Source organism: Brassica napus, chromosome A9 (assembly GCF_020379485.1).
Source record: "Brassica napus cultivar Da-Ae chromosome A9, Da-Ae, whole genome shotgun sequence".
NCBI lineage: Eukaryota > Viridiplantae > Streptophyta > Magnoliopsida > Brassicales > Brassicaceae > Brassica > Brassica napus.
In genome coordinates, this window is record NC_063442.1 from 13,489,026 (window position 1) to 13,549,973 (window position 60,948).

Genomic DNA, 60,948 nt, shown 5'->3' on the forward strand with positions numbered 1-60,948 from the left:
ACCTTGTGCTGAATTGGGAGAAGTGTCACTTCATGGTCAAAGAAGGGATTGTGCTAGGACACAAGATTTCAGAGAAGGGGATTGAGGTGGATAAAGCCAAGATCGATGTTATGGTTGGTCTGCCTCAACCAAAGACAGTGAAAGACATCCGGAGTTTTCTTGGTCATGCTGGATTCTACAGGAGGTTCATCAAGGACTTCTCCATGATCACTAGACCTTTGACCAGGCTGCTGTGCAAGGAAGCTACTTTCAGTTTTGATGTGGAATGTCTACAAGCTTTCAAGAAGCTGAAAGGTGAACTCGTTAGTGCCCCAATTGTCCAGCCACCTGATTGGGATCTCCCTTTTGAGATCATGTGTGACGCCAGTGACTATGCTGTGGGAGCTGTTCTGGGGCAGAAGAAAAATGGCAAAACTCATGTGATCTACTACGCCAGCCAAACCCTCAATGATGCTCAAATGAGGTATGCCACAACAGAGAAGGAGATGCTGGCAATTGTTTTTGCCTTCGAGAAGTTCAGAAGTTACTTGGTTGGGTCTAAAGTCATTGTCTACACAGATCATGCTGCCTTGAGACACCTTCTAGCCAAGAAAGATGCAAAACCCAGGCTTTTGAGGTGGATCCTTTTGCTCCAAGAGTTTGATATGGAGATCAAGGACAAACCTGGAGTTGAGAATGGAGTAGCTGATCATTTATCCAGGTTGAGGATAGAGTCTGGTGTCCCAATTGACGAAGGACTTCCTGAAGAGCAGATCATGGCTATCGAAGCAGTGATAGCAGTTTGTGAGACTGGTAGGAAGCTGGAAGAGGTCAAAGCAACAGAGGAGAAAGAACCTTGGTATGCTGATTTGGTTAACTACCTAGCCACAGGAAGAGAGCCTTTGAATCTTGTAGGCTATGCCAAGAAGAAGTTCTACAAGGATGTGAAAAGATATTACTGGGACGAGCCCTACCTCTACATTCTCTGCAAAGATCAGCTTTATAGGAGAGTGGTTGCAAATGAGGAGATTGATGGGATCCTTGCACAGTGTCATGGATCATCCTATGGAGGACACTTTGCCACCTTCAAGACAGTTGCAAAAGTATTACAAGCTGGATTCTGGTGGCCACACATGTTCAAGGATACACAAGCCTTTGTTTCGAAGTGTGATTCTTGCCAAAGAAGAGGGAACATCACCAAGAGGAATGAGATGCCTCAAAATCCAATCCTTGAAGTTGAAGTGTTTGATGTCTGGGGTATTGACTTCATGGGCCCCTTTCCATCATCCTTTGGCAACAAATATATCCTTGTGGCTGTTGATTATGTCTCCAAATGGGTGGAAGCCATAGCAAGCCCCACCAATGATGCTAGAGTTGTAATCAAGATGTTCAAGAGCATCATCTTCCCAAGGTTTGGAGTTCCAAGAGTTGTAATCAGTGATGGAGGTTCCCACTTCATTAACAAACTGCTTGAGGGACTTCTCAAAAAGAACGGTGTGAAGCACAAGGTGGCAACTCCTTATCATCCCCAAACAAGTGGACAAGTTGAGATTTCTAACAGGGAGATCAAATCTATTCTGGAGAAGATTGTGGGGATTACAAGGAAGGATTGGTCCAATAAGCTTGACGATGCACTTTGGGCTTATAGGACAGCATACAAGACACCACTGGGCACTACACCTTTCAACCTAGTGTATGGGAAGGCTTGCCATCTGCCAGTGGAACTTGAGTACAAGGCACTATGGGCAATAAAGTTGCTGAACTTTGACATCAAGAGTGCTAAGGAGAAAAGGCTCTTCCAGCTACACGAGCTTGATGAGATAAGAATGGATGCTTTTGAGAACTCAAGAATCTACAAGGAAAAGACTAAAGCTTTCCATGACAAGAATATCCTGAAGAGAGAGTTTAAAGAAGGAGACCAAGTTCTTCTCTACAACTCTAGACTGAAGTTGTTTCCAGGAAAGCTTAAGTCAAGGTGGTCCGGTCCTTTCAAGATCAAGGAGGTTAGGCCATATGGAGCAATAGTCTTGTGGAGCACTGATGGAAGAGACTTCACAGTGAATGGACAAAGGGTTAAGCTCTACATGGCCAATGCACCAGAGGAAGATGGAGTTTCCACTCCACTGTCTGATCCTACCCCGGCCTAATCTAAAAGGAAGGCAAAGTCAAGCTCGGGACTTTAAACAAGCTCACTTGGGAGGAAGTCCCATGCGTATCCTTGTATATATTGCATTGGTGTTTTTCATTTCTCATCTTATTGCATAAAAAAAAAAAAAGGAGAGAGAGAAGTTGTATGCAGGTACTTGATCGGTTCAGTTTTGAGAAGGAGTCGTGCGTGGGAGCGAGGTCTCACAGCGACACCTCGAGGTCGCTCCAGCTGGGAGCGAGGTTATGGGAGCGACACCTAGAAGTCGCTCGCGGTTTCGTCGTTGTCTCGAGAAAACAATCACCTCAGAGCGAGGTCTCGGAGCGAGGTCGAAGGGTCGCTCCAGCTGGGAGCGACATTATGGGAGCGACACCCTCACGTCGCTCGCGTTTTCGACGGAACGGGCACTCAAGAACTGACGCGGAGCGAGATTTCACAGCGACACCTCGAGGTCGCTCCAGCTCAGAGCGAGCTTTCTGGAGCGACACTCCGAGGTCGCTCGCGTTTTCATCAACTCGCGACGCGAGGAAACGCCTCGAGAGCGACCTCTCCCAGCGAGACCCTCACGTCGCTCCCGCACCGGTTCAGGTAAGTTTGCTAACTCTAAACCCCGGTTTAATTCAAGTAAACCGATCCTAACCACCCTAAACCGAACCAGACGACCCTAAACCTACCCCAACCCCAGCGATTTCATCTCTCTCACTCTCCCCTCCTCTCACAAACTCACAAACTCTCTCCAAACTCACCCCCACCAAAATTCCCAAAACTTCCTAAATTCTCACCCAAATCAACTAGTTCTTGTTTCTAAATCCAAGCTTTCGCCCCTGTAGTCTATTCCTCACCACCCTTTCACCATTTCCTTTCATCCAAAGCAAGGTATTGAGTTTTTAAATTCAAATTCGTAGGTCCATGAACCCTAGAATTTGAAAGTCGAAATTTGGTCATTTTCTTGCTAGATTGTGGTGAAATAGACTAGGGAAAGCTTATCTATCAAGTTGGGTTGTTGAATTAAGGGTGAAATTGAGTTTAATTTGCACTTTGGCCAAATTAGGGTTCATGGATTTGGGGGAATTTTGAATTTGACCTTAATTGGGTGTGTTTGCGGGTGTTTTAGATGCGTTAAGATGTCACATTGTTGCATTGTGCTGAACTTGAGTTTAAACTGAGAAATTCATTTGTTAAGTTCATTCTTGCAAAATGTTCGCTTGCAAAGTCTTCTTTTTCTTCACTTCCATCTACTTATCCCTTTCCAAGTTTGTAACTTTTCAGGTGAAAATGGTTAAGAAGACAAAGGGCAGGTTGGAAGCTGAGAGGCAAGAAGCCGAAAGTCAAGAGTTTGCACAAAGAGGAAAAGCTTTAACCAGCGAGCCAACTGGCTCAGGAACGCAGCGGACTGTGCGACAACAGACGTTGGCTGCAAGGAAATCGAAAGAACACGAGAAGAGGGCAGGGAAAAGTGTAGCGGTTCCCACCCATGAGGAAGGTGAAACTGAGAGTGATGATGAGCCAGCACCTACGAAGAAAGCCAAGATGTCAAAGGGCAAAGGGGTTGCTGTTGATCGAGATAGGGCGAAAACTCCATCTGTAGAGGAGCTGTACGATCATTTGAAGGATGGAGTCACCTGGGTTCCAACAAGGTTCGCCGACCTCAACCTACTGAAGGAGTTGGGTCTAGACTCTGATATTGAGGCAATGCTGGGGCATTTGAAGATGCCGAAACTCCTCACCATGGCTTATCCTTTCTACAAGGATGTCACTTGTCAGTTCCTCTCCTCTCTTGTGGTCACTTACCACGACACGGCGCATGTGAGGCAAGGATGGGGAAAAATCAGCTTCAAGGTCAATGGAAGAGAGTACAACATGAACTTCAAAGACATTGGGAGAGTGATGGGGTTCCAAGACCTAGAAGACCACTCCCTTCCCAAATGTGAAAACCTTCCCACAGAGCTTTGGAAGTTGATCACTGGAAACAGACACTCCACCGGGGCTGACAAGAACTCACACATCCGACACCCGTCTGTACGCTACCTCCACACATTGCTAGTCCATGCTTTCTACCCACGGAAGCAAGCTGGTAATGTTACTGAGGAAGACATGCGACTGCTCTGCCCTGCTATCCGTCCCTACACTCAACCCGGAGTGTTACCCCTTCCCAGCACTGATATCTATGCTACATTTGGGGTGGTCAGTTTCTTCGTGGGCCGTCTCGAACACTACAGAGACTGGGCGTGGTACACCACTGATTCGCGCCCAAAGATAGGGATAGGCGGAATGATCACACCACTGCTCCAATTTCTGAATGTTCCCTTGGGAAAGGACGCATCGGGGCCTAGGTTCATTGATGGCACCTACTTGAGGATTGCCACCTATTTCAGTGGGATGTACGGGAAAGACTACGTCTACCACTACTACTTGTACGGCAAGCCAGTCGAGGTGGTTCTTCCAAACCGGAACCTGACGAGTTTAGAGATACCTGGAGCTATCAGCTTCAACATTCCCCAGGAATACTTTCTTGGAGAACACGGGCCTCTCGATCCAATTCAAGCAGCTCCATCAAGGAGAAGGAGTGTCCCCGTGCAACCTGAACCACCTGTAGCAGACACCCCTGAGCATATTTATGGACCTCCGCGCTACTACTTCAAGCCCCATGACGGAGTCCTTCCTCCTGGAGCTCTCCGTGATGCTCATGACCACATTGGTCGCCTCCAGCGATGGAACAAAGCTCAGGACAGAACGATAGAAAAGCTCAAGGATAAGTGCAAGGCACTCAGCAAGACCGTGAAGAAGCAGGCAAAGACTTCAGCAAAGTTCATGAAGAAAGTAGCTGATGTTTTAACTAGGGGAGGAATAGCTGGATGTAGCTCAGCTGATTTCGCTTTCGCGAACACCTCAAACCCCCAACCTCCACCCCCGCCTGATGCTCTTGGTTTCCCCCTCACTGCTGCGCAGCTTCAGCGTAAGTGGAGAAACCCACCCACTCAACCTTCCACTTCCGGCAACAAATCCCCATCCCTTGCTTCTTCAGATAGTGAGGACGAGATTGACGAGGTTGAGAGCCAGCCATGGTATGGAGGCTCCGGTACAGCATCCGGTGGGTACTACACCACCTTCCCTCCTGACGACGACGATGCTGGGGCATCTGCCCCTACCTACTATCCATAGGAGGTACTTCTCTCACTCCCTTGTATATATCATTTCATTCCTGCATATTAGTTTTCTTCTCGGTATCTCCTTCTTTCTTTGACAACACAGAGACTGTGTAACTCAAGTTTGGGGGAGGTACCAAGCATTTGATCATGTTTGCTTTGATTGTGTTTCATTTGAGTCATGCATTGCACGCCTATTTGCATAAAAAAAAAAAAAAGGATTTTTCATTTAGTTTGCATCATTTGCACCATTAGGAGAGTCTAGAGCATATAGGTTGCATTCACTTGCATAGGGAGCAATGATTTTAAATGCCTTGTAAAGAACACTACGTTGCACCATTGAGTAGCCATGCACCTCTCGAAAAGACTTGTATGTTTCGAGCCTTGAAAACTCTTCTTGAAACTTGTTGATTGCTGAAACTCAGTCTTTGAAGCCAACTACAACCTTATTTGAACTGAATGAACTTAATACTTCTTGCTTAGGGTCCTTTGTGTACTGAGTCATGGCTATACACACTTGAGTTGTCACATCTTTTATGCCAATCTTTTTGACAAACTCTAGTGGTAGACCACTCCCAAAACCTTTCCTTCCTTTTAAGCTTTCATTGTTTGATGAGTGAGGCCTTCTTCGGAAAGTCTTACATGCGCATAATGTTGAGAGTATCGGGAACGACAATGCTTGATCTTCATTTTTGCTAGATTGGACACTCTATTGTCTAGCTATAGGTGGGAGGGCGAGTGTTGTGATCATGATTTGGGAGAAATGAAAAGTAAAAATGGATAGACTCTTTGTGCTTAAGTGAATTGATTTTCTGGGATAAGTAGAGAACCTCTAGCTCTAGTTTTGAAAAGTCTTGGCCCCCAACCTAAAAAAAATAAAAAAAAAAAAAAAGAAAGAAAAGAAATCGAAAAAAAAAAGAGAAAAGAAAGAAAAGGGGGCTAGCAAAGTTGTTAAGAGCTAAGAAATGTTTTGAGGTTGTAGAAAAATCCCTTGTAGATTTCAAAAAGGAAGAGTTAAAGTTCTTAAGATCCTTTGGTGAGAGATGTGAGTTGGGTTTGACATTTGGGAATGATTGTGTAATTGTATGTTTGGGAAAAGGGTAGAACAATGGAGATTGAGCATTGTATGCATGAGTTGGTCCCTTTCTTAGATATATTATGTGCAATGTCAAGGCTACTTGTTTTGAGAGTAAACCACCTTAAAGATCATATGTTTTGAACCTCTTGAATCACTTGAATAAAAGCCTTCCCTTACCCAACCAAATGACTTGGACCAATCGACCATTTGCAAGAATTCACCTGATGTTTTGTGCTTAATGAATGTGATAGTTGGTTGATTTGAATGTGTGGATGCTTGATGATGAGTGTAGAGACAAAAGGATTTGAATAGGCCTAGAGAAGCTAGAGTGTAATAAGAGAGTGTGCTAATTATATTTGCTAGTTGTGTTTCTTTTGGCTATGAGCTCCCACCTTCAAACCTCTCTCCTTGCAAGTTCTAGAAAGTTCACTTGAGGACAAGTAAAAGAACAAGTTTGGGGGAGTTGATATCTTGCATATTTACATTGTTTTATCCATTTATTCATGTGCATTTTCATCATATAGTTTAGGATTTAGCCATGTCTAGGTTGCATTTTGCATACATATGTCTCTATCAGGTAGTTGAGCACCACATGGAGTTTCTGGAGACATTTGAGTGCATTTGGAGCTCAAAAGGAGGTGATTAGAGTGAGCTTTGGACGAGCACTGCTGGAGCGACCTCTCGGAGCGACGGCATGAGGTCGCTGTGCACCACATCCCGGAGCGACTCATCCAGAGCGACACAGCAAGGTCGCTCGCGTTTTCATCACTGGGAGACGCGAGAACAAGCTCGGAGCGACCTTCCAGAGCGACGTGCTGAAGTCGCTCCCGAAGCTTGGAGCGACGTCCCAGAGCGACAGGAAGAAGTCGCTCGCGAATTCACCACCCGGAGACGCGAGAACAAGCCCGGAGCGACCTCTCGCAGCGACACAGCGAGGTCGCTCCCGAAGCTTGGAGCGACTTGTCGGAGCGACAGTCTGAGGTCGCTCCGTGTTTTGTTTCTGCTCGAACTTGTGTTTTCTCAAGGGCATTTTGGTCATTTCATTATGCACGTTTTTATTTTCTAAACCTATGTTTTATTACTCTGTAAGCCACCAGGGGGAGGATCATTTTTTTCTTAGAAAAACCACCAAAAACCTTTGGAAAGTGATCTCTTTGAATCAATTGATCAGTTTTATTATTGAAATTCTGTGTTCTTATTTATATTTTGTGTTTCTCTGCATGATTAATCTGAAATCCACCATGGGTTTAAGAGGAATCATGGAGATTAGTGAGTAATCACCTTTTGAATTCATGGGTTAGGGAGATTAAGGGTGATTAGGTTAGAACTAGGATGTTTTAGTGTAGATCATTCATATTGCCTTGCTAGTAGAGTGAACATAAAGCATCTTCTGAGTTGGCCACTCAGTTGTTGATCCTTAGGCATTTCTCACCCGAAAGGTGTTCGATGAAATGCCCGAGATAACTCTCCTAGACTTTTAGCATACCTTGCCAAAGACATTTGTTGTTAAAGATGCTAAGATAGCTAATAGACTTGTTAGTAATGATTGCTTTCATATATTCAACCAAAGACATTTGATGCTTGAATTGTGTTAAGTAAATGAACATTCATCTAGACATAGAGTTTGTTTAGGATTGTGTCTAAGCTTAAGGTTAATAGATTGATTGATCGTTTGCCATCTTTAGTTCGAGGCTTGATCACCCGATGTCTAATCCCTATATCCATGAGTTCTCTTTTCCAATAGTTAAGAAAGTATCGTTTAGTTATTCCTATTAATTAGTCATAGTTAAAAACCCATCTAAATCATTGGTTGCACTTAGATTAAGTGATTACTTGCATTCTCGGTGCTTTAGTATCTCTCAGAACTGGTTCGACAATCATTTATACTACAGCATTTGTCTTAGGAGCCTTGAAAACTCCTAACATCAATTATATTTGTGACTATTGTTCGTGATGTATGACTATGATCACTATGATTCATGTATTGAAAATATAACTGATCTTCATAATTGTTCATTGTTACATTAGTCTAATTGAATCTTTTCGAATATTTCTGATATTTTGAGCAATTGTTCGTGCTATATAACTTTGAATCCTTAACCAAGTTTGTAGAAATGGGTGTTTTAACCTCCTATGTATCTATTCCATTAACATATAAACTTTAGCTGTAAAGTTTATATTAATGGACAATAGAAATCAAAATATACGGAAAAAGAAAGGTATAAAGAAAGACTGCTTTTTGGTTGACAAAAAAGATTGCTTTTTAATGAGTTTTTATTATGTCTTTCGTTATGATATAAATCTCACGAATTTCAGGGTAATCTTTAAAACATCCATAGTATTTATATTTGTTAAAATATGGAATATATGAAATATGGTGGTATATTTAATTTAAATGTTAAATTTTGTGTGCACGTAAGATCTGATTATCTGCATAAAGTAATAATATACTCTATCCTATTACCGAACTAGAAGGCTTAAATTTGGACAATCAATATTTCAAATAATGTTATTATCTAATTAGCCCGTAGTTTCTTTTTAAATTTTAAATGTCCATATAAAATATCACCATTTTTATTTTAGATAAGACTCAAAAATATGTTATATATAACAAATCACAACTCAAATAATACAAACCTAATATAAGAATATAACCAACACATAAAGTTGAAATAATGAAGTAAAATATAAATGCAATTTTTTTTTATATTTTCATTCCGCACAAAGTGCGGATTATCATCTAGTTCACATTAAAATTGTTGCCGGTGCAAATGGTGGTTGTGCACTTTCCAGCATAGGCATATTTGAAATGTTAATAAGAAGACAAATCCATTAGTTTTTTTTTCGGGGAAGGGGGGTGGTCAAACCTACAAATTCATCTCCTAGACTATATTTGTGAAGTGATTTTGCCACATATCCTTTTACAATCATTTTTACAAAATAAATGATGACATGACTAACAAGATTGATGACATGACTTATAGTTAATATGACATGGACAATCACATTTTTTACCCAAATATATTTTTGGTAAAATTTATAGAAGATGACAATAACTAATACATTACATTTAATGTTGATTTATATTTAAGAAGTTTAACAAAAATATGGTAATAATTCATAAATCATCACTAAAATAAATATATTGAAATATGCATTATAAATTTCGAAATAAATTATTTAATTGTATTTTTATAATTATACAATTTTTATTACTAATATTTTCAAAATTTTCTACATCTTTTTAAAAAATTTAATAAATTGTTAATCGTAATTTCATTAGTTTCTTTTAGATATCTACAAATTTTATAAATATTGTTTAGTTATAATTTTTAATCTATATGATTTTTAGCAATTTTATACAATTTGATTTAATATATTTAACCAAAATAAATAGATAAAAAATTATATAAGATTCGAATTTTAAATATATTACATATATATTATTAAATGTAATTTAAAATAAAAAAAATCATTTTTTCTTAATTTTATGCTTAAATAATCAACTTTATATTAAATATTAGTCAAAAATAATAAAATATATAATATTAATAAATTTCATTTTAAATATAATTTAACTTTTAAAAAATTTATCACTGCACATGGTGCAGGAAAACACCAAGTTAGTTATATATGGAATTGTCACCAATAATGAACAAATTGCACAACAATATTGTAAATATATGATATATTGAAACTTCTGCGTACATAGATTTGAATCCAACAAACATAATTTTAATTTCTGATTACATAATTATTCCCAAGAATGCGCAAGAACAGTACGTATGATCAATCAACCTAATGGTATTATATATATATGTATATTTAGGAATTTTGTCACAAGTGTATATTTTAAAAGCATCATTACCAATTAAAGAGCAAGTAGGGATTTTGTAACTTTATATCTTTTACATTCATGAGGTTTACCGATAAATGATCCCTATATGTAAAATATTTCCTCTGCTTTTAAATAATACATGTATTAGATTTTTTATAAATAATGAAAATTAATATTTAACTGTCAATGCATTAATTTATAAAATTATAAAAAATTTCCCACAAATTCAAAGCAATAGTGATTCAATAAATTCAAAATTGTCAATTAACATTTTTTAAATTTAAAATTTATTATTAAAAATACATAAAAAAATCTAATACATTTATCTTTTGGAAACAAATAAAAATGGTAGAACATGCATTATTTAGAAACAGAAAGAGTATATAGACTCTGTTTGTTTCATCTTCTTTTGAATTAGCATGAAAATAGAAACATTTTTCTCACTAATCGAAGCCTTTTGTATTCTCTTTTGTCAAAAAGGATTAAAATAAGCGTTTACACTTTACTTACTTAGATCATGATTAACCTCAGTTTTTTAACTAGGGTTTTTAGATTCGGCTAAAAGACGGTTTTAGCTTTTTTTACATTTTAATTAAGAAAAACTAAGAACTGTCTGTTAAATAAGAGATATAAAAACCGTTTCTTACATGAAAAATGTAAAAAAAAGAAAAAAAATATCAAATCATGAGTTAAAAACTCCGGCTAAGAGATATGGATTAATCATGCCCTTGGATCAAAATTAGAAGTCCCGTATATGCATGAAAGAAAAAGTATATGCAAAATGAAGTTGACAAAAATAAGGAGGGATCAAATCATTTGATTTGACCACGATGGCTAAACACGTTAGATATAGTTGGGCAATCGCTACAACTAAGCAGCCGCACCTATTTTATGATCAATTATTTGTATCATATTATAATAATAATTATTATTTTTGACAAAGATCATACTTATAATTATTTGATTTATTAAATTACTTGTAGTCTGTGTTCCAAAAAAAAAAAATTACTTGTAGTGAAATTATTTTAAAAGTTTCTTAAAGAAATGTTCACAACTCTTGGTTGCTTTGATTAAACAATGGGTTACGTAGACACTCTACGTTTATAAAACCTAAATAATCGATCGGCCTTAGGTTAGGTGGCCTTGAAAAGAAACAACTCTAGCAGATACTGTTTCTATTTTGAAAAGTAATTTAAAATAAGTAGATTATAAAAGTTGAAATAGTACAAGAGCTTTTTTGTTATAAAATATTTGCGCATTTATGAAAAAAATATCATAATAGTGTCATGTTTCAAAGTCAACGAAAATATTTCCAATTGCCTCAATCCCTCCATATTAGATGATGACATGTTCATGGATGTAAAGCTTGTAATGAAATTTGATTTAAACATTTACACATGTAAGGAGATAAAATATTTAAGGCCGTGAAATATTAGTCCAAACAAATAAAATAAAAGTATTGTTAGAAAAGAAGATAAAAAATTAAAAATGATTTCCTATTTTTAAACCATTTATTTTAATATAAAAAAAAAACGTAACCGCAGCGATAGAGAAAGAGAGTCGCGGCTAGGTCGTAGTCGTGCCCTCGTTTTGCAGTTCACGTTTCCTCTCTTGAGTTTCGTCGTCTTCTTCCTCCTCTTCTTCTGTCGTCATATATTCTCTCTCTCTCTTCATCACTCTCTCTTACACGAGTTTCTCTCACACTGTGTTAATAAACATCGCGCGTTACGCATTCTAACCATCTTTCAAAGCCTTCCTCTTGTTTCTTGTCTTCTCACAAGTATCAGGTGAACAGATCTCTCTCTATGTATTTTTTTTTTTTTTTTGTAAAATATCTCTGTATGTATTATTCCGACGATTATATATATAGCTTAATCTTTTAAGATCATCAATTTTTTTGTCCACTCTGTTATCATGTTTTCACTCATTTTTTTGGCTTTAGTCTCAAGTCTCTGTTTGAGAAACAGAGCAATTTTGAAGTCTTTCAATGCTAACTTTGTTTGGAGTCAGAAATCAACGAAGAAGCTCAAGACCTTTGTCTGTAGGAGGTAGATAGACTATTAACAGGTTTTTTTTTTCATCGTTCCATGTTTCAGAGAAAAGAGGCTTCTGATTTTGGTTTTCTTTTTCCTTTTCTAAATGCAGATATGGATTACTTAGAACCCAAAACAAAGAACAATCTACTGGGAAAGCTTCTCTTATTAGCTTCTCTAGTAATCTTAGCTATCATTGTGATCAGTCGATCTTCAAGCTTCACATCACCGAGCGTGGTATCTCCATCAACTCATCATACTAAAAAAAAAAACTTAACAAATTTTATATTTCGTTAATATTTGTTTTTCTGTGGTTTATTGCATTTGCTTTCAGTTTTCTCAAAGAGAGGAAGGAGTGACTCATGTGTTAGTCACTGGTGGAGCTGGCTATATCGGTTCACATGCGGCTTTAAGGCTGCTTAAGGATTCATACCGCGTAACCATTGTGGTAACTATTAAGTCTTTCTACTGAATACTAGTTTCAAAATTTCAAGAACTTCTTGATGACCTTTGAATTTTTGATATCTCAACAGGACAATCTTTCCCGTGGGAATCTTGGCGCGGTTAAGGTTTTACAGGGATTGTTCCCACAAACTGGAAGACTTCAGTTCATTTACGCTGATCTCGGAGATCCCGCAGCTGTATGGTTTTTATAACCTTTGATCCTGGTTAACCTTTCAAGCATAGAAGTTTTGGTTTTGGTTCTTAATAGATGAAATTTTAGGTCGAGAAAATCTTCTCAGAGAACGCCTTTGACGCTGTGATGCATTTTGCTGCGGTGGCTTATGTTGGAGAAAGCACTCTTTATCCTCTAAAGTACAGATTTCATTCTTCCATATACAGTTTTACACATCACTTCAAGAATATGTTTTAGTGGTCTCAATTTGATGTTGATGGTTGATTGTTGTAGATACTACCATAACATTACATCAAATACATTAGGAGTTCTTGAAGCTATGGCTAGACATAAAGTGAAGAAACTGATATACTCTAGCACTTGTGCTACTTATGGAGAGCCTGAAAAAATGCCCATTACTGAAGATACTCCACAGGTAAATAATTTCCCTTAATCTTGCGTCATTAATTATATTAATTTCATACACATTTTTGATGAAAAACATATTATTTAGGTCCCGATAAATCCTTATGGAAAAGCTAAAAAGATGGCAGAGGATATGATCTTGGATTTCTCTAAGAACTCCGACATGGCGGTTATGATCTTAAGGTTTGGTTCATAGAGTACTTTCTTGAGCCTTTTTTATACTCTATGGTCAATGAAACAATGATGCAAATGTTAATGAATGTTATGAACTTGCAGATACTTCAATGTGATCGGTTCAGATCCAGGAGGGAGACTAGGAGAAGCTCCAAGACCGGAGCTTCGTGAGCAAGGACGGATATCCGATGCTTGTTTTGATGCAGCTCGCGGTTTCATTCCCGGACTACAAGTAAAAAAGTTCAACATGTATACAATATTTTATTCATTTGCAAAAACCTTTACATGATATGGTTTGTGATAGGTCAAAGGAACGGACTACAAAACATCGGACGGGACTTGCATTAGAGACTATATAGATGTTACTGACCTTGTGGATGCTCACGTGAAGGCTCTCCAAAAAGCTCAGCCTCGTAAAGTCGGTATCTACAATGTTGGAACCGGAAAAGGTCTTGACTAAAACATTTTCATTGGAAAAACAAACTCTAGTTTTAAGCGCCTCCAAGTTTCATGTAGTGATCAAGAAGAGGATTCGTCTAACTATTACATTAACCGTTCATTGTTTTGGTTAAACAGGAAGATCGGTTAAAGAATTTGTGGAGGCGTGTAAGAAGGCAACAGGAGCTGAGATCAAAGTAGACTTCCTACCCCGACGACCAGGAGATTACGCAGAGGTATATAGTGATCCGACAAAGATTTTGAGAGACTTGAACTGGACTGCTCAATACACAAATCTTCAGAATAGTCTTCAAGTTGCTTGGAGGTGGCAAAAGATTCATCCTCATGGATATGCTTCTTACTAAAAACAGAGAAAATAACACCACCTGTAAAATTTTATTGTTTTGTTTTCTTAAAGTTTCATTTCATGAATTTGCATAATGTTTTGAGGTATTTTATATATTATACAGAAAATATATATTGTGACTGGTTATGTACTTACTAGTGGAATTGCGGAACATAATAGGTTTGAAACGGCCGGTTAGTTATCATTCAAAAAAAATTCTGTAAGAGCATAGGGAACTAACAATATGTTGCTAACACAACTATATATTGTATTTTCCAACTCAACAAAACGTATTGTTTAGAAACACAGGACACATTGTTAAAGCTACTTTTTATCTTTTATTTTTAAGAAATGTAAGACCATAGATATATTTGACAACATACTAGTAAAATGCTACATTTAGGCGTTTCCTCCATCTTTGTTGGCTTTGACTGGGGAAGAAGGTAACTTCTCTGATTCCTCTTGAGCTCCAGAAGGGTTTGTTTGAATATTAGGGTTAACCAATGTGAACGGTGGGTACTTGGGGATAGGCCAGCTCTTTAGTGGAAACTTGTGGCTGAAGAAATCAGCAATCATGGATTTTGCATGGTCGATCTTGCCCATTGAAGACGAATCATCGATTATGGTTTGAGGTGATGTTGGTTGTGATTGCGGTTTTGGGGCACGAAAGGAGAGTGCTGGTTGAGAACTGAGAGAGAAGACGAGGATGAGGAGGAGTAGTAGACATAGAGAAGAAGCCTTTGAGTTCTTTGTCATTGTTGCTTTGTGATTTCTGTGTGTTTATGGGGGTTCATTTATAAGCAGTGAAAATGAGACTGGAGAAGGGATGTATTAGATGAGAAAAAATGGTGGTGTAATTAACGTTGGGCTTCTACTTCTCACCTAAACCAGTTTTCGAACTAAAGCTTCATGACTTGAGTATGACCATGAGAGATGATTTATGGGTATTGATATTCAGATTGGTGGACAAGGATCAAGCTTCTAGTTTAGTTAGCAATGTAACAGAAAAGGGAAATGGTCAAATGCTTACACAATCTGATCGATTCATGTCTACCATTACGGCTTACGGGCCAAGATAGATGTAATAACCGGAATAACAAGTAGACTCTAAACTGGTATAAGCTCAAACCGGAACACGGCTCTGATCATATAAGCCACATTATCATAATACATTTTTTTCTGGTTAATACTTACACAACTTCAAGTTACACATTATCAAAAAGTTGTGTAAGTACATTTGTTCCATTCATTTTTTTTTTAGCATTATCAGAGCAATATGTTTCTAGACTAGTCAGAGTCTTTGTCGGTTTCCATAACATACAAAAAAAAAAAAGGGTAGAATGGAAAACAAATAACGGTGGATAAAGAAGGAATATTAGGTAGATCTGGAGTCTGTAACGGCTAGTTCCAAAGTATCGGTTTGATTATTGTATTAAGCTGAGCACGCTCTTCCATACAAACACATTCACACTCACAAACATATATAGAGAGAGAGAAGAAGAAGAAGAAGAAGAAGAAGAAGAAAAGTAGTAGTACAAAACTTTTTGCCTTTTTTCTGAAGGACTGTGAGAAGATAATCGCCATGAACATTTTCAGGAAGAAGGCTACTCCCAAAGGTAAAAAAGCTCAAAACTTTACCACCATTGTCTCTCTGAAATTTTTCTTCTGCATCTGCCAAATTGGAAAGAATGGTTATTACTTTCTGTTGATCTGAAAAAAAGTTGGCACCTTTAATCGTTCTTTGTGGTCAAAATTGAATCTTTGGGTGTGGGTATGTGTGAATTTATATGGGTTCTTGTTTTCCATAATTGGTTATATGATTCCTCAAAGTTAGATGTGTAATTGCATGAGAGCTCAAAAAAAAAAAGGAAACTAGTTTTGCAATACTTGTTTTGATTCAATAGAAAAGTTGTGATATTTTTTCTGCAGATGCTCTTCGCACCAGTAAGAGAGAAATGTCTGTGGCTACACGAGGTACGTATAGGTTCCACCATCCTCTTAAGTGAATCTTAATCTAAATCTAACCTATAACTTCATTGCTGCTAGCTGCTAGTAAAAGTGCTGATAGGGTTGTTTCTAGAGTCTAGCCTTAAGCTACATGATAAGTTCTTCTGATTAATCACTGCTTTTGAATATTGTTGCTAGATTTTACCTCTCTGTTATGTGTTCTAAACAAACCAATAAGCCAAAAAAAAAAAAGCTAGGCTTTTGAGCTCAATGTTTTAATGATATTCGAATGGCGTGGCAGGTATCGAGCGAGAGATTTCATCTCTTCAGCTGGAGGTAAATAACATCATATATATAGTGTAGTGGACATGAGTTTTCTTACGGTTATATTGACATTGTTCACTTCACAATCAGGAGAAGAGACTAGTTGCTGAAATCAAAAAAACTGCTAAAACTGGAAACGAGGCAACTAGATTTTCCCCTTTTACTAGCTTTATGTCCTTCTTCTTCTAAGTTTCTTTCTTTATTGTTGATTTTTTTCTTCATTAAAACATGTTTGGATAGGCGGCGACAAAGATTTTAGCACGTCAACTTGTAAGATTGAGGCAACAGATTACAAACTTACAGGGAAGCCGTGCTCAAATCAGAGGTGTAACGACTCACACACAGGTTAGGTTTGCTTCCTCTAAATTCAAACATCAGCTAAACTAATAGTTCGATTAGAAATAATAATAACTAGATTTCCACCCGCACAACCGTGCGGGTATATATTTTCACATTTATATATATATATATTTGTTTTACATAATTATTATATATTTTTAATGTTACTCACATATTTAAATGTTTGTATAATTATGCCAAATATAATAATTTTATAGTTTTCATGCTGTAAATTAAAATCATCACATATATGTTGCTTATTATATATTTGTCCTATTGAATTTGCGTTTGATTACTAAACTAATTTTTTTAATGCATGAAACAACATATATGAAAACAATTTTGTATTTAATTTATTATAATCATGATCCATAATTCAAATCGCTAAATGTTTTAGTAACTTTTAATGTTTATTAATTTTATATAATAAATTATTGTATATTAAAAAGTTTAAGATAAGATAAATTTTTATACATGTATTATATAGTTTACTAATATTAACCCGTTCTACCAACATATTATATTTTTAGCATAAATATTTTATATTTATGAAAATAAAATATGTTAACTTATCAATTTAAAATAATTTTATCATATTTTGTTCAATATAACGTTTTTATTTTAAAATGATAGATATTATTATAAAATTGATAAAATAGGATAGAATTTTATTCTTTTAGTAACATTTCATTACTAATTACTAAATTAGTTGAAAATATTTATATTCAATTTATGACAATTAAGATCTTATTATAATCTTTTTCAAGAGATTTGTTAGAATTTTAAATTTTTTAAAAAGATTAAAAAATATAAAAGATATTATGATTAACGTAGTTAAAAATATTATATATATTAGCATTAGTGATATACATTTAATAGAAAATTTAAATGATTGTCCAAATAAAAATATCACTCATAAAAAAATAATGATTTTTATTTTATTAGAAAACAAATTTGAAAAAAAATTAAAATAGAAATAAATATTTATTTCTAGCAAAATCTTTAAAAACTATTAGTAAATGTATTTTTGAAATTAATTAATTTCATTTTATTTAAATTTTTCGTTTTAAACCAAAACTATATTCAATTTTAATTTCTAATTATATTTTATGATAATTTAAATTAAAACTAACTAATTTTTGAAAGTAAATTTAAAAAGATTCTAAGAAGATTTTAAAAAGATTTTGTTAGAACATTTTAAATATATTCATTTGTATTTCAAATAAAAGATAAAAATATTAAAAGATATAATAATAAAGTTATGTAAAATATGATATTTTCTAGGAATGGTCCAAACTAAAAAAAAATCACACATGAAAAGAAGTCATGACTTCTGTTTTAATATATTAGATAATCACTGTCTTTCTTGGTTAGGCTCTCTATGCCAGCACTTCCATTTCTTCTGGTATGAAAGGTGCAACCAAAGCTATGGTTGCAATGAACAAGGTAATAATGCTTACTATTTTTGGTCTTAATGCTCAGTATACTAAGCGGCTTTTATATTGTAATTAATAACGACGCTAAACTTTATATTTTCAGCAAATGGCACCAACGAAACAAGCCAAAGTGATTAAGGATTTCCAGAAACAGTCTGCACAGCTAGACATGACGGTAATAACAAATACATCTCTTTAGATTCTTTCTATCAGGCAATCAAATGTTACTTGATGTGTTTGTTGTGTGTTGCAGATAGAGATGATGTCAGAGGCAATTGATGAAACGCTTGACAAAGATGAGGCTGAAGAAGAAACAGAAGACCTCACTAACCAAGTTCTTGATGAGATTGGTGTTGGAGTTGCATCTCAGGTCAGCTTTCTCTCTGCCAAGGGTGGTATCTTTCTTTCGTCTCTTTTCTCAGGTTTAGAGTCAAAAACTAAAAAATGTGTCTCTCTGTTTCATTTGTTTGAAACAGTTATCTTCAGCTCCAAAAGGTCGGATCGCTACAAAAACCGCAGCTCCTCCTCCTCCTGCAACTACTACCAACAGCAACAGGTAATGACGATGTTGATCACATGAATGGTCACTGTGAGTTCTACTGAAGAAAACTCTTTGCATAAATTTATAAACTTGCAGCTCTGAATCAAGTGAAGTGGATGAGCTTGAGAAGAGGTTGGCTTCACTGCGAAGAATCTGAGAGTCAGCTTTATGCATCATCATGTATGATTAAAGGAAAAGGAACAGCTTCCCTTTTTTTTGTTGCGTGTCATCTCTGTATAAATAAATCTCTGCTGAAACTCATATCAACCCTTTCTCGTGCAAAATTTGTTTCTCCAAAATCATTCTCTATGTTTAAGTGAATAAGCTTTCAGTGTGACAGAGATTGTGGTAATCACGTCATCTTTGTGACAACTAACTTATTACCGTCCCTAGATCATATAATAATACACAATTTCAGTTTCTATAATATTTATGTGAGGCATACCTATGTTAGTGAGTCAACTCAATCTAGAAATATGGCGCAGTTCTTTCAACTTTGTATATCTTTGAAGTATGGTTTAAATCTAATGAGTCATTTGTTAACACATGTTCAGAGTTTACTCTCACACATGTGATCAAAATATATATCAAAACCATAAAACTGAATACTAATACAATTATTTAAAACTAAAATAGAGTTTTACTTTTAGAAACTAAATTCAAAGATTAATAGGGGTTATTGGTTGTTGTATCTTAATGGATTTGAAAATCCGAACTAAATCTAGTGTTATTAGTTCTGTGATTTTCAAATCTGTATTAAAATCAGGTGTTATTGGTTTAATGATTCATAAATTCTATAACAAATCAAGTGTTATTCAATCGTACGGATTTACTAATATATTTGATTTTATAATGGATTTGAATGGATTTGTTTGGATTTTTAGTTAAAAATACAAATACTCAAATCCGAAGAAAAACCTCCGGATTTGCATATTTTACTTGGATTTATAAATATTATATGGATTTCTAAATCAATCAAAATATATAAACCAATAACACCTAGTTTTGAATGAAAATTGGTAGAAAAAATAGTGTTGGATTTTTTTAAATATACAACTCAAGCAAGCAAATTAATACATATAAATAATATCCACATAGATAATAAATAAATTAAACAACAACAAAATAATATCCACACAAAACAAGCAATGTTTTTATAAAGAAATGTACCATGGAGAATATTTAAACCTTTTCTGGCTCAGCCGCCAAGGCTTCGGGAGCCTTTGCCGGAGCATCAACCACCGGAGCTGCTGTGACATTGGTCGACGGAGTTTCAACCACCGGAGCTGCTGCGGCAACAACTTCTTTGTTTACCTCTTCCACTGGCTTCTTCTGCTCTTCCACTGCTTCCTTCTTCTCCTCTTCCACGGCTGGCTTCTTCTCCTCTTCCACGGCTGGCTTCTCCTCCTCCGCAGCCGCCACGACAGGAACAAGTGCGGGTAGAACCTCTTCTTTCTTCTCTTCAACTGTTTCTTTCTCTTTCTCAGCGGTTGTAATAATCTCATCTTCCTTGGCCGGTTTGGTGTCTTCTTCTTTGGACGGTTCTTCGGTTTTCGCGACTTCTTCCACATTTTCCACCTCTCGTGACTTCTCCTCCACCGGGAGAAACACACATACTTTCTCAAATATGAACGTCACTGGTCCGGAGCTAGTAGATGAAAGTTCACACGCATCCTTTGATCCAGGGAATCCTGAAGTAACATTAACATTTCAAAGATTATTTACTCATAGTTTATATTAAATTATAACCTTTTTGATATACAATGTATTCATCTACTTTGATTCAGTGGTCATCGTGATTTTTTGGATTGTTCATTTTGGATATGGGATCGGGTCGGGACATCGGGTAATACCATGTAATAATCAGCTACGGATATTTTAGATGCATCTAACTAGTATATACCAAGTTAATGTCCAAAAAGAGGTTGAATTCGAAATCAGACATCTTTGTTACTTTCATTTTTTTTAGTTTTAAGTATCTTGATAATTATTTTACCAAAAAAAAAAGGTATTTTGATAATTAGGTCATTGGAACATCTACTAGAATAAATAAACTTTCTAAACGTATGGTTATTACAACTGGGACGAATTTGATAATTCAGATAATTCAAATAACTCATACCAAAACGGATATTCGCCCTGGTAACCAAGAAATACTATGTTGAAAACTAGTTGCTAACCAGGTTTAAGCTAAATTTAAAAGTACGTACCAATTTCAACAAGTGCCTCGAGGAATTTGTTCACTTCGGCAGAGTGTTTCGTTAAACCATCTTCTTTAGGCTCCCTCACCAAAGCCTACAAATATAAAAATTAAATCGAGTACATAAAATCGCTAGTGTTTAGAATAAATGTTTAAGATCATTAAGAACCTTGAGTTCAGCAGACGTGGCTTCATAGATATCCAAGACCTTGGGTTCCAGTTCTGTCTTTTTGTCTTCAATCTCCTTGTTGATTGCTTCCTATTAATAGACAAAAAATAAATTTAGAAATCGGAATAATCACATACGCGTATTAATGTAAGCCAGAACCTGATCCGTGTCCGCAGGTGGTTAATTTAACTTGTATTCAACTTAAACTCATAAACAGCTGGTTTTATAAAAAAATCACATATTTATTTTTTATATTTTTTAATTTACATATAGAGTAGAATATTTTATGTCAATAGATGTTTGATAATAATTTTTTTATTTGTACATAATACTATATTAAAAAAATTATAACTTGATGCAATTTGATGTAATTGTACTATTCATATATTAACCTGTTTTTTTTGTTAATTTAGTTTAAAATGATAAAACATACTAATTTTTTAAATTTTTTGCATTATTTTTCTATGAATTATTATTAATTTTATGATATTTTGTTTTCTTGACTATACTAAATAAGATAATTACTATATTAAAATTTTTTTATATAATATATACTATATGTTTCAGTTTGTGTTATATTCTTTTAATAAAGGTGATTTAGTTAATATTCGTATAATATTAATAATGATCAATATATGAATATCAATTTAATTAGATAAATTTTGGAATTGTAATTAATTAATTAATTTAAATTTATTTTAAATGTAGTGGCAGAATCTGTAAATAAAAAGAAATACAAAAAGAAAATACTTAATTATTGTAAATACAATGGCTAAATGTGTAAATAAAAAAAATAGTTTTTTATATTATTATCCATGTTACTAAAAAATTCTCATTTATACTGTTATCCATGTTAGCAACAAAATTCTTATTTATACTGCTATCCATGTTTTTAAACAATATCAGAAGGTATTTCTCTTTTAATAATAGAGTTAGATGTAATTAACAATTTATAGATCTAAATACCTTAGAATCATCAAAGGCGGGGGTCTTGCTAGCCTCAGCAACAACATCCTTGTTTGCTGGGCTTCTCTCGAACAATTTCTTCATTGTTGGAACAATCTTCGATTTCCAGTAACCCATATCTTTTCTTTTGTGTGTGTAATTAGGTCAATCCTGCAACAACAAAAGAACAAATTATTAGAATTTCTACATATAGTTTAGAGGTAAATGACGGAAACAAAAGTCTTAACTTATACCCTGAACGATTATAAGAACGAGAAAACATCATCTGATTCATATACATACACCTTTGTAATCTGTACATTTATACGCCTCTACGTATATCTATATGCATAAATAATATAGGTTATAACATCAATGTATAATTGACCTTTGTTTTAACTTTTAGCACATGGTTTACGTATTTAGCTCCCCTAGTTCTATTATTCTCAAGAAAAATACCAATCAAACGTAATAATGAGTATTGAAAAAAAGAAAAACCGCATATTTTCACGTCTAAATAATCTGAAACTAACATATATAAAACGTTTATGTATTTGTACATATTTTCTTCTAATGATGAAACTTTTTCTTTTTGGACTAATAATGAAACTTACTTGAGATGAAGATTTCTGGAGGCTCTTTTCCTTGTTCTTAATTCTCCAGCTGATTATTTTGTTGTTGGTTTCTATGATTTTTAAGAAGCTCTCTACGTATTATTATATTAGGGATAATTTTCTAATCACCTTTGCTTTTCATCTAAAGACGTAACCGCCCCTTTCTATTTTCCATCGTTGTCTATTTTTACCCGTTGATGCCAGAACCGATTATGTTGGTTGGTCCGGAAGTTCCGTTAAATAGTAAACCGGAATAGATTACATATTTTCTTCTAAGGTTTGACGGAGTAATTCTGTCTGGTATATGAACCTAATTTTATTATTATTGTCATTTTGAATTTCCATACCCGGTTCAGGATCAAAGGTTAGGCAGAGTAGAAAGGGTGAGAAGGTCACATAAGTAATTTAAAAATATTTAGCGGCTGACAGCCTGACACTAATATTGCAATTATAGTTGGCAAATTTAGAAAATGGGTCTAGCATGGTGATATGTAATTGTAAGGTCCAGCATATCCTCCTCTATCTATGTTTGTACCTTAGAAGCTATATTAGCCTGCTTAAACTATAAGTTGTTTATTTTTAACTTAACTAAATAATTACATTGTTATTTAGTGTTTTTTGTTTTTATTTAAGAAAACATTGTTATTTAGTGTTCAAAAAAAAAATCTACATTGTTATATTTCTTCGCTCATTTCTGTCAAGTTTTTGGTTTTTTATTTCGTGTTCAAGTTTAACAATTTAAATGAACATTGAAATCTAAATGGAAAATATCTATATATGTATCTCGATGAAAAAAATAGATACGGTAGATTATTTTATTTAGCATAATTAATTAATTTTGGAAGACAGACATCCTACCCTCATTCCTCAATATCCAAGGACAAAGAGCATACAATCTCCATCACGACATGACATATACTTCTGTATACACAAAATTTGGTTTAACTAATAAGAAAATTAAAGAGAAAACCTGTTTATAAATGGCATTTTACAGATGAAAATGTTTATTCATAGACTAATTACATATTATTCAAATTTCGCATATTAGAAGTTCCAACAAGTGTTGTCAAAAAAAAAAAAAAAAGTTCCAACAAGTATTTACGTCCACTAGTAGAAATTTTCTATATAGCCATGGAGATATATAGCAAAAAATCGTGAAGAAATAGTCACATTTTCGAAGTTATGACATTGTGGCTAGAAAAAACTATAATTAATCACAGTTTGTGTAAAAAAAATTCATAGTTAACTAGCGACGATTTTACCACAACTATTTTGTGGTTAAGTTAGCTATTATATAAATAAAAAGTAGTAAAAAACAAAATAAAATTTATTAGTTATTTATAAATTAAAATACATACATATAAAAATATACATAAATACGTAAATATTATACAAATCATAATATTATACATTAAATTTTAAACTATGACATGGGGCTAAATTTTGAAAATTATATATGTAATTAGAGTTTAAGTTTGAAAAATAGATTTATGGTTTTGCATGTAACGTTTAAGTTTGAAATGAGGATATTAGAATTCGATTTTTTATACAGCCAAAACAAATTAAATGGAGTTGAGGAAAATTTCCATATATGCTTTCTCGTACCACAAAAGTTTTAAAGTATTAGTATTAGGGTTCAGGGTATGGAAAATTTCGGATGCGGTTACGATATTAGAATATGGTTTTTGCGATATTTTTAGAGGAATTACGATAGATTTAGGAAAAAATATGAATTCAGATTTCTCAAAACAAATTATCAATGCGATTATTGAAAATTTCATATTTTTGTAGTACAAAAAAACATAATAACTGAAAAAGCAAAATATGTAATCTAGGTAATATTGAACATTGAATAATGGGTAGAACTGGGGTATAGAGAGTGTTGTATGCTGTGTGGAGAGAAGAATGAAACAAGGGATCACCTGTTTTTTGCCTGTCCCTACTCGTTTACTGTCTGGCTGCAAACTGCAGGAAAGCTATTCGGTAATGCCATATCTCCTGACTGGAATGATACTGTTGTGTCCTTGCTGCAGCCTGCGCGGAGTCGGCTTGATTCTGTGCTACGAAGGATAGTGTTTCAGACGGTTCTCTATTCTATCTGGAGAGAACAAAATTCAAGAAGGCATGGAGGTGTGTGGGTCACAACGGAGAAGATTTCTAGAAGTATTGACAAGCAAGTTAGGAATCGGATATCATCTCTACGCTACGCCTGGGACCATCCACTGAAGGGGTTGATGGAAGATGGTTTGAAGTCACCTAAATTTAAGCAAGACATCACTCATTCTTAAATTTTTTTCTTCCTAATAGATTTGATTACATACCCCTCTACTTGTAAATGTGCTAGCTTGATCAATAAATTTGATATTCAATCAAAAAAAGAAGAAAGAATAATGGGTAGAAACTATACTTCTCTATGCATATCTTTAGGTAATAGTTAGAGAAGGTTATAACACATAAACGAAATCAGGTATACCGACAGAGTACTGGTGGTGATATAGGCAAACAAATCAAACAAATTAGGGGAATTGCATTGTATGACAATCAAACAAATTATAATTCATTATCTAACTAAAAAAAAGTTGACCACAATATTCAACATATTTTCTATCATATATGCCAAAATACCCTTCAGAAGTAACTGGATGATTCCTTTCTATTTTTTTTTCTTTTTTTTTTCTTTCTTTCAAAACTATGTTTTTTTTATAGAACACAAATCTCTAGCCATTCCACCTTAATCACCTCCATCTATCACCATTGATTTTCTCACCGTCACCATCGTATTCGATTTTGTCACAGTCACTCCATGTTCTCTGAACTTCCACCATCGTCTGTTCTTCTCTTCCATCCATTGTATTAGCAACAAAATTCCTTTCTCCGCTGAGGTTACATGTATCATCTCCACCGCTGTCGTAAGATACGCTTATCTCTGTAATGTGAGTGACTAAAAACTGATCGAAAAAGATGAACAGTTTTTGTTTGTCGAGTTCTATTCTATTATATACATATAGAATAAAAATGTAAAGTAATATGTTCTATTTGTATTATGTAGCGTGATATATTTTGATACTACATTATTTTATAATGTTTCATTCCATTTGACGATTTTATTATATTTTCAGATTTTTATTTACTTAAATTATTTGAAATATATATATATTATATTTTATGTTTGGGTTGAGTGTTTAGTGGTTAGGGTTTAGGGTTTAGTAATTAAGGGTTGGATTAAGGGTTTAGTATTTAGTATTTAGGGATTGAGAGTAAAATTAGAATCTTATACTATTTCGGCATATGGAATAGAACGCTCGAGTACTTATAAACTATGGAATTGTACATTTTGGGTCGTTTGAGACACAATTAATATAGTTTCAGATTGACGTGAATTCATCATGTCTTCTTTGTCTAAGATGGCATCATCCATTTTTAACCATTCATTTTAATGGCTATGGTGCATATATATGTGATAAATAAGTGTGTAATGTTGGTGGCGCTATGTGATATGATGATAATAGTGGTGTTTTTATTTTGTCCATATCTTTCAACGGACGACGTCATCTATTTTTCTCTTTTTTCACCGGATACTTATAAAAATAGTGGTATAACCGGTTAATATAGGAACTAAATGTTAATTACTTAATTACTAGGTGTTTTGCCCGCACATGTGGCATTATTTTCTTACGAATAATTTTTGTTTTATGTCTTATTAATTCAAAAACTAATATAATAAATAATTATTAATGATTTAACAAAAAGTTTAAATCAAACATCAAATATATATATATATATATATGATAAATATTTCCATCAAAATATATATGTTTATTATTGTGATAATTTTTTTAAAGCACTATATATTAGCAATATATTTGATATATTAATATTTAATTATAAATGGTTCTATATCTTAATGTTTTATAATAAAAAAATATTTCCACATAACAAATATATATATATATATATAAGAATTATCTTATTTATTTTTAAAAATATATGTTTTTATTTTGATATTTTTTCATATTAGTTTATAATCAATTAGCTAATATAACTTATAATCTATTATTATTAATATACAATTCTTTTGAATTATATTTTAAGCTAAAATACCTAAAATCATGAAGAATACGACATACAAACAAAATCAGCTTTTGATTGATTAATATTTAATTAGAAATTGTTCTATGTCTTAATCTCTTATAATAATAAAATTTTATTTTCCAGATAACAACAAAATATATATATATATAAGAATTATCTTATTTAAATTTTTTTTTTAATTTTCATAATCTATCATATTAATTTATAATCAATTTAGTGATATAAAATATAATCCAAAGCTGATTATAAAAATATTTGAAATATTTGAAATATTTTAAAAGCACTTATATATTTGAAATATTTTATAAAAATATTTTTGATTGATTAATATTTAATTATAATTTCTTTATATTTTAATGTTTTATAATAAAAATATTATTTCAGATAACAACAAAATAATATGTATAAGATTTATAGTATAGAATTTTTTTGATCATTTATCATATTAATTTATAATCAATTAGGTAATATGAAATACAATATAATATTATTAATATAAAATTCGTTTTAATTATATAATAAGTCAAATACCTAAAATCATGGAGAACATGACACATAAGCAAATTCACTTCTCAAATAATAGTATAGATGTCAAAATCATTGACATATTCTTAATTTTTCTTCTGAAATTGGTTATAGAGCAAATTAACCCAACAAATTATAGGCCATGTAGAATATATAAAAAACTATTAATTACTTATTCAATCCATTGAAGATCATAGTAAAACACTCGATTTTGTTTTCTAAACTAGTTTTTTTTTTTGAAAAACTAATTCTGGAAATATTTGTAAAACTATTTTTCTCCAATTATAAAGGATGAAGCATATTTATATAGTCAAAAAGTAAAAAAAAAATTTTTAATGGGACAACTGAATGTTGAATGTGTTTCGATTTGTCAAATTCTCTGTTAAAATATTTAAAACTCATAGCCTCAACAGATGAACAAGCTGATTAAGTGATTAGATACTTGTACATTCTCAAGTCGGAATGGAATCTCAATTCTCTTCGATCGGGGGGTTTAATTGAGTATTATTTTTCTTGAGGGTCGAGTAAATATTATTTATAAAGTCAAGAGGTTAAGTTTGCAAATAAATGTTAGAAAGTATATAATGTGTTACAAAAAAAAGGGTGTATATATGTGTGTGCTGATTTCATAAAAAAGACCTAATTGCGTTTTCCTCAACATGAAGATGGAACGAGAAGAAGCACGGCCGCAAATAAAACTCCTATGTCGAGCCTGGTATGCTCTTAAGAATGCAAAAGGATATTTACATCACTTGTTGCTATATTTGGAAACGCTCTCTACTTTTCCTCCGACCACCACCGCTATAAATTCGGATGTGGAACCACCATCGTCACATCCATCGTTTTTATCACTTCCAGAAGACGTTGTTCTGAACTGCTTAGCACGCATATCGAGATGGTACTACCCGAAACTCTCCCTTGTCTCCAAGACCTTCCACTCTCTCATTAGATCCGATGAGCTCTCGATGGAGAGATTTCACCTCAAAACCACCGAAGCCTTATTTTACGTCTGCTTACAGTTTACCGATCATCCTGTTCCCTCCTGGTTTAGCCTCTGGATAAAACCTGATCAAATTCTAACGAATGACGTGGAGGAGGATTATAACAAGTCTACTGGAAACACTTTGTTGGTAGGAATACCCTCACCAACAATAGATATTGGTTTGGTTGGTTCCAAATTCCAAAAATTTATTCCACAAAAAATTTCTCCCACGTTATCGTTTTCTCCCATGTATTCCCGTAATAAGGGGAATAGCTTCGTCTTTAGAGCCCCTATCATGAAGGTGGCTCGAAATAATAACGCCGTTGCTGGCTTCCTCGACGGGAAAATATATGTCATGGGTGGTTGCAGCCCAAATGAATCCACGAGTTGGGCTGAGGTTTTTGACACAACGACTCGAGTTTGGGAATCTTTACCTGATCCTGGCCATGAGCTCCGCTCCTCTTTAATTAAACCATTGATAGTGACTAAAGGAAAGGTTTACGTTGAGAGCAGCAACAAGAAGAATATTAATTTTTATGATCCAAAACAAGGTAGATGGGGCGTTGCAGAAAATCGACCCTTTGTTGAAAAGACGTGTGTGATAGAGAATGTTTTATACTCATGCGATCGTTTTGGTTGTTTTTGGAGTGACACAAAGCATAACAAGTGGATGGTGGTCCATGGTTTGGAGGTATTTAATAGGAATCGTCGTGGTGGTATTACTGCATTAGCTAACTACTGTGGGAAACTCTTAATCTTATGGGACAGGCCTGGTCCTTGTCAAAACACGAACATTTGGTGTTCGGTTATTGCGCTTGAAAGACGAGATGAAGTCGTCTGGGGACACGTTGAGTGGGCTAGTGTTGTGCTTACGGTTCCCAGTTCTTACCATTTCTTGCGTTGTGAAGTGAAATCAGGTTGATCGAACTTTTATTTTAACATAAAACCATACACGAGCGTTAGGCTCTGCTTATTCTTGTAACTTTTAATTAACTCAGTCATTTGTTTCAGTTTTAAAGTAAGATGCCTTTTCTAGGAACCTCTCTTCTTTATTTAGTTATTTCTCATTTTCTTTGCTGGTATGAGTTGATACTCCAACCGTTTGTCGCCTGTTTCTATATAACCAATAAAAAACGAAAATATGGGCAATCATAATTTCCAACCATGAGTTTTATTATTCTTATCGATCACAAGCATTGTTATCTTCTTTTTTTCTTTCTTGAAGCTTTGATTTGGATCATCTAACAGTTGGTATCAAGATCATATTGACACGAAGACATGAATAAGATTGACACGAGGTGGCTGAATTATGGACATGAGACGGCTGAGTTATAGCACGAGGTGGTTGAGTTATGACGGCTGAATTATGACATGAGATGGATGAGTTATGATGGCTGAGTTATGACATGCGGTAGCTGAGTTTTGATATGAGGTATCTGAGTTATTGAGACGAAAAAAGCTGTTAGAGAGTGTTGACTTTAAGGTGTTAACACAAATTTGAATTTGAATTTAGATCTCATGGTGCCCCTAGAATACCCTATTATCCAGCCTTCTTGCTATCTCTTTTGAGTTGGACAATTATCATAAATAGACTATTTTCAAGTTTTGGTCACAAAAATAGACCACAAGGAGGAAAATGACCAAAATGTTCTATTTAATAGATAAAAGGACACTAATATCCTAAATATATATAAAAAATAAAAAAATAAATAAAAAATAAAAAAATAAATAATTTTTTTATAGTTTTAGATTATATGTTTTCAAATTCGAACTTTTTTATAATTTTTCTTTGAATTTTTTTTATTTTTTTTTTGTAATTCGAAAATAATTTTTGATATTTTTAAAATTTTTATTTTAAAATTTTTAATATTTATTTTCTATTTTATAAAATTTTAAACCTCAAACCCAAATTCTCACCTCTTAACTTTAAACCCCAAGGTTTGGATTAGTTAAACTATTTTCTCCTTCTCTCTCTTACATTTTGAAATCTACATCTCTCTCATTCTCTCTCTTTCCCTCATGTGTTTTCATGTTCTTCATTCTCCAGAAATAAACTCTCAATAATTCTCATTCTAACATGGTATCAGAGCTTTATGCTTCTGAACCTCACAAAAACTTCCGCAAATTTATTTCTTTCTTAGATTATCTTCAAAATCTGTTGGATACATCTTTTTATCCACTGGCCCAAAGGTCTTTCAAAAGAGAATAACCTCACCAGAACTCAAGATGGAGGAGTACCCTATTCTCTAGAACTCAAGAAAGCTTCAGCCATATCAAGAAAAGCTTCATCAAAGTCCAGTTTATCTCAAAACCAGGAATAGTCTATTGTCCACTGGTCCATATCTCTCCATGAGGGAGAACTCCAACATGGTGTTGTTTCCAGAGTATACGAAGATTAAAGAACAACATAAGAAGCACAATATACCAAGAAGAAGTGACTTGAATCTAGCTAGGAATGCAATCAAGGAGTTTGAGCATCCATCGATTCAAAGAAAAACCATGTACTCATCTGTCATTGGTGGTTCAAATGAAGGAGGAACATGGATAAGTACTGATAGTGCAGCCAACACTGATGGTCCAGCAACCATGAGTGACCTACATTCCCTTATCAAAGCCTTTATGCCATCCAAGAAGGCTGGTACACACTCTCTTGACCCTAAACCTATCATTATAGATTCAGGAGCAAGCCATCACATGATTAGTAATAGGAACTTGATAAGTGATGTCCAGCCTGTCCAGGGAATGTTCTTATAGCAAATGGTGATAAGATTAAGATAGAAGGGATAGGGAAACATATGTTGTTTGATAGGGAATTGATCAACTGCCTTGTATATGCCTCAGTTTACATCAAACCTGCTATTTGTGAGAAAGACTACTGTTGATCTTAGTTGTCAGGTTGTCTTCAGACAAGATGAGGTTGAATTTCAAGACTTAAAGACAGGCCAAGTGATTGGAAAGAGGCATGTTCACAACGAACTCTATCATCTTCAGAAGACAAAGATGTCCAGACCATCTACTTCTCAATGTTTGGCTAGTACATCCAGCGGGATTGATAGCACACTATGACATGCTAGGTTGGGACATCTTCATACAAGAGCCCTAAACTTGATGCTTCCAGGTGTGGTCTTCAAGAATGATTAACAAAGCCTAAAGGAACATCAAAAATGGTAAAAGGAGAAAGTGGTAACAAGGTTGGAAACGTGAAGAAAGAAAGCATAAAGTCAAAGCATTAGGATGCTCAGAAGGTAAAATAATCTTGTGTTGGTATTTAATCTGCTTCAATTTGTATTAAAAAAAATGCTGTCTTTGGACCCTTGAATTTTAATATTTACTTATGCATTTGTATATATTGAATTTTCAAGTAACTTGGTAAGTAATTTTCAACTAACTTTTATTCAGAAAACCTACTAGAAATGATTATAGATGGACGTGAGTCTGGAATAATGCAAAATAATACAAAAATGATGTAACGTTGTTGGTCGAAGCTGGAAAAGATTATCCTCCATAAGTATCACACTCTTCATATAGATCACCATTATGTATTAATGGCTTATCAGATTTTTTATCTTCTTACTCTTCTTAGATTTATTGATCTTTTGTAGCAACTTCATCTGAAAGAAATATTCAGTTCCTCTATGATGATCAGAGTAATATTCTAGCCCAACATCGCATTGTAACTAGGTAGAGAAGACCGTAACGAAAGGTTTAATCAGTTTTGCTCCTACTTTTCTTTGCAGTTTATGTGGAAGCGATCAAACTGTAATGGAACGAGCTATAGCTGCCCCATAACTAAATAAACTCCATTTTACAAAATTAAAATTGGTATTATGTTGATATAAATGCCATAATGAAGAAACTTTTAGCCATGTGTTGTGTTTGTATTTTACCAGGTGATTGAAAATAGGGCAATTGTCAATAATAGCATCTTTTGAAGTTTATGTCTCAAAAATAACACTAGAAGGAGAAAGTCACAAAAATGACATTCATTAAAGGGTAAAATATCCCTAATACCCTTGGTTTAAAATTAAATAAACAAACAAAAATAAATATAAATAAATAAAATAAAAATAAAAAAAATGAAAAAAAGAAATTTTTTTATAGTTTCAGATTATATGTTTTCAGATTCGAAATTTTTATAATTTTTTTTGAAATTTTGTTTTTCGATTTTTTTTTTTCAAATTTTCTTTTTATAATTTAAAAATACTTTTTGAAACTGTTTTTAAAATTTTTTATTTTTTATTTTAGTATTTATTTTTTATAAAATTTTAAACTCTAATTCCAAAATCCTACCCCTTAACTCTAAACCCTAAGGTTTGGATTAATTAACCCAAGGGGTATAAATGTATATTTACCTCTTTAATGAAACCTATATTTGTGACTTTGAGTCTTGAGTGCTACTTTGGGAACAAAAACTTGGTTTGGTGTTATCCTAGTCTTTTTCTAATGAAAATATGTCATTGAATTCTTCTTTATATACAATTTGAATATTTTAAAATATGATTTTTTTTTTTGTTAGGATCCATGTTCACTACCACTATTTTTCGTAACTGTAACTAAACAAACCGATTTTACATTTTGTACTCTACTTACCGGCTTTCATGTTTGTATGATGCAGGGTTTGAAAGGACAAAGTCAAAGCATAAAGATGTTGAGAAGTTGAAATGATCTTTTGTTAGTATTTAATGTAACTTCAGTTTGTTAATTCGAATCCTGTCTTTAATACCTTTAAATAAAATAATTAACTAGTTAAAACATAAATTAGAAAGAAAAAAAAACAATAAAAAACGACAGCGTTTTGTTTTTTGTGTGGAGAGAACGGCGATGTTTTGGTGACTGTTATTCAAGCCTCAAAAGTAGGATTGGGATAAACGGGCCTGATATGAATTTGGTGATGTTTAATGTGGGCCAAAATAACGGGAAAGCCCATCATAAATGAGAGAAGAGAAAAAAAAGAAACGACAGCGTTTTGTTTGTGTGGAGAGAACGACGACGTCGAGTGTTATTCAAGGAGAGAGAGAGAGAGAGAGTAACGTCGTGATTTCCCGCTCAAGGCTTCATCTTCATCTTCTCCTCTCGAGAGGCAGAGCTCTCTGCAAAAGGAAAGAGGAGTAATTTCGCAAGATCTAAGATGGTGGATTTTGAGGTATCTCTCTCTCTCTCTCTCTGGCTCTATTTCAGTAAGATTAGCAATTTGCAATTAGTTTCGCGTGTGGTTGCGAGCGCCGTTTATGGAATTCGTGCCGGATTAGGATAGAATAGGAGATTTAGATCCGGCGAGAACTTATGGTTTTGATATTTAAATGTGATTGCGCCTGACGTTTATGGAAACGATTATTTGTTGCGGACTTAGATTGAAACATAGATTTGTATCCATCCCGAAGTTAGGGTTTTAATTTTGGGAACGAGATTTGATTTCCTTTTTGTTAAAGGAAAATGATGATTTTCGATATGGAAACAAACAATCAATCAATCAATCAATCATCGTTTCTGGTTTCCTAAATTACAATTATTTTATTTGTGCAGCAACTCAGGATCTTTGAAACTATACTCAGAGAGTTTCTAAAATCTTTTCTTCTGCATATTCAACTGTGGCTTGATGTGCTAGACCTTCAAGTGGGAGTGGATGAGCTTGAGTTTTTGGTGATACTGGTACTCTCTCTGTTTTTTTTTTCTCGAAATATAGATATGGAAGACAGATGATTGTTTTCTTTTGTACTGCAGATACATTGGTTTCCCTTCCTTCTCTTCCGCGAGTTTGTGGGGTTTCTTTTATGGGTCATCATTCAAGCCATAAAGCTTGCCCAATTACTTCTTTGGCACTACATCAGTTGGCAAGAGCGCCATGCGGAGTTCGAGGTCGTGTATATTGAGGCTGCGAATGCTCCAACACGCACTCCTCCACTTCCTGCACACTTTCTTCACTTTCTACCCCTGTCTACAATGGCCGAAAGCACTGACAATGACATGTAAGTTTTTCTTGTTCCCTTCTCATCTACCTCCTTTTACACATCTTTATCATACATTTGTGTTCATTGCTAGATGTACCATTTGCCAAGAGCCTTACAGAGCAGGAGATGCAGTGAGGACACTCCCTTGCGACCATTCCTTCCACTCTATATGTGTTGACCAGTGGCTTATTTCGGACCATGGGTAACTCAAACAGTCAAACACTAAACTCCTTCCCCTTACCTTTTTTTTTTTAATGGTCTAATGAGTTGATTTCTAATGAATGCAGTGATTGTCCTCTTTGCAAACAAGCCATCGTCTCAGAATAACACATCTGCCGTCAATCTGAGGACTTTGATAGAGCCAGCCAGGAATGAATAATATCACAAAATGAGTAAAACCAATAGTGCTATTCTTTTGTATACCATCTCTTGATTGACTAAAACATGATATTTTAGCTTACTATCTTGATAGAGATTTGAGACCCTCTTGTCACACTACATGCTTAATCAATTTGTACATATACCAAAGCTGCGTACCTATATTGAAATAATTAGTGGTACCTTCACTTTATTTTTATATCGCTCAATTCATTTATTTTTGTATATTTTACGTATTTATTTCATGATTAGTGAGTGGTAGATTCTTTTTTTTTTTTGTGCAAAATTTTAGTGGTAGATTCACTTTCACATAATGTTTTACTATGATATATATATATTATCATATTTTGTTTTATAGATCCCTATTTTTTCCAGAATTATTATGTTGTTAGAGAGGTATTACACATCCATTAACTAAAAATTTGATTGTTGTGGATTTTTTTATTGTTAAGAAAAAGTAAACAATGTAGATTATTGTTCTGATATGTTATACTAGATGTCTTGCTTTCGATGTATCTTGCTTGCCAAGTTACCACCACCTTTTTCATGTCAAACAACTTGTGACAAGAACAAAATGCTTTATCCAAAAGTTTTTCTTAGTATATTAACCATTATCTTTTCTGTTTATCATATCTATTGGGTAGAATGCATATGAAAAATGCCTACCAATACCATTCTTCCGAAACTGATAATTACTTGTTAACTACTCTTTATTCATATGACCTAGGTTGCATGAAATAGAAACGGATACGTGGAAACGAAACATTTTGAAACATGGAAACGTGATTTTTGATTATTTTTTTTTTACTTTGGAAACGTTTTAGAAACGTCTATAAATATATATTGAATTTTCAAGTAACTTGGTAAGTAATTTTCAACTAACTTTCATTCAGAAAACCTACTAGAAATGATTATAGATGGACGTGAGTCTGGAATAATGCAAAATAATACAAAAATGATGTAACGTTGTTGGTCGAAGCTGGAAAAGATTATCCTCCATAAGTATCACACTCTTCATATAGATCACCATTATGTATTAATGGCTTATCAGATTCTTTATCTTCTTACTCTTCTTAGATTTATTGATCTTTTGTAGCAACTTCATCTGAAAGAAATATTCAGTTCCTCTATGATGATCAGAGTAATATTCTAGCCCAACATCGCATTGTAACTAGGTAGAGAAGACCGTAACGAAAGGTTTAATCAGTTTTGCTCCTACTTTTCTTTGCAGTTTATGTGGAAGCGATCAAACTGTAATGGAACGAGCTATAGCTGCCCCATAACTAAATAAACTCCATTTTACAAAATTAAAATTGGTATTATGTTGATATAAATGCCATAATGAAGAAACTTTTAGCCATGTGTTGTGTTTGTATTTTACCAGGTGATTGAAAATAGGGCAATTGTCAATAATAGCATCTTTTGAAGTTTATGTCTCAAAAATAACACTAGAAGGAGAAAGTCACAAAAATGACATTCATTAAAGGGTAAAATATCCCTAATACCCTTGGTTTAAAATTAAATAAACAAACAAAAATAAATATAAATAAATAAAATAAAAATAAAAAAAATGAAAAAAAGAAATTTTTTTATAGTTTCAGATTATATGTTTTCAGATTCGAAATTTTTATAATTTTTTTTGAAATTTTGTTTTTCGATTTTTTTTTTTCAAATTTTCTTTTTATAATTTAAAAATACTTTTTGAAACTGTTTTTAAAATTTTTTATTTTTTATTTTAGTATTTATTTTTTATAAAATTTTAAACTCTAATTCCAAAATCCTACCCCTTAACTCTAAACCCTAAGGTTTGGATTAATTAACCCAAGGGGTATAAATGTATATTTACCTCTTTAATGAAACCTATATTTGTGACTTTGAGTCTTGAGTGCTACTTTGGGAACAAAAACTTGGTTTGGTGTTATCCTAGTCTTTTTCTAATGAAAATATGTCATTGAATTCTTCTTTATATACAATTTGAATATTTTAAAATATGATTTTTTTTTTGTTAGGATCCATGTTCACTACCACTATTTTTCGTAACTGTAACTAAACAAACCGATTTTACATTTTGTACTCTACTTACCGGCTTTCATGTTTGTATGATGCAGGGTTTGAAAGGACAAAGTCAAAGCATAAAGATGTTGAGAAGTTGAAATGATCTTTTGTTAGTATTTAATGTAACTTCAGTTTGTTAATTCGAATCCTGTCTTTAATACCTTTAAATAAAATAATTAACTAGTTAAAACATAAATTAGAAAGAAAAAAAAACAATAAAAAACGACAGCGTTTTGTTTTTTGTGTGGAGAGAACGGCGATGTTTTGGTGACTGTTATTCAAGCCTCAAAAGTAGGATTGGGATAAACGGGCCTGATATGAATTTGGTGATGTTTAATGTGGGCCAAAATAACGGGAAAGCCCATCATAAATGAGAGAAGAGAAAAAAAAGAAACGACAGCGTTTTGTTTGTGTGGAGAGAACGACGACGTCGAGTGTTATTCAAGGAGAGAGAGAGAGAGAGAGTAACGTCGTGATTTCCCGCTCAAGGCTTCATCTTCATCTTCTCCTCTCGAGAGGCAGAGCTCTCTGCAAAAGGAAAGAGGAGTAATTTCGCAAGATCTAAGATGGTGGATTTTGAGGTATCTCTCTCTCTCTCTCTCTGGCTCTATTTCAGTAAGATTAGCAATTTGCAATTAGTTTCGCGTGTGGTTGCGAGCGCCGTTTATGGAATTCGTGCCGGATTAGGATAGAATAGGAGATTTAGATCCGGCGAGAACTTATGGTTTTGATATTTAAATGTGATTGCGCCTGACGTTTATGGAAACGATTATTTGTTGCGGACTTAGATTGAAACATAGATTTGTATCCATCCCGAAGTTAGGGTTTTAATTTTGGGAACGAGATTTGATTTCCTTTTTGTTAAAGGAAAATGATGATTTTCGATATGGAAACAAACAATCAATCAATCAATCAATCATCGTTTCTGGTTTCCTAAATTACAATTATTTTATTTGTGCAGCAACTCAGGATCTTTGAAACTATACTCAGAGAGTTTCTAAAATCTTTTCTTCTGCATATTCAACTGTGGCTTGATGTGCTAGACCTTCAAGTGGGAGTGGATGAGCTTGAGTTTTTGGTGATACTGGTACTCTCTCTGTTTTTTTTTTCTCGAAATATAGATATGGAAGACAGATGATTGTTTTCTTTTGTACTGCAGATACATTGGTTTCCCTTCCTTCTCTTCCGCGAGTTTGTGGGGTTTCTTTTATGGGTCATCATTCAAGCCATAAAGCTTGCCCAATTACTTCTTTGGCACTACATCAGTTGGCAAGAGCGCCATGCGGAGTTCGAGGTCGTGTATATTGAGGCTGCGAATGCTCCAACACGCACTCCTCCACTTCCTGCACACTTTCTTCACTTTCTACCCCTGTCTACAATGGCCGAAAGCACTGACAATGACATGTAAGTTTTTCTTGTTCCCTTCTCATCTACCTCCTTTTACACATCTTTATCATACATTTGTGTTCATTGCTAGATGTACCATTTGCCAAGAGCCTTACAGAGCAGGAGATGCAGTGAGGACACTCCCTTGCGACCATTCCTTCCACTCTATATGTGTTGACCAGTGGCTTATTTCGGACCATGGGTAACTCAAACAGTCAAACACTAAACTCCTTCCCCTTACCTTTTTTTTTTTAATGGTCTAATGAGTTGATTTCTAATGAATGCAGTGATTGTCCTCTTTGCAAACAAGCCATCGTCTCAGAATAACACATCTGCCGTCAATCTGAGGACTTTGATAGAGCCAGCCAGGAATGAATAATATCACAAAATGAGTAAAACCAATAGTGCTATTCTTTTGTATACCATCTCTTGATTGACTAAAACATGATATTTTAGCTTACTATCTTGATAGAGATTTGAGATCCTCTTGTCACACTACATGCTTAATCAATTTGTACATATATACCAAAGCTGCGTACCTATATTGAAATGATTAGTGGTACCTTCACTTTATTTTTATATATCGCTCAATTCATTTATTTTTGTATATTTTACGTATTTATTTCATGATTAGTGAGTGGTAGATTCTTTTTTTTTGTGCAAAATTTTAGTGGTAGATTCACTTTCACATAATGTTTTATGTTTTACTATGATATATATATATATATATATATTATCATATTTTGTTTTATAGATCCCTATTTTTTCCAGAATTATTATGTTGTTAGAGAGGTATTACACATCCATTAACTAAAATTTTGTTTGTTGTGGATTTTTTTATTGTTAAGAAAAAGTAAACAATGTAGATTATTGTTCTGATATGTTATACTAGATGTCTTGCTTTCGATGTATCTTGCTTGCCAAGTTACCACCACCTTTTTCATGTCAAACAACTTGTGACAAAAACAAAATGCTTTATCGTAAAGTATGTACCTTTTCTCTTACAAAAAAAAAAATCTGATGGAATTACGAAAAAGTAGACGTATTAGAAATTAGTTTTCATTTGAACTGTCTTTAACTTTTTTAGTAGATTTTATCTAAGGTGTATGCAACATACTTCATGTTTGACCAAAACTGTGATTTTATAACTGATAAGATTGTTTATAAATAAGATGATATATATATATATATATATTTAAAATATCATATTTATCTTTATACATATAAATTACATTACAAAATGATTTAAAATTTACAAAACTAAAAATAAAATATTAATCAATCTGTTTATTTTGAGTATTTTCTAAAGATTAATATCGATGAATAAGTACGAAAGAGTAATTTCCTATCTCTTATACACAAAAGTTCTAATAAGAACAATAAGCAAGTCAATTTTATAACATTTAGTCACATTACTGTTAAAATTGTTATTTTTTATTTTAGATAAAAATATATTTAAAATATTTGAATTTAAAATGTAAATTAATAACTATATAAATTAGTAAATATTATAATCCTATAAATATTAGTTTAAAGAATTTTTATTGTGGGTTGTTTTTGAGATTCACACTGAGACTAAAACATCATCAACATGTGTTGTATATATATATATATATATATATATTTTGCTGAATTCAACACTAACATATGTTAATTAATAATATTACTTCTAAACCTAAAACAGTGTGTGGGTTTTGAATTGTAGTTTCTTCCATTATAGTAAAACCACCAAGGTTATGTGATATTTAAATTTATCAGCCAAATTGATTCTTAATCAATTCAGTCGTAAAATATTTACAGACGTAAAGCTTTCATAGCTCAGTTGGTTAGAGCACCCGTTTAGTAAGCGGGAGGTCTTGAGTTCAACTCTCAATGAAAGCATGTGAGTAATTCTTCTTGATTTTTTAAAAAAATTTCTACTTTTTTGATTTATTTATAGTCCTCTCGTTATACTATGTCTCGCTGTCTCCGATTCTCTCGTCGCCGTCGCTATTGTTTTTGCTGTCGGTAAGTTTCACTCTCGATTTCTTCTCATTCTCCGACGAGAGTCGATATATTATGTCACTGGCGATGGTAAAAATGTCCCCTTTTTTGGTTTCCCAAGTTTTATTTTACTCGAGCAGGGAACGTGTTCGATGAAATGTCTCAAGAGTATTTCTTGAACAAGCGTGTTTTCACCAATTGTTCTTGTTCAAATCGTAGAAACTTTATCCAGATTCGATCTAATGTTAGTTCTGAAATATAAATTTCATGTCTTTAACGAAAGAAACTGAACCCTAGTTATGAAGAATCGTTGCTTAGAGTTGATCGTAGGGGCTACTGTATTCCACCATAAAGTTTGTACCTTTGTATGAGACATTTACCATTCTAGTTATAAAAACAATATCTCTGAGTCTTGTAATTGAAATGTTGTTCTGTCTTTTTGTTAAACTTATTAGCATACTGTGTGTTTCTTACTTTAACAGGTTTGGTTTAAAGGAAGATGGCAAGTGGTAGCTTGAAACGCCTTGTAACGTCAGCAGTCACTATAGGCATGACTGAAGCAAGGGCGAGGATCTTTGGACATATGCTTAACCCAACAGGACAGAGATCTCCTCATAAAATTTTAAGGAAGAAGCTTTTTGGTGATAAGGTTGCAGAGTGGTATCCATACGACATCAAGAATGAGGATCCTAATGTCTTGGCTAGAGAAGAAAAAGAGTACTCCCCTCCCTTTAAATACTTTTTGTTTTTATTTATCTATTTATTACTTTCTTAGCAAGCCTTAGAGTCGATTTGCATTGACTGAAGCAATGCCTAGATAACTCATTTCCATTGCAAAGAGTAGCCTTGCATTAGTCTAGTGTAGGAGCTTGAGTTTTTTCTGTTCTTGAGTTTGTTTGTTATTGACTTATTGTAGGCGCTTATCGAAGCTTGAGATGCTGAAGCGTCGTGACAAAGGACCACCAACGAAGGGTAACGGAAGACGCGCTGCCAAGCGTAATAAGTAGTAACGGTCCGTAGCTTCCAAAATTAAAAAAAAAAATCTGCATTTTTAGAATCAGATTCTTCTGGTTAATTTCAGATTGAGCTTACTAGTAAAGTCCTCTCTACATAAATATATCATCTTTAAACTTCATTGTTTTACAATATGCTGAGATCACAAAGTTGAAAGCTATTTGCTTCCCTTTTAACTTCATACCAAACTCTGATTTTCTTGGATTTTTACCCTTTAGTATGCGCAAGCTGATACTTGTGTTGCGACATAGTATTAGATTCAAAATATAAACCTATGCGCATTGGTAGGTTCAGAAAAAGGTTCTAGAAAGACCGAATCTTGAGATGGTTTGTGTAACCTGTTTGCTAATATAGTGCACGTGTATTAAATAAACTAACACGAACAAAAAGATTTGCAACTGTGATAGCACTCTGTCAAAGAGAGAGAGAGAGATGGAGCAAGCTCTGAAGATTCAATCTTTGAACACTATACGTTTTCTAAGTTGAAGCAGCTGTATATCTCAAAACCTATTGTTTTTTTCCTTTTCTAATGTGTTGCGTTGTTGTTATCTCTAAAATAATGTAAGAATGATGCTTGCTTGCTCTTGTAAAAATCACACACAAACTTTACTAGTTCTGAGTTACATCTTGTTGAAAGTGTGACGATATTTTTGTTTGAGTAGTGCAATACTAGAAGATATCAAAGAATCAAACACTTTGAATAATCTCTGATTTAAAAGACGTAAGATGCATTTACAAATAATATCAGACCGTCAACCTAAAAAAACGAAAGTCTGAAACTTAGCACGCAAGTACCAAAACATGACCAACCGAAATTAAGACACGGACTCAACTGAAACCTATACACGACTCTTTAACACCGGAAACCTTAATAGCTGCCTTTGATCGCAAACTCCTCTCTTTTTCCTACTTTCGATTGATCTCAGCAGATCAAATCTCCAGGTCTTGGTGGAGCCATCATCATCATCATCACTGGTCCTATTTGTCTTCTAACCGGAGGACAATACTGAAGCATCTGATCTGGCCGTGGTGGAGCCATCGTCATCATCATGGGTCTTCTTTGCAGCGCAACAAAAGGATGTTTCAACAGATCAGCTGCGGTGGACCTGCGTGAGGGCTGCGACGCCATGCACCTTCTCAAGAAGTCATTAGCCACGGGAGACACAAGTCCGGGAAGCCTCCACGCGTAGCAACCTCGCCTCTTCTCAGGCCAGCCACCAAACATCTCAACTACAACACACCCTAGAGACCACATATCAACGGCAGGTCCCACCATCTTCACTCCGCTGGGTCCCAAAGACTCAGGGGGCATGTACTGCGGCGTACCACCAGACAAAGAAGACCTCGAATCCGAACCCGGTTCCTTGGATAAACCAAAATCAGCAAGCTTGAGATCCCACGGCTCTCCGAAGGTCTTGGAAGGGAAGAGGAGAACGTTGGCGGGCTTGAGATCACAGTGAACGTAGCCTCGGGAGTGAAGCGCTTCAAGTCCTTGTAAGATCATAAGAGCCGCACGTCCGACCATGAACTCCGGCATGGGTCTACCACGGAACTGCTGGGAGATGACGTTGTGGAGAGTACCTTTGGAGGCGAACTCCATGTTGATGTAGCAACGGTTGCGATTGAACCCTATGTGAAGATTAGGGCTCGTTGTTTGGACTATGCGTGGATGGTTGCGGAAACGAAGCATGATCCTATGCTCTTTCTCGAGACTTTTGATGAAATCCATTGGAGATGATTTCTCAGCGTATAATTGGTATTTGGAATCTCTCATGAGAGCGACGGAGCCGAAACCACCTTTGCCAAGAAAAGAGACGAACTCTAGTGAAGATGGTTCGTTAACAACAACAACATGCAAAGCTTCGTTGTTGTCTTCTCTGATAATCGTCTTGTTCGACATACTTTGTAAATTATTAGGGTTTTGGAATTCAAACTCTTTCAAGCTTTTCTGTGAGTTGTGTTTTGGTTTGACTTGAGAAACAAAACAAGATATCGAATGAATTGTGTTGCTTCAGAGCTCTTTCTTATTTATAACAGAAAGCTAACTGAGTTGTTCACTAATTTCCTTTTTCGCAAAAGATATGTTTAATTTGTTTTGTGGATAGGTTTGATTTCCTTTTTAGCTGTTTCTTTTCCTTTTTTTTTGTCAACTCTTTCCTTTTGTTTTATTTCTTGGAATATTTTGAATGTTTTGATTGATCTAAACTTTTTTTTACCATAATATCTAATTGGTCACAGATTATACAATGAGTAACCACGTAACGGCGATGGGAGCCGACAAGAAAAAACGGCGATGGATTTCATGATAATTGCCAAGTATGTATATTCTGAGATATAGAGCTGACCAGTCCATCCAAATAATTGAAGTGTCCTAATTTTTAATACTTTATTTTTAAAACTAGGATAAGACCTGCGGAAGGCGCATGGTGAATTTATATGAAAATTATTTATGAAATATTGTATGGAAAAATAAAATTTATATTACTTGATCAAATTAATATTTTTGGCCCTTAAATATTTTTTAAAAAACTTTTTTTAATTACATAATTTGTTTACTGATGAGCTGATCTCATTTTTAAAAATATTTTAGATCAAAAAATTATTTATCGCATAAAAACCTAATGTTTAGGCCGAACAATCTCAAGCCTACTATTTGGTTACAATGAAACTATGCCAACTCAGTTTTATATCATGATTTAGCAATTTAAAAGTTAATTATGGTTATGAGAAGTTTACGTTCACGTGCCAATCCTATCTATCTTCAATATTCATCTCATTTTTGTGTTATTTTTTTTTCATTTTGGTTATTGCTCGATATAAATATTGATTTTTGAGTTTATTCTCATTTCGTTATTTTGTTTTGGCTTGAGATTTAAGATTTAAAATTATTAAAGAGATATATACTTAGGTAAAGATCCGCGTCTTGTGCAGAACAAATAAATATTTTATATTTATTACTTATTTTATGTTTTTTTGCATATTATAAAATAAAAATTATATTTTAAATAACTAAGAAATCAGTTACTATTGTATAATAAATTGGCATGCACATATAAATCAAACGACCGATCTTGTTTACTCGCAATCATTTTAGGGTAAATAAATCAAAACAATCAATTTTAACTATCATATATGATATATAATTAAATTTAAATGATATTACCATATATATATATAGTATACTTTCAATATGGATATTTATTAAATGAGGTTTCTACTCATATGGTTTTATGATTATTTACATATTTGTGTAACAAAAATTTACACCAACAATTTTTTTAATATGGAATGTTTAGTGGTTTCAATAATTTATAATCATTTTAAAAAAAACAATGAAGATTTCAAAATAAAAATATTAACTTTTCAATATATGTTTAACGTAAATATCAAAATATAAGTATATATTTTCATATGATGTATAGTTTAATTTAAACGATATGAAATATATATATTAACATAAACACCTATTAAAATAAAATTATTTATTCATATGACTTTATAATCATTGTATCTTATTATAGAAAAAAAATTAAACCTTGATCACAAATATTTATGTGCGACTTTTAACAATTTTAGTAATTTATAAACATTTTGAAAAATTCAAAATACAACACATACAAAAAAAATCTGAATTTTTATTATATTATTAATGTAATTGTGTAATTTATTTTAATAATAAATAATTAAAGAAAAATGATAGAAAGTATTTAGATTGTTAGTAAATCTTTATTAATTAAAATCATTAATTGCCATATATATCTTAATAATATTTGATAATTCCGTAGGTTTTATTTAAGGAAAGAATATTTAATAATTTTATTTTGATAAATGAATGATTCGTAATGGATATACTATATAATACAACATTCCTTAGAAATTTAATTTTGGACTAACAAAATTCTCAATTGATTCTCAACCCGCCACGTAAGCAAAATTATCATTCTAATTACGTGACAACTCAGCATGAAACGTTTTTAATTAATACAAACTACAAGTTATAACTTTTTAAATATTTTTCTATTAATATATAGGGGATGTTTATGGCCGATTTAGGGCTGTGTTAAAGAAGTAACGGATTTTGATAGGGTTTGAACCTATTAGATAAATTATGTTGTTTGGGTAAATAACAATATTTGGTGTAGGGTTAGAACTTCAAAAATGAATTTTCTTTTTAAATCCGTAAAATTGAGTTTTCTTCGTCGAAATATGAAAAATAAGTTTTACCGTCAAAATCTCAAAATCAAGTTTTTTTCGCCAAAATCGAGGTCTCCCTCCCAAAAAAAAAATTTCAAAACTGAAGTATTCCACCAAAATTGCATAATTGAGTTTTCCCAACAGATAACAAAAAAAAAAAAAAAGTTTTCCCAACAAAACTGTAAAACTGAGTTTCTCTACCAAAACCGTAAAATTGAGTTTTCCGCAAAATCTGTAAAACTGAATTTTCCTGCCAAAATCGTTAAATTGAGTTTTTCCACCAAAACCCGCCCGCATAATCAAGTTTTTCGTTAGACTTGCAAAATATTATTTTTTGACAAAACTGCAAAAATTGAATTTCTCGCACAATCTTGTTTTCCTCTTAAAATCCCAAAACCACAAAACATTGTTTGATTGTATTATATATCTTTTAATGAAATTGCTGTAATTATCTAAATCACTTGTTGATATATATTATCTGCTTGTGTTTTAAAAGATGTTGTAAAATAAGCTAGCCTTAACCCAACCCTTCGTACATAAACTATTAGGGTTAAACTAAGATGGAGCAAGCTCTGAAGATTCAATCTTTGAATACTATACGTTTCTAGAGCTGAAGCAGCTGTGTATCTCAAAACCTATTGCTTTTTTCCTTTTCTAATGTGTTGTGTTGTTGTTATCTCTAAAATAATGTAAGAATGATGCTTGCTTGCTCTTGTAAAAATCACACACAAACTTTACTAGTTCTGAGTTACATCTTGTTGAAAGTGTGGCGACATTTTTGTTTGATTAGTGCAATACTAGAAGATATCAAAGAATCAAACACTTAGAATAAACTCTGATATAAGAGACGTAAGATGCATTTACAAATAATATCAGACCTTGAACCTAAAAAGCGAGAGTGTCTGAAACTTAGCACGCAAGTACCAAAACATGACCAACTGAAATTAAGACACGGACTCAACTGAAACCTATACACGACTCTTTAACAACCGAAAAACCTAAACAGCTGCCTTTGATCGCAAATTCCTCTCTTTTTTCCTATTTTTGATTGATCTCAGCAGATCAAATCTCCAGGTCTTGGTGGAGCCATCATCATCATCATCACTGGTCCTATTTGTCTTCTAACCGGAGGAGGACAATATTGAAGCATCTGATCTGGCCGTGGTGGAGCCATCGTCATCATCATGGGTCTTCTTTGCAGCGCAACAAAAGGATGTTTCAACAGATCCGCTGCGGTGGATCTGCGCGAGGGCTGCGACGCCATGCACCTTCTCAAGAAGTCATTAGCCACCGGAGACACAAGTCCGGGAAGCCTCCACGCGTAGCAACCTTGCCTCTTCTCAGGCCAGCCACCAAACATCTCAACCACAACACACCCTAGAGACCACATATCAACGGCAGGTCCCACCATCTTCACTCCGTTGGGTCCCAAAGACTCAGGGGGCATGTACTGCGGCGTACCACCAGACAAAGAAGACCTAGAATCCGAACCCGGTTCCTTGGATAAACCGAAATCAGCAAGCTTGAGATCCCACGGCTCTCCGAAGGTCTTGGAAGGGAAGAGGAGAACGTTGGCGGGCTTGAGATCACAGTGAACGTAGCCTCGGGAGTGAAGCGCTTCAAGTCCTTGTAAGATCATAAGAGCCGCACGTCCGACCATGAACTCCGGCATGGGTCTACCACGGAACTGCTGGGAGATGACGTTGTGGAGAGTACCTTTGGAGGCGAACTCCATGTTGATGTAGCAACGGTTGCGATTGAACCCTATGTGAAGATTAGGGCTCGTTGTTTGGACTATGCGTGGATGGTTGCGGAAACGTAGCATGATCCTATGTTCTTTCTCGAGACTCTTGATGAAATCCATTGGAGATGATTTCTCAGCGTATAATTGGTATTTGGAATCTCTCATGAGAGCTACGGAACCAAAACCACCTTTGCCGAGAAAAGAGACGAACTCTAGTGAAGATGGTTCGTTAACAACAACAACATTCGAAGCTTTGCTGTTGTCTTCTTTAATCATCGTCTTAGACATGCTGTTTCTACGAATCAGAAGTCGCTCTATCTTATTTGGTGTTTCGTTGTTTGGTTTGAGGGACTGAATGAATGATATGTTTCTAAAAGCTTAATCTAATTTATAAGAAGACTGAAGTCGGCTGTTCAGTATTTTCCTTGAATTTCCTTTTTCACGTAACAGATTGTTTAATTTCCTTTTTTATTATACCAAGTTAACAAACTCTTAAACAGAACTAAACCGGCTCGATTCAATTGGCTCCGGTTTACTTTCCTATGTTTTACTTGGTTTACCTCAGGAAATCAACTCCCTTCAAGGGTTCAATCTTCCTCTGGTCTCGATCTGAATCTCTCTCTCTCTCTCTCTGGCAGGTACGTATTGATTTCTCCGTTTCTCTGCGATGCATTTGGATCATTATCTTTTTCATGTTCGGGTGCTTGTTTATTATCGATTGATTTCGCAGTTGAATTATCACATGGCGAACTGAGAACGCACTGTCTCTCCATAAACACTTTAAAATTTCTATGACAAGACCTGCTTGTTTCATGTCCTGAATCATGATTGTTGTTGATTGATGCCTTAAGAAACTGAATTGCAGTTTCTCGTTGACAATGGCAATTTTTACAGCTTTAAAATTTGCTCTTTTGTAAGGGGTGGGTGCAGGCAGATAAGACACAATACTGAAACTTGTGTGTTTTGTGTTCCAGGAAACATAAAAAAAAAAAAGACGGAATCTAGTTAGGGATTTTGTAATGGCGAACACTGCTTGCTTTATGATTGTGGCTCGGAATGATATTCCCATCTATGAAGCTGAAGTTGGATCTGCTGCTAAAGTAAAATGACTCTGTATTCATTCTTGTTTCATTATACTTTGGTTAATAATAACTGGAAATTTCACTGCCTTCTTGGTTTGATTTTTATATTATTAAGGTGCACATAACGCCATTTTTTTTCCTATTTGGCAGAGAGAAGATGCGGCTCAACTGCACCAGTTTATATTACATGCCGCGTTGGATGTCGTCCAAGACTTAGCATGGACTACAAGTGCCATGTAAGTATATATTCTCTTGTGAAATTATTTGAAGGATTCGTCTCACTATCATATATATAACTCTTTGATCAGGTTCTTGAAGTCTGTCGACAGATTCAACGATCTGGTTGTCTCAGTCTATGTTACTGCAGGTCATATCCTTTTTTTATTAGAACAGCTATTTTTGCTTCTTCTCCTTCAGATTCATCCATCTAAATGTCTCTCTTGGGTCCAGTTTTTAAAATGCTTGTTTGTTTCTTCCTTAATTTAACAACACATACTCGTCTCATGCTCCTTCATGATTCACGTAATGAGGATGGCATCAAGAGCTTCTTCCAGGAGGTGCATGAGCTTTATATAAAGGTCAGAAAGAAAAATTTATTTATTTTGATAGATTTGTAGTTGTTGTCTTTGTCTTGATTTGGTTGCACCGTAGCAACACAATCTCTATTGCATCACCATCATGGAAGTTTTTTTTTTCGTTTGTTCATGCAGATTCTTCTGAATCCCTTGTATCTGCCTGGTTCTCGCATCACATCGACGCATTTTGACACCAAGGTACGTGCACTAGCAAGAAAGTACCTCTAGAGAAGACCGAGATTCTGTCTTCCAGCTCAATTTCCTTGGTCCCATATCGCAATTGTTTCGTCTTTGATTGTTATCCAGCCTCTACTTTCTTTGTAATATCGAAAATATTTGCTAGTAAACATAGAATGAAAAAGGAAGAGTTTTCTTTGCAACGTGCATTAGGGTAATATCCAAAACAATTGTTTCATGCGTATGTATTTTTCTGAGATGTGTTTCAGTGTCAAACATTGCTGGTGTTCTCGTTGTTTATCTATTTCACTTCATTACAATGGATTCACGGATGGATTGTATCAGTTTTCATGTCTGTTTCACTTCATCACAATGGATTAGTAGCTGATGTTAAGCTCAAGGAATCAATCTTGTTCAAAGCACAGAGATGACCATAACAATCAAAGATCAAAACTTTTCGGCCATCCCTGAATCCATTGTGATGAAGTGAACCAGACAGACATGGCAACGATGTCCCCGTTGTTTGACAGTGATTCTCAGTCCAACACAAAACCAGAAGTCTCCAGTTTTGTGTATATCCAAAGCTTTCTCTTACTGAGTTGTAGTTTCCCAATGAAGCATTCTCCCCAAGATTTTATAACAACCCATCCTTGGGTAAGTTTCTGCTAAAATTACAAAAGTTTTGTACCAAGGAAGATGCCTTCCAGAGCTGAAGCAGCTGTTTAACTCAAAACATATTACAGCTTGTGTTATCTCTAAATAAAGTAATAGTAGTTATGATATGCATCTTGTTGAAAGTGGCTTAATATTTTAATATTGATCTTGGACTTTGTTAATCACTTGCATATGTTCAGAGATGTCTCAAGATTAGGTTGGTGATAATATTATAACTTTAAGAATTTTATAATAGATGATGGCTCAGCAATAGATGTAGTGACCTCCTCTCCAAGTTTCAGAGTCTTCCTCTCCAAGTCTCAAGTAGACCATAAAAAGAGCTTTGGGACTCATTCTGATCCACACAACATACAATCTTCTCCCACGGATTTTGCTTGGGTATTCGTTCTACGTTAATATAGGTATTGATTCTTGAACTCTGTTCTGTATCAATATATGCTAGCAGTCTCGCCATATTGTAGAAATTGTGGTTTCAAACATACGTTAAAATCTCATTGAATTACATTTTTACAATGAAATTACTATGCTGAGACAAAGTTTAAAGCTATAATGCTTCCTTTTTGACTAAAAATGTCAATGGCTTCTATTATCTCTGTATACTCTTGTTTTTCTTCTTGTTAGTATGCACAAGCTAATGTATTTGAACATCTGAAAATGCTACAAAGTAGGTACCATATAATATTTGTAGATAACATTTTATTTCCTGTTTTTTTTTTGGTGAAAGTGGCAACATTCATTGAATGTGTTAGTCCAGAGAAGTTAAAAAAGAAACGAATTGTTTATTATGGCTAGTGGTATAACTGTAATCGCATATTGCAAAGAGACGTACAATACTTGAACACACTCAACTAAACTACAAGATTCGTCTAGTGTTCAGCATTGTGTCAGAGGAATGGAGGAGCAAGCTCTGAAGATTCAATCTATATTCATTTATCCGATCAAATCTTGTCGTGGAATCTCTGTCTCTCAGGCAACTGTAACTCAAACTGGTAAGTTATGAACATATGAATCGTCTCTTCTTCTTCATGTTCGTTTTATTCCTGAGAAAAAAGTTTGGTGTTAATATGTGGAAAATGCTATGTAGGATTTCAATGGGACCGGTATTGGTTAGCTGTGAACTACAAGGGAAGAGCATACACTCAAAAAGTTGAGCCAAAGCTTGCTCTTGTTGAATCTGAGCTTCCTAAGGAAGCTTTCTTTGAAGACTGGAAGCCAACAAAGAATTCGTTTTTGGGTGAATATTCTGTTAACAAAGTATACAAAGTTTTGTATGAATTTATCATCTTGATTATTCATCTTTGCAGTGGTAAGAGCTCCTGGAATGAGTCCTTTAAAGATTCCATTGACTAAACCAAGCTCGGTGGCAGAAGGTGTGTCCATGTGGGAATGGTCTGGATCTGCCTTTGATGAAGGAGAAGAAGCTGCTAAATGGTTTTCTGATTATCTCGGAAAACAAAGCCGTTTGGTTCGGTTTAATAAAGGTTTTTATTCTACATATGATCTTTTCACAAGCATAAAGTTTTTGATGCATAGAGTTTGATTAACCTCTTTTTTTTAAATGATACAGAAACTGAAACTAGACCTTCACCTCCTGAGTATGCAGCTGGTTACTCTACCACATTTGCTAATACATTCCCTTTCATGGTTTCTTCACAGGTGAGCCAATATAGATAGTTCCAATATCCGTAAGCTATATAATATGCATTTGATCTTCCTCTTGTGTTATTTGTTCTTAGGCTTCTTTGGACAAGCTGAATACAATTCTTACTGAACCGGTGCCTATTAATCGCTTTCGACCCAAGTAAAAATTATTATTCATCCTGAGTTCTTAATATCTTCAAACAATGGTAGTTTTCTTCATAATCTTGATTTTTTTTGGTTCTCTTGTAGCATTCTGGTCGATAATTGTGATCCTTTTGGTGAAGATCTTTGGGATGAAATCAAGATAAATGATCTGGTCTTCCAAGGAGTTAGGCTATGTAGCCGCTGCAAGGTGAGTATGATGTGGAAAAGTTAAATACTCTCCGATTCTTTAACTTGAAGGGTTCTTATAACTGTTTTCTTCTTTCAGTTGCCAACTGTGAATCAAGAAACCGGAGTTCCAGATGCAACTGAACCAATTGAAACTCTGATGAAATTCAGATCAGACAAAGTCTTAATGCCACACAAGAAACCGCATGGAAAAGTAATAGATATTTGAAACGTATAAAAGATTTCAAGTATTCTTGATTTACCTGGTGTGGATGCTAAACCAGTTTATGACAGGTTTTCTTTGGTAAGGATATGGTTTGGAATTGGAACACAACCAATAACCAAGGCAAAGGCAGTAAGATAATCAAAGTTGGTGATTCCATCTCTGTCCTAAGGATGATCTCTTCCGTATCTGAAGCAGCTGTTTAAAGTCGAATCGAATATAAACATTTTGCTTCTTCTGTTGTGTTGTTATCTCTAAATAATTTTTTTTTTGAAAAGATGCTTTCTTGCTCATGTAAACTTAGAAACTTCACTTGTTCTGAGTTTTCACCATGTTCATGTGTGATTTCATTGGTTTGAATTGTCTCAGTTATTCTTAACCTTTTAAAACCCGAGTACTTGGATTAAATCTTGAAAAGTAATAAAAAGGATCCTTCACCAGGTTCTTGAAGTCATGGATAGGTTTCAAGGATCTTGTAGATTTATAAGAAGACATCTTTAAGCATGAAACGTTTTACTTGAAAAAACAAATGTTCAAACTATTATACATTAGAAGACTTCATGCTTAGGGTGGTCTCTTCTTTAACATTTAAATTTATTAGACTCCAAAAGTTGTTGAACAGAAACCAAATCAGGAAGCACAAATAGATTCTGCTTTTCTTTAGTCTTTAGTATCTTGTGTCTTAAATTTATCAAGCAACAAAGCATTGCCGGAACATCATCTTAGAGAATAATGTCTTTTTTTACTTTTCCAAAAAAACTTTGAATTGGTTTTGTCGAGAAATCAATCAAAATCCCCCGTCAAAAATTTAAACAATAATAAATTTAAATAATAATGTGTAATATATAAATAATGCTTAACTCTATCGTGACTTGGTGAGTACAGACAGTGGTATAAGAAGTGTGCCAAATTTGAAAACTGTTTTAGAGGTTAAAAATTAAAATTTTGTATGGTATTTGGTTTGAGGGAAAGAATATTGCGAAACCAATTAAAATCTCATATTAGAAGTTTAGAAACACAATATCATATCTAATTTTTGATTCGTATGATGCGTTTTATGGAAAGAGCCTGAAAACAAATTCATACAAATCTGGTCTCTTGAGTGTAAAGTGGATAGTATCTTAAAAGTTGGTGAGATAGAATTGGATATGGACTTGAAAAAAGCCCAGTAACAATAACTATATTGAGAGAAAGTTAAAAGCTACTTTGCTTCCTCTTCCTGATGGACTAATGTCATATTTTAGATACGTATCCCGTTTTAGATAGATTTTTACTTATTTGGGGGTGTCAAAGTGATAGCATCCATTGGATGGGGCTGGTCCAGTAAAATAAAAAAAAAAGATTTTAATATGGTGGTGATGTGTAACGGATGTATAACCACATTTTAAAGAGTTGTAGAATTCTTGGAACACTCAAAAAGAAAACTACAAGATTCCTTGGTGTACTATAGCACTTTTGAGAGAGAAAATGGAGGGTCAAGCTCTGAAGATTCAATCTTTAATCATTTTTCCGATCAAATCTTGCCGTGGAATCTCTGTCCCTCAGGCAACTGTAACTCAGACTGGTAAACCTGAGATAATTTTTTTTAATTGGAGTGAAAGTGATAGAAAAAAGATTATGCATGCAATTATAAAATGTATTTTTGACTATGAAGTTGTTTTGTCTTTGTTATGGATCTAATGGATACTTTTGACATGCATTGTGTAAACTGAAGGATTTGAATGGGACCGGTATTGGTTAGTTGTGAACCATAAAGGAAGAGCATGCACTCAAAACGTTGAGCCAAAGCTTGCTCTTGTTGAAGCAGAGCTGCCCAAGGAAGCCTTCTTTGAAGATTGGGAGCCAACAAAGAACTCCTTTTTGGGTAAAACGTCTTTGGTTTAAAAATTGACAAAAAGTTTTGTCAGAATTGAGAGTTACGACGTGTTTGTTCTTTTGATCTTGTAGTGGTGAGAGCTCCTGGTATGAGTCTGTTAAAAATTCCATTGACTACACCAAGCTGGGTGGCAGAAGGTGTGTCCATGTGGGAATGGTCTGGCTCTGCGTTTGATGAAGGAGAAGAAGCTGCTAAATGGTTTTCAGATTATCTCGGAAAACAAAGCCGTCTGGTTCGGTTTAACAAAGGTTTTAGCCTTTTTCTTGTTCTTGTGATCTTTGTTATAAGCAAAAGATTTTGATGCATTGATAGTTAATCAATTTTTTTTTTTTTTTTTTGATATAGAAACCGAATGTAGAGCTACACCTCCTCAGTATGCAGTAGGTTACTCTACAACATTTTCAAACACATTTCCGTTTCTGGTTTCATCTCAGGTGAGCTAATATCGATAATTCCAATATAAATAAAATTAGAATATGCATTTTGATATTTTACCTTTTGTTCTTAGGCTTCTTTGGACCATCTGAATACACTTCTGCCAGAACCAGTGCCTATGAACCGTTTTAGAGCCAAGTAAACTATTATTTCTCTTGAATCCTTTTTAATATCTTCATAATCTTGATTTTCTTGTTTCTCTTTGTAGCATTGTTGTGGAGAATGGTGATCCTTTCGATGAAGATCTTTGGGATGAGATCAAGATAAACGACTTAGTCTTCAAAGGAGTTAGGCTATGTTACCGCTGCAAGGTGAATAATAATATATGAACTAGTAAACTACACTTTGATTCTTTAATTTGAAGAATGTTTCTAACTCTTTTTCTCTTTCAGATAACAACTGTGGATCAAGAAACCGGGGTTCCGTCGACCGAACCAATCCAAACTCTTAGGAAATTCAGATCAGACACACTCTTAATGCCAGACAAGAAATCTCAGAGAAAGGTTAGTTATTTGAGACCTCTAATAAAAGGATTTCAAGCTCTTCTTGATGCAACAAATGATATCGGTTTCGGTTTATGACAGGTTTTCTTTGGTAAGGAGATGGTTTGGAATTGGAACATATCCAACAGCCAAGGCAAAGGCACCAAGACAATCAAAGTTGGTGATTCCATCTCTATCCTAAGTAAGATCCCTTCCATAACTGAAGCAGCTACTTGAAGTCATAAAATATAAACATGTGTTGTGTTGTGTAACCATCTCAAAATAAGGTAGACAGAGATACTTTCTTAATCATGTAAACTATTATAAACTTCACCTTGTTGGAAGTATGATTTGGTTTGAATAGTTTTAATTGTTTCTTGCCTTTGAAACTCGTTTTTACTCATTACAAGAAGAAGAAAGAGCCAAAATGTGCAATACTACAATACATTAGATTCCTTAGAGGTCTCTTGATTAACATTTCAACTTATCAGACTCCAAAAGCTGTTGAACAGCAACTAAATCAGGAAGCACAACAGCTCCAGCTTCTCTCCAGTCTTTAGCAGCTTCTGTCTTAAACCTATCAAGCAACAAAGCATGCATCCCAGTACTCTTCGCCGGGACATAATCTTTACGCATACTATCTCCAATATGCAGAACCTCTTCAGGCCTTATGTTGTTCCCAGCTCTCTCTAACGCCAGCTTGTATATCCTCGGATCTGGCTTCTCTATCCCTTCCATACCAGAGAACACACCAAAGTCCCACTCTCCCTAAATACCAGATCAACCAAAACATGAGTCAACTTTTGAAACACAATGAGTTCTGTTCATTAGCGAGACTCTTCAGTACCTTGTTCAAACCCAAGGCAGGTAAAATAACTTCTTGATATCGATACTCCGCGTTGCTAACAAGTCCAACTATAAGCCCTTTCTCCCGTGCCCATCTCAAGAAAGGTCGAGAATCTTGAAACACAGAGTAAGGTGCAGCAGAGCCAAACGTTGAGTAGATTCTTCTAAACACTTTCTCAAACGTTTCCTCATCATAGTCATACCCTGCCTATTCATAACCAAACCCCTTAACCTCAAAGTAACCAACACACATAAGATGATAGCAAAATCAAATTTTCAAATATACCTTGACGAATGAATCTCTCACGCAGGTTTTCCACCAAGCAATGTTTGGCATTTTGGAGAAACCGAAACAAGGATACTTTTGAGCCATGTCTGTATAAGCAATTTTGAAACCTTCATGGACTCGTGTGTAGTCAGGACATGGCAAGCCAACGGCTTTAGCAGCCATACAGTAGTAATCACCAAGCTCTCCTTTGTAAGCTATGAGTGTACCCGTTACATCTACTGTGATACACCTTAGCTTCGACAAAAGCGACATCGTTTTGGGCAAGATTCTTTTAACACAAAGAAGCTGCACAATAAAAACACCAAAGATGATCACTTTGCTAACATACAGATGCGAAATGAAGATCCTTTTTGGCTAATTAATAACACAGAGCAAATAAATGATCGAATCTAATATCATTAGTAGAATCTTATCATCGTACGGACACAACACAAAGACGAAAGCTTTATACAACAAAAGCACGAAACTTTCGGAGAGAGAGAGGTACCCAGAAGGTGAGAATCGAGAAGTGATTCACATGGAAGACATTGGTTTCTTCTTCAATTGGGTTATCTACTGGAAATGAGATCAGGAAGAAGGGACTGTCTTTGTTTTATACACACGAGGTTGAATCTATTACAAGAAAAATTAATAAATAAAGTTGAATCTATACGTGTTTGCGTGTGATTGCGCACACAGACAAAATCGACAAAGCTAATTGGATTTTTAACCACAATTAATATTCTTTTGGTGCGAGATAAGATTTCTTGATAAGTCGGATATTTTTTTATAGACTTTAAAAGGTTTGTTAATTGCTTATTTGGAGGGCAAGTTCGAGGATGTTTTCGTAATTTACATGGAGAGAAATTAATCCATTGGATTGGCGTGATAGTGGCCTGCTGTATTGTTTAAACCCGAAACCGGTTTCACGTTTTCGATATTTTCTCTGCCCACTCATTTACTTTTTTTTTTGGTACAATCATTTTCATCTTCTCTATCTTTTCTATTAAAAGAGAGTATCATTTTTATCTACCATAAAAAAATTATACTAACCTTATTTACGTCCATTTTATTAATTACAATTATTTAATTATTTATATTAACCTATTTAATATATAAAGATATTAATAATAAATCAATTTTAACTGTAAATTTAAACTTTATTTTTAGTTATAACAAAATGTTGAGAAAAAATCTAACAAAATCTTTCTAAAAATTTAAAATATTTTATTTAAATTAACACCATTGATTAATTTCGTAATTAAAAATATATACTATTATACATTAATTTAAATAAAATTTTATTATGAAACAAAATAAAATAAAAGTGTATGCTATTTTTCAAATTTTATAATTATATTCTATATCTTTTTTATTAAAAGAAATACCATAAAAAATCATACTAGGTCTATTTCATCAATTACATCTATTTGACTATTTAAGTTAATCTATTTAGTATATAACATTTCTAAAAAATCTTATAAATTATATATATATATATTAATAAATAAATTTTAACTGTAAATTTAAATTTTATTTTTACTTATAACAAAATATGTTAAAAAACCTAACAAAATCTTAATAAAATTTTAAAATATTTTTAAATTAATGCAGCGATTGATTTCATAATTAATAATATATTATTATTATAATGTATTTACTAATAAAATCTCACAATATACTAATATAAATAACATATAAATATAAATTATGCTAAAAAATATCAGTTTTAGTATAACTAAATAAAATTTTAAAATGTATTGTATTCAGTCTGTAAAAATTAGAAAAAATGAAGCAGATTCTCAATTTTTTATTTCATACTATGAATTTATTTTACCAAACTCGAAAATATATCAATATATAATAAAAACTAATAATAAAGTAAAATATATAAAAAAAATCAGTATACATTAATAATATCGAATAAGAAACATAACAAATAACATTATAGATTTACACAATATATAACACTAAAATGTAAATATCTTTTAAAGTTTTGCGATGGTATCCGTTATATATTTATAAAATAAAAATCTATCCGCGCGGATGTGCGGGTAAAAAATCTAGTTTTCTATTATTAAATGAATCTAACTGTACTTTTATTATTAAAGACCTAATATTGTAATAACCTCGTTATATTAATTGATGAGAAACAATATGCAGTCGTGATTAAAAAAAAAAAAAAGAGAAACAATCTGCAGTATTAGCTCTTGATCCAGTATAAGTTATTAGAACGTATCAGTAAAAGAAGAGAAGGCATCTTTATTGGCAAGAAAATAAGAGAACCTTGTTTAGATGATACTTTGGAATTTAACGTATACTACAATCTTTCTTTTGGTGAATAATAAAAAAAGAAAGTCATACCATGAAAGTAGAATGTACGTAGTTAAGTAGGGTGTTTGAATGCGTTCATTGAACATATATATCTAAATAATTCTTGGTTTTTGAATTACTTTTTAATAGTTCTAACCTAACCTTTTTCTAGAATTTTGAATATAATAACTGGTAGTACTTGAAAATACAAAGCCAAATCTCAAACAAGACTAAGGACTAAACTAATACAATGGTGGGAAATAATGAGCAGTGCTTGAAACAGATCACTTATGCTTTTACCGGCTTTAAATTGTTTGATACGGTGTATGAAACTCTTGAGTTCTTGTTGATTTTCAACTGCCAATACATCGAAAACTGACTGATCAATTTCATTTATCTTGTATTCCCATTTTGTTTCTCTTCTACCTCTTGATTCACTTCACTACTACAAGTCTACATCAGCTGCTTTTAAAATTGGCTCTTTTACTAGGCAATGACACTTTAGAACTTATTGAGTCTCTTGCTTTGATTGAGGAGCTGCATTGTAATTCATAAAGATATCGACAACTGAAGGCATTACTTAAGCACAAAAATAAGCAAAACAAATCTCAGTAAAAAGAAAAAAGCTTGCATGCACCAAAATTCATCGCTTACCCGATTATTCTCTTTTGAGTTGTTTATCTTTTTCCCCAATTTTATTTTCATGTGTCCCTTTGTTTGATTGTGATTGTTTAGGTGCGTATGTTACATCACTTGATGGAAAAATTACATCCTGATAAGGAAACTATGAGAATTAGTTCTACAAGATACTTCGTAAGACACATTTTGAGAGCACATATAAGCTCTCGAGTCATTCAAACACCATTTGCTAGTGCAAATTGCTAACACACCTCAAGAAAGGCTTACAATATAATTTAGCTAATTATATCTTTGTGCCTAATTATGTGTTACCAATCAAACCAAGAGAGTCATTGTGCCTAATTATTTCTTTTTGCTTGACATTTAGCTATACTACATTTCAAGTAAGGCTTACAATATGATTTAGACAAATGAAAGAAAATACCTCTTCAGAAACTAGACCTGTGTTTTTATATGGAGTTTTGGAATTAGACAAAGTATAAGTGATACTGTTGTCCTCTTCATGCATTGCTTCTTGATTTCTAAACAACATTTATTAGCATAATAATCTATATTATTTTAAATTGTTCAGTTTTATTAAATTTTAGTTTATATATCTCTTATTGGTTCATATATTGATGATTTATAATAAATCTGAAACAAATCATTATTTTTACGTTTTTAAAATAAAATTATTAGATCAATTATGAAATAAATTTTTTTCAAAAAAATAAAATTGTAAAATAACTTTTTAATTATTTTTATTTGGTTTAAATGATAATTTTACTAACCATTTAGGTTAATATGACATTGTGTGGTTTACTTTTGCACTTCTATTGAAACTAGAGATTTTTTCCCGGGCTACGCCCGGGTTTTAGACAAATATATTTACATTTAATATATAAAATACATATACATTTTGAATTTATAAGAATATTAAACTAAAATTGTTGTTCTTAAATATATAAAATACATATACAAATACAAATTGTCCATTGAATTTTAAATGATTGAAAGAAAACTAAAATTGTTGTTCTTTTAATATCAACAATATATATGGAACAGTGAAGGTGAAAATGAATAAAATGTTAACAAAACTGTAGTTATAATTCAAATTATCATTATCTATTTATCTGGCGTATTGGGATTCTCATGAAAATATGTTATTAATCTACTAATCCAAACGTATGCACACTCACCTCATAGTTTCAATAAAACAATTCAATATGTAGTCACTCATTTTTTCTTAAACAACACATAGTCGCTCTTTATACATTTCTCTTTATTTTCTAATGGATCACAACTTTGGTTTAATATGTGAATCACTTTGTAAGAAGAGATTAGTAAGTTAAAATATGAATGGGAAATATAAAGTGTTCGTTACAATTAAAAAACACACTAATAACTTATATTTTAATAAAGGTATTGTGTGACACAACAAAACTACTCGAGTATGAGTAGCTTAATTTTTTTTTAAACTTAAAATTTTTTCGATCAGTCATATTAGAAGATTTAAAGATTATATGTTTACACTTTGTTTATTGCTTACTTACTAATAAAGGTTCTTTGCTTTCGAGAGATGAATATATGATCATTAAGCTACAAATAACAAAAGGAAGACTATACTCTAGCCAAGTAGCATGCCACAAAATTAAGGTGAACTTCCTCTCTTGCCCAAGACGGGATATTTGTTTTCTTGTATTGTGATGTGTGGTTTATTTCCTTTTTCGTGCCGACATTGTTTTGGCTTTCAACATTGGTTTACTACTTTGGCTTTGATTAGTCTTCAATGACATTAAGAACTCACACCACTATATGTGATTAAATGTATTATTACTGTTAACATTCGTTTAACCTTGTATAGAGATGGTCACACAGATATGTCAAAACACATGGCAAATTTTATGGCAATGGGAAAGCCAATACAATTTCTTCCAATAATATGTAAAGATAACTCTTTATCACTGTATTTACTCATATTTCCATAATTGAGCTGATTTCTTAATTGATGTGTGAACATTAGTTCTATGCCTCATGATCACAATTATGAACAACCAAAATGTCGCCAAGGATCACAATCCGTAAGTTTTAACTATACTTGTAATTTACAGGAGGACAGAAAGGTTTCTGATCAGCCTATAATATCAATGATAAAGAGATTTTGCTTGAAATTCTTTTAAGAATATCCTGAACATCCCTAAGGACGATTGGTTTAGCTTTGTATATCTTATTCCTCTGTATTTGCGTTTTGTTTTTACTGACTCAACTGATAAGGTTCTTTGGCTTCAAGAGCGCTGTTTTTCAGCTTCAAAGAGTAAAAGCTCCTGAAACTATTTGCTACCCAAAAGAATAAAATGATACAATGTTTAAG

At 33.7% G+C, this 60,948-nt stretch overlaps 14 protein-coding genes and 1 non-coding gene across 17 annotated transcripts; 10 read left to right on the forward strand and 5 right to left on the reverse strand.

Annotated features, from left to right (window-relative positions):
- The first annotated feature begins 11,727 nt into the window (after window positions 1-11,727).
- On the forward strand, window positions 11,728-14,362 carry LOC106364371 (putative UDP-arabinose 4-epimerase 4). Its single transcript, XM_013803961.3, has 11 exons — window positions 11,728-11,974; window positions 12,130-12,235; window positions 12,333-12,457; window positions 12,555-12,668; window positions 12,754-12,861; window positions 12,945-13,036; window positions 13,131-13,272; window positions 13,351-13,445; window positions 13,539-13,668; window positions 13,741-13,885; window positions 14,013-14,362. Exons 2-11 carry the CDS (start codon window positions 12,175-12,177, stop codon window positions 14,237-14,239), a joined length of 1,239 nt encoding a protein of 412 aa, XP_013659415.2. The 5' UTR covers window positions 11,728-11,974; window positions 12,130-12,174; the 3' UTR covers window positions 14,240-14,362.
- Window positions 14,363-14,465: 103 nt separating this feature from the next.
- LOC106364370 lies at window positions 14,466-15,000 on the reverse strand. The gene has a single exon (XM_013803960.3). The coding sequence runs from the start codon at window positions 14,974-14,976 to the stop codon at window positions 14,620-14,622; it is 357 nt and encodes a 118-aa protein (XP_013659414.2). The 5' UTR covers window positions 14,977-15,000; the 3' UTR covers window positions 14,466-14,619.
- Window positions 15,001-15,586: 586 nt separating this feature from the next.
- On the forward strand, window positions 15,587-19,234 carry LOC106434277 (vacuolar protein sorting-associated protein 2 homolog 2). 2 transcript variants are annotated; one of them, XM_013875114.3, is made up of 10 exons: window positions 15,592-15,836; window positions 16,150-16,194; window positions 16,469-16,503; window positions 16,582-16,632; window positions 16,732-16,836; window positions 18,205-18,276; window positions 18,370-18,441; window positions 18,520-18,636; window positions 18,743-18,822; window positions 18,904-19,234. In XM_013875114.3, exons 1-10 carry the CDS (start codon window positions 15,803-15,805, stop codon window positions 18,962-18,964), a joined length of 672 nt encoding a protein of 223 aa, XP_013730568.2. In that variant the 5' UTR covers window positions 15,592-15,802; the 3' UTR covers window positions 18,965-19,234. The 2 variants fall into 2 exon arrangements, with proteins under 2 accessions (XP_013730569.2, XP_013730568.2); XM_013875115.3 differs by lacking the exon at window positions 16,582-16,632 and having other exon boundaries at window positions 15,587-15,836.
- A 643-nt stretch (window positions 19,235-19,877) lies between these two features.
- On the reverse strand, window positions 19,878-22,890 carry LOC106364367 (plasma membrane-associated cation-binding protein 1-like). The gene is made up of 5 exons (XM_013803956.3): window positions 22,736-22,890; window positions 22,143-22,292; window positions 21,177-21,266; window positions 21,018-21,102; window positions 19,878-20,498 (listed from the first exon to the last, which is right to left on the reverse strand). The coding sequence occupies exons 2-5, from the start codon at window positions 22,257-22,259 to the stop codon at window positions 19,990-19,992; spliced, it is 801 nt and encodes a 266-aa protein (XP_013659410.2). The 5' UTR covers window positions 22,260-22,292; window positions 22,736-22,890; the 3' UTR covers window positions 19,878-19,989.
- Window positions 22,891-27,639: 4,749 nt separating this feature from the next.
- Window positions 27,640-30,023, forward strand: LOC106362941 (putative F-box/kelch-repeat protein At4g39756). The gene has a single exon (XM_013802762.3). The coding sequence runs from the start codon at window positions 28,012-28,014 to the stop codon at window positions 29,254-29,256; it is 1,245 nt and encodes a 414-aa protein (XP_013658216.1). The 5' UTR covers window positions 27,640-28,011; the 3' UTR covers window positions 29,257-30,023.
- A 2,897-nt stretch (window positions 30,024-32,920) lies between these two features.
- On the forward strand, window positions 32,921-34,757 carry LOC106362940 (receptor homology region, transmembrane domain- and RING domain-containing protein 1-like). Its single transcript, XM_013802761.3, has 5 exons — window positions 32,921-33,477; window positions 33,858-33,983; window positions 34,056-34,300; window positions 34,374-34,484; window positions 34,570-34,757. The coding sequence occupies exons 1-5, from the start codon at window positions 33,463-33,465 to the stop codon at window positions 34,607-34,609; spliced, it is 537 nt and encodes a 178-aa protein (XP_013658215.1). The 5' UTR covers window positions 32,921-33,462; the 3' UTR covers window positions 34,610-34,757.
- Window positions 34,758-36,419: 1,662 nt separating this feature from the next.
- On the forward strand, window positions 36,420-38,680 carry LOC106362939 (receptor homology region, transmembrane domain- and RING domain-containing protein 1-like). Its single transcript, XM_022691981.2, has 5 exons — window positions 36,420-37,296; window positions 37,677-37,802; window positions 37,875-38,119; window positions 38,193-38,303; window positions 38,389-38,680. Exons 1-5 carry the CDS (start codon window positions 37,282-37,284, stop codon window positions 38,426-38,428), a joined length of 537 nt encoding a protein of 178 aa, XP_022547702.1. The 5' UTR covers window positions 36,420-37,281; the 3' UTR covers window positions 38,429-38,680.
- Window positions 38,681-39,908: 1,228 nt separating this feature from the next.
- TRNAT-AGU lies at window positions 39,909-39,982 on the forward strand. Its single transcript has one exon. It is a non-coding gene; the product is annotated as a tRNA-Thr (tRNA).
- Window positions 39,983-40,029: 47 nt separating this feature from the next.
- Window positions 40,030-41,279, forward strand: BNAA09G17220D. The gene is made up of 3 exons (XM_013803955.3): window positions 40,030-40,108; window positions 40,567-40,801; window positions 41,001-41,279. Exons 2-3 carry the CDS (start codon window positions 40,584-40,586, stop codon window positions 41,089-41,091), a joined length of 309 nt encoding a protein of 102 aa, XP_013659409.1. The 5' UTR covers window positions 40,030-40,108; window positions 40,567-40,583; the 3' UTR covers window positions 41,092-41,279.
- Window positions 41,280-41,443: 164 nt separating this feature from the next.
- Window positions 41,444-43,793, reverse strand: LOC106362937 (mitogen-activated protein kinase kinase kinase 20). The gene has a single exon (XM_013802759.3). It carries the CDS (start codon window positions 42,996-42,998, stop codon window positions 42,021-42,023), a length of 978 nt encoding a protein of 325 aa, XP_013658213.1. The 5' UTR covers window positions 42,999-43,793; the 3' UTR covers window positions 41,444-42,020.
- Window positions 43,794-44,830: 1,037 nt separating this feature from the next.
- Window positions 44,831-47,456, reverse strand: LOC106362936 (mitogen-activated protein kinase kinase kinase 20). Its single transcript, XM_013802758.3, has one exon. The coding sequence runs from the start codon at window positions 47,322-47,324 to the stop codon at window positions 46,347-46,349; it is 978 nt and encodes a 325-aa protein (XP_013658212.2). The 5' UTR covers window positions 47,325-47,456; the 3' UTR covers window positions 44,831-46,346.
- Window positions 47,457-47,571: 115 nt separating this feature from the next.
- Window positions 47,572-49,190, forward strand: LOC106366696 (trafficking protein particle complex subunit 2-like). Its single transcript, XM_013806357.3, has 6 exons — window positions 47,572-47,674; window positions 48,011-48,136; window positions 48,269-48,354; window positions 48,427-48,488; window positions 48,611-48,696; window positions 48,829-49,190. The coding sequence occupies exons 2-6, from the start codon at window positions 48,056-48,058 to the stop codon at window positions 48,919-48,921; spliced, it is 408 nt and encodes a 135-aa protein (XP_013661811.1). The 5' UTR covers window positions 47,572-47,674; window positions 48,011-48,055; the 3' UTR covers window positions 48,922-49,190.
- Window positions 49,191-49,293: 103 nt separating this feature from the next.
- Window positions 49,294-52,016, forward strand: LOC106366695 (mitochondrial amidoxime reducing component 2). 2 transcript variants are annotated; one of them, XM_013806356.3, is made up of 10 exons: window positions 49,294-49,524; window positions 49,781-49,946; window positions 50,416-50,534; window positions 50,630-50,779; window positions 50,850-51,026; window positions 51,113-51,201; window positions 51,282-51,346; window positions 51,436-51,538; window positions 51,617-51,730; window positions 51,811-52,016. In XM_013806356.3, exons 3-10 carry the CDS (start codon window positions 50,438-50,440, stop codon window positions 51,943-51,945), a joined length of 930 nt encoding a protein of 309 aa, XP_013661810.1. In that variant the 5' UTR covers window positions 49,294-49,524; window positions 49,781-49,946; window positions 50,416-50,437; the 3' UTR covers window positions 51,946-52,016. The 2 variants fall into 2 exon arrangements, with proteins under 2 accessions (XP_013661810.1, XP_022548463.1); XM_022692742.2 differs by having other exon boundaries at window positions 49,415-49,946; window positions 50,423-50,534.
- A 1,069-nt stretch (window positions 52,017-53,085) lies between these two features.
- Window positions 53,086-54,914, forward strand: LOC106366692 (mitochondrial amidoxime reducing component 2). Its single transcript, XM_013806354.3, has 8 exons — window positions 53,086-53,303; window positions 53,454-53,603; window positions 53,687-53,863; window positions 53,961-54,049; window positions 54,124-54,188; window positions 54,259-54,361; window positions 54,443-54,553; window positions 54,635-54,914. The coding sequence occupies exons 1-8, from the start codon at window positions 53,207-53,209 to the stop codon at window positions 54,767-54,769; spliced, it is 927 nt and encodes a 308-aa protein (XP_013661808.1). The 5' UTR covers window positions 53,086-53,206; the 3' UTR covers window positions 54,770-54,914.
- On the reverse strand, window positions 54,883-56,413 carry LOC106366694 (haloacid dehalogenase-like hydrolase domain-containing protein 3). The gene is made up of 4 exons (XM_013806355.3): window positions 56,155-56,413; window positions 55,665-55,952; window positions 55,380-55,586; window positions 54,883-55,300 (listed from the first exon to the last, which is right to left on the reverse strand). The coding sequence occupies exons 2-4, from the start codon at window positions 55,917-55,919 to the stop codon at window positions 55,004-55,006; spliced, it is 759 nt and encodes a 252-aa protein (XP_013661809.1). The 5' UTR covers window positions 55,920-55,952; window positions 56,155-56,413; the 3' UTR covers window positions 54,883-55,003.
- Window positions 56,414-60,948: the final 4,535 nt, after the last annotated feature.

Coding starts and splice junctions, on each gene's coding strand:
- LOC106362939 (XM_022691981.2), top strand. Junction 37,803..37,874: donor TTGAGTTTTTGGTGATACTG/GTACTCTCTCTG, acceptor TTTGTACTGCAG/ATACATTGGTTTCCCTTCCT. Junction 38,304..38,388: donor TGGCTTATTTCGGACCATGG/GTAACTCAAACA, acceptor TAATGAATGCAG/TGATTGTCCTCTTTGCAAAC.
- LOC106362937 (XM_013802759.3), bottom strand. CDS start 42,998: ATGTCGAACAAGACGATTATCAGAGAAGACAACAACGAAGCTTTGCAT.
- LOC106434277 (XM_013875114.3), top strand. CDS start 15,803: ATGAACATTTTCAGGAAGAAGGCTACTCCCAAAG. Junction 18,637..18,742: donor GTGTTGGAGTTGCATCTCAG/GTCAGCTTTCTC, acceptor TGTTTGAAACAG/TTATCTTCAGCTCCAAAAGG. Junction 18,823..18,903: donor ACTACTACCAACAGCAACAG/GTAATGACGATG, acceptor ATAAACTTGCAG/CTCTGAATCAAGTGAAGTGG.
- LOC106362941 (XM_013802762.3), top strand. CDS start 28,012: ATGAAGATGGAACGAGAAGAAGCACGGCCGCAAATAAAACTCCTATGT.
- LOC106364367 (XM_013803956.3), bottom strand. CDS start 22,259: ATGGGTTACTGGAAATCGAAGATTGTTCCAACAATGAAGAAATTGTTC. Junction 21,103..21,176: donor CCACGTCTGCTGAACTCAAG/GTTCTTAATGAT, acceptor TTATATTTGTAG/GCTTTGGTGAGGGAGCCTAA. Junction 20,499..21,017: donor CGAGGCACTTGTTGAAATTG/GTACGTACTTTT, acceptor ATGTTACTTCAG/GATTCCCTGGATCAAAGGAT.
- LOC106362936 (XM_013802758.3), bottom strand. CDS start 47,324: ATGTCTAAGACGATGATTAAAGAAGACAACAGCAAAGCTTCGAATGTT.
- LOC106366695 (XM_013806356.3), top strand. CDS start 50,438: ATGGAGGAGCAAGCTCTGAAGATTCAATCTATATTCATTTATCCGATC. Junction 50,535..50,629: donor GGCAACTGTAACTCAAACTG/GTAAGTTATGAA, acceptor AATGCTATGTAG/GATTTCAATGGGACCGGTAT. Junction 50,780..50,849: donor AACAAAGAATTCGTTTTTGG/GTGAATATTCTG, acceptor TCATCTTTGCAG/TGGTAAGAGCTCCTGGAATG.
- LOC106364370 (XM_013803960.3), bottom strand. CDS start 14,976: ATGACAAAGAACTCAAAGGCTTCTTCTCTATGTCTACTACTCCTCCTC.
- LOC106362940 (XM_013802761.3), top strand. Junction 34,301..34,373: donor GAAAGCACTGACAATGACAT/GTAAGTTTTTCT, acceptor GTTCATTGCTAG/ATGTACCATTTGCCAAGAGC. Junction 34,485..34,569: donor TGGCTTATTTCGGACCATGG/GTAACTCAAACA, acceptor TAATGAATGCAG/TGATTGTCCTCTTTGCAAAC.
- LOC106366696 (XM_013806357.3), top strand. CDS start 48,056: ATGGCGAACACTGCTTGCTTTATGATTGTGGCTCGGAATGATATTCCC. Junction 48,489..48,610: donor AGTCTATGTTACTGCAGGTC/ATATCCTTTTTT, acceptor ATTTAACAACAC/ATACTCGTCTCATGCTCCTT. Junction 48,697..48,828: donor TGCATGAGCTTTATATAAAG/GTCAGAAAGAAA, acceptor TTGTTCATGCAG/ATTCTTCTGAATCCCTTGTA.
- LOC106364371 (XM_013803961.3), top strand. CDS start 12,175: ATGCTAACTTTGTTTGGAGTCAGAAATCAACGAAGAAGCTCAAGACCT. Junction 12,458..12,554: donor GCTTCACATCACCGAGCGTG/GTATCTCCATCA, acceptor ATTTGCTTTCAG/TTTTCTCAAAGAGAGGAAGG. Junction 13,886..14,012: donor CAATGTTGGAACCGGAAAAG/GTCTTGACTAAA, acceptor TTGGTTAAACAG/GAAGATCGGTTAAAGAATTT.
- LOC106366692 (XM_013806354.3), top strand. CDS start 53,207: ATGGAGGGTCAAGCTCTGAAGATTCAATCTTTAATCATTTTTCCGATC. Junction 53,864..53,960: donor TCTGGTTCGGTTTAACAAAG/GTTTTAGCCTTT, acceptor TTTTTGATATAG/AAACCGAATGTAGAGCTACA. Junction 54,362..54,442: donor GGCTATGTTACCGCTGCAAG/GTGAATAATAAT, acceptor TTTCTCTTTCAG/ATAACAACTGTGGATCAAGA.
- LOC106366694 (XM_013806355.3), bottom strand. CDS start 55,919: ATGTCGCTTTTGTCGAAGCTAAGGTGTATCACAGTAGATGTAACGGGT. Junction 55,587..55,664: donor TGAGAGATTCATTCGTCAAG/GTATATTTGAAA, acceptor GGTTATGAATAG/GCAGGGTATGACTATGATGA. Junction 55,301..55,379: donor CTGCCTTGGGTTTGAACAAG/GTACTGAAGAGT, acceptor TCTGGTATTTAG/GGAGAGTGGGACTTTGGTGT.
- BNAA09G17220D (XM_013803955.3), top strand. CDS start 40,584: ATGGCAAGTGGTAGCTTGAAACGCCTTGTAACGTCAGCAGTCACTATA. Junction 40,802..41,000: donor TTGGCTAGAGAAGAAAAAGA/GTACTCCCCTCC, acceptor GACTTATTGTAG/GCGCTTATCGAAGCTTGAGA.